The 72,089-nt window shown below is 38.6% G+C and overlaps 1 protein-coding gene and 2 long non-coding RNA genes across 4 annotated transcripts; 1 reads left to right on the plus strand and 2 right to left on the minus strand.

The window, feature by feature from the left end:
• Nucleotides 1–2,269: 2,269 nt before the first annotated feature.
• LOC121968404 lies at nucleotides 2,270–43,333 on the minus strand. Its single transcript, XR_006108128.1, has 4 exons — nucleotides 43,231–43,333; nucleotides 42,735–42,855; nucleotides 42,470–42,592; nucleotides 2,270–2,350 (listed from the first exon to the last, which is right to left on the minus strand). It is a non-coding gene; the product is annotated as an uncharacterized LOC121968404 (long non-coding RNA).
• A 22,443-nt stretch (nucleotides 43,334–65,776) lies between these two features.
• Nucleotides 65,777–67,861, minus strand: LOC121968405 (short-chain dehydrogenase TIC 32 B, chloroplastic-like). The gene is made up of 8 exons (XM_042518792.1): nucleotides 67,702–67,861; nucleotides 67,357–67,588; nucleotides 67,180–67,259; nucleotides 66,955–67,108; nucleotides 66,799–66,877; nucleotides 66,639–66,723; nucleotides 66,510–66,556; nucleotides 65,777–66,098 (listed from the first exon to the last, which is right to left on the minus strand). The coding sequence occupies exons 1-8, from the start codon at nucleotides 67,820–67,822 to the stop codon at nucleotides 65,940–65,942; spliced, it is 957 nt and encodes a 318-aa protein (XP_042374726.1). The 5' UTR covers nucleotides 67,823–67,861; the 3' UTR covers nucleotides 65,777–65,939.
• A 1,000-nt stretch (nucleotides 67,862–68,861) lies between these two features.
• Nucleotides 68,862–71,416, plus strand: LOC122056662. 2 transcript variants are annotated; one of them, XR_006133348.1, is made up of 3 exons: nucleotides 68,862–69,639; nucleotides 69,731–69,827; nucleotides 71,247–71,416. It is a non-coding gene; the product is annotated as an uncharacterized LOC122056662 (long non-coding RNA). The 2 variants fall into 2 exon arrangements; XR_006133349.1 differs by having other exon boundaries at nucleotides 68,862–69,629.
• The last annotated feature ends 673 nt before the right edge of the window (nucleotides 71,417–72,089 follow it).

Consider the following 72,089-nt stretch of genomic DNA (forward strand, 5'->3'; position numbering starts at 1 on the left):
TCTCCGCCTCCGACGATTCGCTCGTAGAAGGAGATAGTAGTGAGCTTTCTTTGTCTTGGAGTAGCAATCTTTTGATTGTAAATTAAGTAAACCAGATTGTCTCGTACTCTCTTTTCTTTTCATTTCATTTTAATTTGATTAAGTGATTGTCTAATTCCAGATGAAAGTTTTGAGAATGGTACTTTTGTAATTTTAGACATTCACCTCCCTCTTGTCGGCTACACGAGACTAATAGTTTTGACCTATTAAAAATAATTTTAATGAAGTTGGTAAAAAATATTTCGATATAATTATATAGAATTTAGGATTTAAAATCTTTAAATTTGGATTTAGAGTTTGGTTATAACTATGTAATAATTATCTAAGTAACTTCTATATTAGTTTTAAAATGATTTTTAATAAACTTAAAGTGATTTAGATGAAATTTAAATAATTTTAACCAAATTGATAAAAAAAATATTTTAATATAATATATTTTAAATATAATAATTTTTTATTAAAAATGAAATAATCAATTTTTTACATTATAACAACTATTCGATTGCTACTCCACATAGTAGTGGTTATCGATAGTTACTATATAATTATAGTGAAATTCTAAATCCTAAACTTTTGAATTTTAAATCACTCTAAATATTATTATATCAAAATGCTTTACCAATTTAATTAAAAATATTTAAATTTTATTAAATTCATTTTAAATCGATCAACATTATTTCAAAATAATTATAAGCACTATTAATAACTAATACAATACTATAATAATATTCTATTAGGATTATTTCAAAATAATTATAAGCACTATTAATAACCAATACAATACTATAATAATATTATAGGTGTTGTGCAAGATAGCAACTACAAGTAACTTTTACCTATTATAACAATTGATCGTAGTTATTACAATAACATTAAAATAAAGAATAACATTATAACAACTACAAAATAACTTTTATATATTATAACAGTTACAAAACTACAACAACACTAAAATAAAAAATATTCTCAAAATAAAATATTTCAAACATCCTGTTACTTTTTTTTTGAAAAAACACCCTTTTAATAATTTACATAATTTCCTTTTTGATTTTTTGCTTTGATTTTTTATGTTTCTTTCAGGTCACGCAAACGATAGAAAATTGCTAGAAAACAAATTTTTTATTACTTGATTATTTTTTTTTTAAAAAAAAACGCTTCTAGATGTGATCAGATTCATTTGAATAATAAGTTAGTCACAAGAACATGATTTAATGATAGTTTACAAAAAAACAAAACGTATACAATCTACACATGGTTAAGGAGAGCTCTCTCAACTGATGTGGATCAACAGGTGATGGCGCCTTAGTAAGGGCACATTGCGCGGTAGTGGTCTTCGGAAATGCAATGACATCGTGTATCGAGGTCGAACCAGCCAAAAGCATTACTAGGCGATCCAAACCGTAAGCGATTCCACCTGCAAAATGTTTTATCAGGAATCAATACTACAAGCAGAGCGTTTACTAGCCACACCTGCAAAATCTTTCACGACTTCCACTGCCCTACTTTTACCAAATCGCACAAGAGATTGTGCATTCAATAAGTTCTATCTACTTATGATACTTTTATCGATGGCTCACATTTATAGAAATAACCATATTAGACACTTGGATCCACATTTAAGATATTGGGCCCTGAGGAATATTGCTAGCCAAAGAGTTGTAAAGAAAGCAGCTTAAACAGAATGCACGGCTAAAACCAATATGCGATCACAACTTCGAAAACATTAAGGATTTGCATACCGTGTGGAGGAGCACTCATATCCAAACACTCCAAGAGATCCAAATTTCTCCTCCGCCTGTGCAAATGAATGCCAAATTACCGATTACCGTGAGAACTAGTTAATGGTTATTGCAAGATAAGAAGCAAGCAGTTAGGTTATATCCAATTGAAAGTAACCATAATTGGGTTCAAAATGTCACAGGCGCAAACAACACCAATTGAGCATGGCGGCATTAGCTTTTACATACAAAAGGCAACCAATTTATGATATCAGCATGTAGTGTATAGTAGGGATTTCTAGAGTCAAATGTTCTTTGCAATCAAATTGAAAGTCATTCGCCTACCTATTTTATCAATCAATTCATTAATACATCAAGTATTAAAGTGTTGGTCAATTCATATCATATTGTCTAGCAGGAACATCCTTAAGAATATATATATCTGCCAATCCTGATGGGAAAAAATGGACACACACAGGAAGATCCTTAAAGAATATATAATTAAACTTCACCTGTTTGTGAGGAATGCCAACAATTTCCAAGATTTTTTCTTGAACTTCGTGCTTATAAATCCTCAAGCTCCCGCCACCGATCTGTGAAAAAGCATTGCAATGTTCAACATCCAACTAACAAAATTGGGCAAGGATTCTACCAGAAGCAAAGTTCATCTAAAGTTATAGGAAGAACACATTCGTCTTGTACAGACAGATAATCTGAAACGGAAAGCAGGAATCAATTATCATACTTTGGTATGAATAAGCTGATGGGCCTGAACTATAGTGGCTGGTAGATGGTAGTGATGCAGAATACTAGAACTACCCATCAATAGAAGTTTAAAGCCTTGACACATACACCATGACGGTATAAATCTGGATAGCAGTTGATATGCCCTATATCAATGAAAGCATCACAAGCTGGATGTGCCTAGTTAGGTAAGTATTTCATCACCTTGACATTTTTCCCTTCAAGAGAATTTAGGTCATTTACATACCACTATAGTTGCGTTTCTGGAAAAACTATAAGAGAATGGTCGCTGATACGGTGCATTATTGTGGGGTCAATAAGATGATGTGGTTAGGAGTCAAGACCACAGGAGGGTCAGAAGTCCAGCCTTCGTGGCTGGTCAGAAGTCCGGCTTACGTGGCTAGTCAAAAGTCCAGCTTACGTAGAGGTCAGAAATCAAGTTTACGTGGAGGTCAGAAGTTCAGCCTTCGTGGCTGGTCAGAAGTCCAGCTTATGTGGAGGTCAGAAGTCAAGCTTGCGTGACCAGGGTCAAAGTCTCAGCTGACACGGCGGTTAAAGGATAGGATTATAAGTCGGACAAGAGCCAACCTTGATAGCGATCAAGGACCGGGCCCACGGGCCAAGTACAGCTGAGGACTGAGCCCACAAGCCAGGTAAAGGTAAAGGAAAGAAGGCCCCTGCCGTAAGAACATACCTGGCGTACAGGTCAGGACGTACAAGCCATGGATAACAGTAGACAGAGGCAGGTGGGGAAACAGACCTGTTGTACAGGTCGGAACGTACAAGCAATGGATAACAGTAAACGAATGCAGATCAGGAAACAAACCTGGGGTACAGGTCGGAACGTACAGGCCGTGGATAACAGCGGACAGAAGCAGGTCGGGATACAGATCTAGCGTACAGGTCGGAACATACAGGCCATGGATAACAACAGAGGCAGGTCAAGACACAGACTTGGCGTACAGATCGGAATGTACAGGCAATGGATAACAGCGGACAGAAACAGGTCGGGATACAGACCTGGCGTCCAGGTCGGAACGTACAGGCCGTGGATAACAGCGGACAGAAGCAGGTCTGGATACAGACATGGCGTATAGGTCGGAACGTACAAGCCATGAATAACAGCAGAAGCAGGTCGAGATACAGACCTGGGCATGCAGGTCGGAACGGACAAGCCATGGATAGCCACAGAGGCAGGTTGGGACACAGACCTGAGCGTGCAGGTCGGAACATACATGCCATGGAGAATAGCGGACAGAAGCAAATCAGGAGACAGACCTGGGCGTGCCGGTCAAAACGAACAAGCCATAGATAATAGCAGACAGAAGCAGGTCGGGATACAGGCATGGCGTACAGGTCGGGACGTACGAAGTGTGGATAACAACATATAGAAGCAGGTCGGAGTACATACCGCGGAATGCAAACCGGGCATCCAGGCACTACAAGACAAATAAGCAAGGGAATCGTAACTACTTGTCATAGAATAATCAGTGTGTCAGGGAATATGCTAACAGTCGGGGCTCATTACTCCTTTGGTTATGTCGCCAGCTTATGAGGAGGTGTCGCGTGCCATTCACCGCCAGACAAAGCCTGACAGCCGATATTCCCTGACATCCGTCAGACCCAGAAACTTCCGTTGCAGTATAAAAAGGGATGCTTTGTCTTTTATGTAGGTACGCTCACTTGTCATTTCTTACTCGTCTTTACTTTTCGTCCTTTCTCTATGCTTTCAGGAGAAAAAGTACCTGACTTGAGCATCGGAGGGCCTGACTCGGGGACTTTTTCCCTGGTTTCTAGTCTCTGACGACTCGTGGGCTTGTCTGAGTGTGCGCAGAGCCGCAGTATCATTGTCCTGGTCATCTTCCTTCGTCAGCCGCCCGTGCGAACCTTTCCGGGGGGTGCCAGGTAGATCCGATGATTCGGCGACTTTCCGTCAACTTCCAGTACATCAAGGCCCGCCTTCATCCGACGCAGCTTCCGGACGGGATCAAATTTGGCGCCGTCTATGGGAACACGACAACCTATTCCAGAACGTGAAGATGGAGGAGTCTGGCCGTATCAACGTCACCATGACCGCAGGAGAATATGAGCTCTTCAAGGAGGCCAAGAGGTGAGCAGCCTCCAAAAAGCAAGCGACTGTCTCGCGACCCCGCCAAACTCCTATTTAAGCTTCTAAGGAACCTGTCCCTGTTTCGGATCAGGGTTCTAAGAGAAAACAACCTGAGGGGTTTCCTCAGGTTCCTTATCGCGAGCCTGATATGAGGTATTATGAGCCAGGACCCCATGACCTCAGCCTTAAGAAAGAACAACCTCAAGTCTCCATGGCTGAGAGTTTCTTGCCCTGAGACTCGAAGAAAGGGAAGGCTCCCATCACACCAGAAGTATTCCCGGAAGATCCGGACAAGAGAGTACCTTTCTCGGCCAGGATTCTGAACGAGAAGTTACCTAAGGGCTACAGGGCTCCGTCGATCGAGGAGTATGACGGGAGCAAAGACCCGGAAGAGCATTTACGTAAGTTTAAAAATGCAGCCCTGTTGCACCAATATAGTGATGCTATCAAGTGTCGAGTTTTCTTGAATATTCTAGCTGGTTCGGCACTAAAATGGTTTGATGGGTTACCACAAGGATTCATCACCTATTTCTTGGATTTCAAGACGGCCTTCCTGCGTCGTTTTGCCAGCAGTAAAAAATATCAGAAGACGGATCACTGTCTTTTCGCTCTTAAGCAAGGGCCGACCGAGCCCTTAAGAAGTTATATCAACCACTTCAATCAAGTGGCACAGTATGTCCCCACCGCCACTTCGGAGATTCTGATGAGCGTCTTCTCTCATGGGTTAGGAGAAGGAGAATTCTTTAGAGATCTCATCAAAAATCTCGCTCGGAATTTTGATGAGATGGTGGAAAAAGCTACCTGCTACATCAAAGTAGAAGAAGCACAGGCGGCCTGGAGGAAAGTCGAAAGACCACCTCCCTCTACCAATAAGCCGAAAAGAAGGGTGCCTCAACCACCTCCTCAACCTCTACCGCGCGCTCGAGAAGCCCGATCTACCTTCCATCCCAGGCCGGAGGTTAGACCGGCTCCCCGAGTCGCAGCTGTGCATGCTCCCCAACTTGGACCATAGAACACTCGGTACTGCACCTATCATCAATCTCGTACTCATGATACTAATCATTGTTTCCAGTTTGCTCGGGACTCCAAGCAGGCTGTAGACTGAGGCTTACCGCCGCCCGAGCTAGCTCCCCAAGTAATCAAGATGATGGAAGAACAACGAGCCGCAGCTGGACAGGCCAGGCAACCTCGCTCCAACCTAGCAGGACCCAGTACTCATCAACCCGGTCAGGGGAAGAGCCAGAAGGAGCGCTGGAAGCCGAGAATAGAGGCAACGCCGCCGTCCGAGAGATTGGCATGATCTCTGGAGGTCCAACTGATGGAGATTCGGGGAGAGCCCGAAAGTCACATGTGCATCGCTTGGAGGTTCACACTGTTGGATGCAGCCAGGAGTAGGCTTCTGGCCCTGTTATCAGCTTCGGGCCGGCAGACCTGGAAGGTCTGGAGCTGCCTCATGACGATGCCCTTATCATCAAAGCCATTATCGCCAACAGCCGAGTGGCCCGGGTTTTCATTGACACCGGGAGCTTGGTCAATATTCTGTTCAGAACTGCATTCGAGGAGATGCAGATCGATGCCACTGAACTCCAGCCGATGGCTACGTCTCTATATGGATTTACAGGCAATGAGGTGAAGCCAATGGGTCAGATTAAACTGGTCATATCTTTGGGCACCGAGCCATTAGTGCGCACCAGGCCCGCCCTGTATGAATTTAGGGTCGCTGTTTCTATCTTTCATCAAAAAATCAAATTCCCCGTTGGCGAACAAGTCGGGGAAGTCAAGGGAGAGCAGAGGGTCTCTCGCCGATGCTACATTGATATGGTACGGGTAGAGGCCAGGAAGAATCAAAGGATGCAAGATGGGGGCGTTCATGCTGTCCAAGAAGAACCTGCGCCTATGGCTGAAGAACCCATCCCCTGGGAGGAGATGCAACTATACGTTGAACGACCTGAAAGTCTAACTCACTTGTCAAGCGACCTTCCTTCTCCTCTCAAGGAAGAATTAGTCCAATGCTTGATCCGTAACCGGGATGTCTTCGCCTGGTCTACAGAGGAGTTATCTGGGGTCAAGCCTGAGGTAGCAGAGCACAAGTTACATCTACTGCCGGACTCTCGACCGGTCAAGCAAAAAAAAAGAAACTTCTCGACCGACCAGAATAAAATAATTAAAGCTGAGGTGGATCAGCTCAGGAAGGCAGACCACGTTCGAGAAGTGCAGTTCCCATCTTGGCTCTCTAATGTGGTTTTAGTAAAGAAGCCCAACAATAAGTGGAGGGTATGCATAGACTTCCGAGATCTCAACCGAGCTAGTCCCAAGGATTACTATCCTCTGCCCCAGATCGATCAGATGGTGGATTCCACTGTTGGCCGCGAGAGGATCTGCATGCTGGATGCATACCAAGGGTATCATCAGATACCTTTAGCGGTGGAGGACCAAGAAAAGGTTAGTTGCATTACGGCTGATGGTACCTTCTGTTATACTGGCATGCCCTTCGGTCTCAGGAATGCAGGAGTCACATACCAAAGAATGATGGACAAAATCTTCCGGGAGCAGATCGGGCGCAATGTGGAGGCTTATGTGGATGATATACTCATCAAGTCCCCTTTAGCCGTGAACCTGATCAAGAATGTAGAAGAAACCTGCAAAACTCTCTGGCAATATGGGTTGAAGCTGAACCCCTTGAAATGCTTGTTTGGGGCTAAAGGAAGAAAATTCTTGGGCTACTTGGTGACCGAGCGGGGAATAGAAACTAATCCAGAAAAGGTTCAGGCACTACGCGATATGCAGGCTCCCTAGAATTTAAACGAAACGCAGAAGCTGGTCGGCAGAATAACAACCCTGTCAAGATTCATTTCCAGATCTGCAGAACGGGCTGCTCCTTTCTTCAAATTGCTCAGGAAGGCCTCCAAGTTCTAATGGGATGAAGAATGTACCCGAGCTTTCGAGGAGCTGAAGAAGTATTTGGAGGCTCTGCCGTCTTTATTCAAGCCGGTTGTTGGAGAACCATTGTGGGTCTACTTTGTTAGTCCCCGTGGGTGTTTTGATGTGATCAACCAAGTTGGTTAGGTCCTTCTTTGTGTTTGATCCCTGTGTCTAAGTGTGCAGGAGCTTAGGAGCGCAGGAAGTCGAGCGAAAGACGCAGCTAGTGAGAAGGACGGCATGGGAAGGAAGCCGACGGGCTCGGTGCGTCCGAAGGACGGGAGAGCTGCGGAAGAGTACTCCGGTGGACGAGAAGAACATGCGCGGCGTTTGAGGGACGAGAAGCCGGACAGAAGCCTGCTCGAGGAAGGCCGGAAATTGGGTTCGAGTGAGCCCTATTTCGGTTGGCCGAAATCACCTAATCGCATGGAGCTACGGAAGTCAAAGCAAGGCGAAAGGATGTTGGAAATAGAGCTTAAGGCACCTTAAGCCACTACTGGAGGCGCCTCCATCTGCCTTGAAGGCGCCTCAAGATTGAAGGTGCCTTCAGCCTTGATGAAGGCGCCTTCAACTGGTCAAAAGTGATCGTTTGCGCTACGGATAAAGTTTTATCCGCTGACCGAGCTGGAGGCGCCTTAGACCCTCGGGATAGACTTTCCAGGAGCTATATAAAGACCCCTGGAGTTAGGAAATAAACAACAACTCAAGCAATCAACTGTGTAGTCTTTCCTAGCAATAATTCTAAGCTTCCAAAGTGTAAAAGGCTTCTCCGCCTTCAGAGAAGGAGACGTTTTCGAGTGCACTTTTCATCGCCCTGGATTAACAACCCTCTTGGTTGTAACCAGGTTAACTTCTGAGTTCCTTTTCAGTTCTGTTTCTTTACTTCTGATATTTAATTATTGCTATTTCACTTTTGAGTTGAAAATTCCGAGGAGGGTATAGTTTTTATTTTTTCAGAAGCAATTCACCCTCCTCTTGCCGGCCTCCGCTGCACCTACATACTTATCCGCCACCCCCGAGGTCGTAGGGGCTGTGCTTGTTAAAGAACATGATAATATACAACGACCAGTATATTTCTTCAGTCATCTATTTAAAGGGGTCGAGTCTCGATACACGACCCTCGAGAAGTTGGTTTATGGATTGGTCCTTATGGCTCGGCGGTTAAGAACCCACTTCTTAGCACATCCTATCACAGTTCTGACCAATAGCACCATGGGAAGAGCCCTGACTAATGTAGAAGTTGCAGGCTGGCTTATCAAATGGGCGACGGAGTTAGGAGAATATGACATACAATACCAACCGTACACAATCATTAAGACACAGGCCTTGGCAGACTTCTTAACAGAAATTCATCAGACCAGCTCTGAAGAAACCTGGAAGGTCTTCGTGGATGGATTGGCCACTCATCAAGGAAGCGGGGGTTAGGGTCTTATTGATATCTCCCCAAGGGGATATACTCCAATTGTCTGTCCGATTGAATTTCTGAGCCACCAACAATGAAGCAAAATACGAGACTTTGTTGGCAGGACTGCAAGCATCCCGACACGTAGGGGCAGCCCGGGTAATCATTTATTCAGATTCCCAGCTAGTAACTCAGCAAGTAGCCGGCAACTTTATGATAAATTGTGATAAATTACAAGTATACCGAGAAGCTTATGAGAAGATGAAAGAGGAATTTACAGAAATCACAGTAACCAAGATCCCCAGGGCGGAGAATGAGAAGACAGATGAGCTAGCAAAGATGACCAGTTCCTTAACCACTTGGGTGTTGGACCGGTCAACGGCACAAATCTTCCTTATAGCTCAGATAGATTTACAAAATAATAGGGAAGCAACTATTGATTGGTGGGTGCCCATGATCAGCTATCTTAGGCATGGTATCTTACCGGCTGACTCAGAAGAATCATGGCTGGTCAGGAAGCAAGCTTATGCTTATGTCATGATCGGGGATTAGCTCTACAAGAGGTCCTTCTCTAGACCCTTACTCAAATGCTTGGGTATAGAGGAGGCAGACCAGGCCTTGTAAGAAATACATCTGGGATGTTGTGGCAGTCATGTAGGCGGTCGGACATTATCTCGCAGGGTACTCCTGGCCGGGTATTTCTGGCCTACTTTGCAGAGGGACGCTCACAAGCTAGTAAATACTTTCCTGTCCTGCCAAAAACATCAAAATTTAACACATCGACTGACGGCTCTGCTAAGAACATCTATAGTCTCGTGTCCTTTTGATCAATGGGGCATGGATATTGTGGGACCATTTCCGATGGCTCCGAGTCAGAGACGTTTCTTATTGGTGGCAGTGGATTATTTCTCTAAGTGGATGGAAGCAGAGGCCCTGGCCAGGATCACAGAAGATGTCGTCATCCAATTTCTATGGAAGAACATTCTTTGCAGGTTCGGTATTCCGCACAAATTGGTGTCCGACAACGAAAGGCAATTTCAAGGGCAAAAAATCCAGGCCTGGTGCAAGGGGTTTGGCATAATGCAGGCCTTCACTTCAGTGACATACCCACAAAGCAATGGTTAGACCGAGGTGGTCAATCGAGAAATAGTACGAGAGCTGAAGGTTAAGCTGGATCATGTGGGAGGCAACTGGGTAGAGGAGTTGTCAAGCATCCTATGGGCTTATCGTACAACACCCCAAGAAAACACCGGTCTGACACCATTCCATCTGGTTTATGGCAACGAAGCGGTAGTACCCAAAGAAATTGGAGTGCCATCAATCAGGAGGACATTATACGATGAAGGAAATGCAGAGCGACGGTTGGCTGAACTGGATCTCATTAGTGAAACCCGCGACTAGATGGCAGCTCGGCTGGAGGCCTATCGACTAAGAATGAGGCAAAATTATAACAGAAGAGTGATTCCTCGATTCTTTGGGGAAGGAGATCTGGTCTGGAAGCAAGTTAAGCCTGTGGGAGATGTGGCCAAGTTAGCACCGTAGTGGGATGAGCCTTACAAAGTTATCAAGAAATTATCATCCGGAGCTTATTATTTGCAGGATAATCAGGGCAAAATGTTAGATCGACCTTGGAGTGCTAACTACTTGCGACCTTACCGAGTTTAAAGAGTCATATAAAGAAGAAGAAACCGGGTTGACAAATGTTTGACAGGTCGGGATAACAAGTCGGGGCTAAAAGTAGACCGGATGGGGCAATAAGAGGATATGTTAAAGCAGAAATTGTATATCCTAATATTTCTTTCGACAAACTAAGAAATTTTAGTAAAGTAAACTTCAAAGTGCAAATGGATGTGCATTAAGAAAAGAAATAAAGTTTCATAGGAAGTCTTTAAGTTACATTATGTACAGGCGGTGAATAAGGATCATTTGAAGGGAGAAAAAATGTCATCCGGGATCTCTTTAAGGATCCGATCATGGTCTAAAAACTCGGAAGGAGGGGCTGATTTTAAGTAGCCCTGTTCGTAAAGTTGTCGTAGAGCCCCGGCCGCACCATATATAACAGATGTGGAGAAACGCTGTCCTGCTTGTGTACAAAACTCTGGAGAACGCAGGTACAGGTCGCGGCTCTGTTTGCATCGATCATTCTCCCCTTCCTTATAAATAGTCAGGGTTGTAGATACTCCTTCAGCAGTAGCCCGGGCCTGAGCCAGTTCGGTCCGAGCTGTCAGAAGTTCTGCCACTTGAGACGTTAATTGGGCCGCTTGGGATTTTAGTTTCTTGCCCTGCTCTTGTGCTAAAGTTTCGGCAGCACGCAGCTTCTGAGTCAACTGGTCAATAGCTCGCTGATGCTCCAAAGCTTGTTGATCCATGTTTTGCTGGTGCACGACATCGACCTGGCTTTTTTCTTCTTGTAGACCCTTAAGCTTGTGGTTAGTATGCACTAGGGATACTTCCAGATGGTTCTTCTTTCTGGTCAGATCCTTTATTTCAGCTCTCAGGGCATGACTAGCCTGCGCAGGGTCATTTAATTGGAGCTCCAATTCTGCTACCATATCCCGCAGCACCTTATTTTGATGATGAACAGCATGGAAGGACTGGTTTATTATCAGGACTCTGCACATGCCTGGGACATAAAAGAAACATATGATAAGAATGGGAAGGATAATAGCTGTGGTAATCAATCATGGAAGCTTACCTTGATATACAGCTCTGAGAATCTATCCATCTGGACAAGGGGCGGCAAGAGTTCCATCTAATGCATACTTTCTTCCCACAAAGTGGCCAAATGACCTCTCATTGTCAAGGAGCTGGTGGGAAGGAGAAGTGGTACAATAATAGAGAGGAACAGGTGGTGGTGGTTGGGAAGGCCCAGCAGCTGACCCAGAAGGAGTTGAAGGGGGCACCTGAGAAGGCTCTGGAGGTGAGGTAGCTGGTGAAGGGCGATGCGAGGGGCCAGCTTCAGTGTTCGGAGGCTGTTGCGAGGTGGAGGGTTGAGCTGGCATAGGCTCGGTCGGAACCACAGGTGGAGCAAGAGGAGCATCTACCTAGCTCAGGATAGGAGTCGGGGTTGCAATAAGAGGCGAAGGAGGAGTGGCGGTTGCAACAGGAGACGGAGGAACAGTGGAAGAACCTGAATCTTGGCTAGGATTAGGGGCCCTGCGACGAAGTCTCTGAGCCAAAGGTTATTCATCCGAGTTAGAATCTTCGGAGGGTAGCCGAACCCTACGCCGCGAAGAAGAAGGGGCATCACGATTCAAGCGGTCGTTTACAGAACGTGCCTGGCGAGCCGCCTGAAAAGCTTCTCTGAAGGCAGGGTTGGCGTAAGGTACATTGGCTGACCTTCGACCGCGGCCGCGACCAGGGCTGGAGGTTGGTCGGGAAGGATTAATTGATTGAAGAGGCGTCGGGGTGAAAGGCCGGGCTGTAGGCGGGGCCCGGGGACGAACAGGGGCGGCAGGCCGGGAGGTAGGTGCAGTCCTGGGACGAGTAGGGCGAGCAGAGGAGGCAGGTCGGATAGTAGATGAGGCTCTGTGAGGAAAACGGGGTCAGCGATTTGCAGGGGAAGTCACACCGACATGGGTCGAGGTCGAGTAGGGGAGCGATCTCCTTTCTAAAATAACTCGATCGCGTCTCATTATCTCCATGTCACTTATAGGAAGAGGTTGAACCTTTGAAGCACGAGTTAAGACCTCATCTATATAAGATAGAGTAGGAGGTCAGCTACAGTAAGAAAAACAAAACGCATGAAGTTATAAAAGAACTAGAAGAGAATCTTACCCAGGGAGTGAGGCGTCTCAGGAGTAAGATAGCTCAGACGGAAATATGATAGCAGTTCCTCAGACAATAAGCGTGATAAGTTTAGTTGTCATCCCGCTAAGCGAGAGGAAGCCTCCATATAGGATGTATCAAGGTGAAAATCTCCCAGTGGCGGGCTCGGGGGAAGTGACGATTGCCAGTGCAGAGGCCACTCTACCTCATGGGGAAATCGAATGAAGAAGAATTTGCTCCTTCAGTTCGGTTCAGAAGGTTATAGGGGTGAGAAAAAAGCAGTCCGAAGACGAGGCTGGAAACGGAACGTGCCTTCTTCATGCTACCGAAGGGTGAAGAAACAGTGGAACAAAGGGGCAGACCAGGAAAGCTCGCATACGCCGCAGAGCACTACAAATTTATAAAGGATCCTTATAAAATTCGGCGTCAGTTGTAAGGGATTCAGGAGTAGTAAGGGATTCAGGCGGGAAGAAGAAGAAGATGTGAAAAGTCGGGAGGCAAAAGCGAGAGGAGATTATTTATAGCCGCTGGGCGGAGGGGCAGTTTAGTCAGTTACCATCCACCGATCCACAATAATTGGCGAGATCAAAGAGGGTCGATGGATCTTCTTTGAAAATAACGGCCAAGGGTATATCTGGAAAAATGTCGGCACGAAGTACGAGGAGATAGATTTCGAGAAAAGACGCAACTGTCTTAAAGTGTTCTATAATTCCCGGTCTGGTCTTAACCCTTGATTTCCTGCTCTGGAAGTATCCTGACCTGGATTATGGTGGAAAGAACAGACCGGGGGGTGTGGCTGAGCCATGGCAGTCGACAGAAAAAGGTAAGTTAAACAGGTCGGGATATAAACGCAGACCGAGGTGATTTGCTAAGCCAAGTTGAGCGGTCAGCAGAAAAAGGCAAGGAAAACAGGTCGGGGTAAGGGAAGCATACCAAGCAACTGATAAGAAGCTAACGAGCTAAGGGAAGATCGAAGACAAGCAGTCATGTCATATCATAAGAAGGTCAACATATTATAAGAGGGTTAAATAGTCCAAGGCAAAGACAAATCCGAAATTACAAAGTAAATAGTTTGAGCGAAAGTTTGGTAGTTTCATTTTTACATTAAAGTTCAGAATACAGTGCCACATCAAGGCTCAGTATCAGCAGGAGGATTAGGAAGGAGAAATAAGTCGTCGTCATCTTTGAAGGAAGGAAGTGACCCGGCCGGAAGCTCGTTCATCAGGCGAGCGGTATCCAAGAAGTCTTCTGAAGGGGCGGAGCGAAGCAGATCCTGCTCAAACATTTGACGAGCCCCGCCGGCCGCGCCACAGCATAGCATAAGGTTCATCAAACCTCCAATCTTCCTCAGGAAGAAAGGAGATGAGACGTAGGATAACCTATATGCTCTTAGACGATCAGCTTCTCATGCTTGATAATTGGCCAGCTCTGTCCGGGCCTTCTCAGCATCAGCTCGGGCCAAAGTCAAATCTTTTTGACTTTGGGAAGCATTCTCTTGAGCTTTCAAAAGATCGGCTTGCATTGATTGGAGGGTGGTCTGGCTGGCTTCCCAGCGACTTTGGAGGGCTCTCTCCCAGTCGACACTAGAAGTTAGCTGACCCTGGACATCTGTTAAACTTTTCTGAAGAGCCTCTTGGGTTTCTTGTAGACTCTTCAGATCGGAGGATATGGTGGTCAACCGGGCGTCCTTCTCATTTAACTCAACTACCAGCGAGCGACGCCTCTCCACCTCAGAAGCCAGTTTGGACTCGCTGGTCTGCAGAGACGCCTCCAAGATCTTTATCTTGTCAAAAGCTACGTGGGAGATGTTTCGGGCGGACTCTGCAGACTCCCCAATCAAGCGTAGATACCCCGCCAGGTCCCCGGGGGTCCGGTTTAGTGGATCCCGGGGAGTAAGCGGCAACTCCAACTCCTGAAGACGAGCATTCAATACTTCATTCTCCCTCTGCAAGTGGGCGGCATGTTGAATCACACTTAGGCTGGCAGAACAGGCCTGCATGTAGCATACAAGGAAGGATTATAAGAAATTCCCGAGGAAGAGCCTTGATAAGAGAAAACTCACAGAAACTATCTAGCGGGAAGCTTGGTCCATCCCTTCCAACGGCGGATTGTTCCAAAATTTCCGGTTGCCTGCCCTCCAGGACGTGGCTAACTCGCCCTGTAACTGAACCAGGCCGACAGCAGAAGGAGCATCTTCTGCAGCTTCTTTGGCGTCATCAGGCTCAGTGGAGGAGGCAGGCGCCAGGAGGCGGTGGAGGAGGGCAGGCGCCAGGAGGCGGTGAAGGCATATTTTTTGGAGATCTCCCCCCTGGGTCAAGAAGTGGAAGCCGAAGCAGCTACCGGAAGCGAGGCCGATAAAGTAGCAAAACTCCCGGGTTGTTCGATTACAAGAAAAGGGATCTGCCCGGGAGAGAAAACCTGAGCGGGAAGAGTGGCCTTCTCGGGAGATAGATCCCGACCGGGTGTCAGGGCGGATATTCGGGGCGACAGGATGGGAACCTCTGGCCCTAAGGCAATCTCCCGATTGGGAGTAACAGCCCTAGCTTCTGAAGAATGAGAAGTTGCAGTTGAGCGATGGCCAGAAGGAAGAGGTGGAGGAGACTCCTGAATCGCTGGAATAACCCTCTTCTTTTTGCGCTGGAGCCGTAATCGTTTAGCAGGGGGAGAAGCAGCTCGCTCTTCCTCGGCCTGTTCCAAGGTGGCAAGGTCTTCCGCAGGAGCAGCATCCAGGGGAAGAGTTGGGGGAGCCTCCTCCTGAGCTGGCGCAGGTGGGGCAGACGGCGAGGCAAGAGGGGCAGACTGTGAGGAAGCTGTCAAGCCTTGTTTAAGCTCCAAGCTTACGCCTCTCAAAACGACGAGAGATTGGTGCTTTATATTGGAGGAATAAGCCCGGAGCATGGCAGCCTCTACAAAGGGAAAGACAGATACCTCAATTAGCGAAGAATAGTAAGGAGGAAAATGGGGTCTTACCCAAGGGAGCCCCTATCTCCGCAGGAACTGGGCTGAGCCCGAAAAGATACAAAAAGCCTTTTAAAAGTATTATAGACAAGCTAACGCTCACGCCTTGTAGTTTTTCTGAAGCAGCGTCGCAGGAGGACTGATGTTGGTGCACAGGGAGGGTAGTAGGAATGTCCGAGCGCCATTGGGTCGGCTCGACCAAGGGGTTAGGTGATCTAATGAATAAAAAGCGAGATTTCCAACCTTTGTTGGAAGAGGGTATATCAGAAAAGAACTTAAAACCAGGTCTAGCCTGTACCATGAATACCCCTGGCTCAGAACGTTTGAAGGAATAAAAATGATGGAATAGTTGAACAGTCAAGAGGATTTGATATATGCGGCATAGAATGATGGTGCCACATACAGCCCTGGAAAAGTTGGGAGCAAATTGAGAGGAAAAAATACCAAAGTAGCGGCTCAGTGAGGAGATGAATGGATGTATGAGAAAACGAAGGCCCCCTAAAAGCTGGTCCTTAAAAGCAATCTATGGACTGAAGTAAAGCTTCAAGGTCTTGGTACATTTGGTTTAATAAAGTAGTCCAGATCTATGGATTTATTTAATAACCGAATGAATCTTGTGTATACAAGAAGTGTGATGGAAACGTGGTGGTATTTCTTGTACTATACGTAGATAATATTTTTTGATAGTTGGAAACAATATCAAAGTGTTGTCAGAAGTAAGAGTATGGCTGTCCAAACAATTCAATATGAAGAACTTGGGAGAATACATATATTCTTGGGATCAAAGGGATCGCAAGAAAAGAATATATTTTACTTATCCCAAGCTTCATATATCGAAACAATCCTTGCTCGTTTTAAGCATGCAAAACTCCAAAAAAGGTTTCTTAACTTTTTAGCATGGAGTAGCTTTATCTAAAGAGATGTCTCCGAAGACATCAAAAGAGATAGAGAAAATGAAGGCAGTTCCTTATGCTTCGTCTATCGGAAGCATAATGTATGCTATGCACGAGAGTGGATATTTGTTTTGCCCAGGGCATAGTTAGCAGATATCAAAGTAACCCAGGACCGGGACACTAGACTGCCGTAAAGCATATATATTAAAGTACCTTAGAGGGACTAGAGATTATATGCTAGTTTACTAGACAGATGATTTGATCTCTGTGGGTTACAAGGATCCGGATTTCCAATCAGATAGGGATAATAATAAGTCAACCTTGGGGTTTTGTGTTTACTTTAGGAAGTAAAAGCCATAACTATGGAGGAGTGATAAACATTGGTGTTTTTTCAGACTCCGCTATGGAAGCTAAGTATATGACAGCCTCTGAGGCAGCCATAGAAGCTAAAATGACTCACTAACTTCAAGATGGACTTAGATAATGTTTTCTGGTTTGTCCAAGAATTATTACAATTTTTGTAATAATGAATGGTGCAGTAGCAAACTCGAAGAAACCATAAGTCCATAAGGCAAGTAAACACAATAGAGCGCAAGTACCACCTAATACGAGAAATCATATAAAACGAGAAGAAGTTGTTGCCGCCTAGATTATATCAGGTAATGACCTATAGATCCTTTCACTATGGTCCTTAAGGCAAGATCTTTTGATGGGCATGTTGAAAGGCTAGGAATCATATGTATGGCAGCATTTATGGCAGCTTAGTCTTTTAGTATAAGTGGGAGATTGTTAGGATGTATACTAAAAGCCTAGTTTTTGGTATAAACATTTATCTAGAAATAAGAATCACATTGGTCAAATGTCTACATTTATGTAGTTGTTCAATTAATTTATATTGTAGATAACATAGTGTGTGGTGTCACACACAGAGGATCATGTTATCAGTATCTTATAAATTATAAACAGTAGTTCACGACCAAGATGGAAAGGAACAAACCATTGGAAGATCGTAGTGTAATTAGGTATTAGTTTATCTTAACTATATAATTACACTAGTACACTTAGAGTGTATTGAGTAGGACCATTAGAGGTCGTTTCTTTTTATACTGACTTTATAAAGGAACAAAGACCTCAGTTATTATGGAAGTGTGTGCTCTTAATCCTAATATAATAACAAGCATATATATTTGATATTTATTTCTTTAATTTATCAATGGGTGAGATTTAGTTCGATAAATCAATAAGTCTGATAGGTTGGGAAATGATATCACTTATAGTGTGTGTTGTTGATTATAGAAGGAAACTGTGTCCTAGTGATCTACGTTGATAATGTCCCCAAGAGGAGCTCATAAGGATTGGCATGTTAAACCCTGCAGGTAGACTTAGTCCGATATGACGATAAGGTTGAGTGGTACTACTCTTAGACTAAGATATTAATTAAGTGAGTTGTTAGTAACTCATTTAATTAGTGAATATTCGACATCTTAAACACAGGGAGACTAACACACTCATAATAAGAAGGAGCCCAAAATGTAATTTGGGATTGATGCGGTAGTTCAATAATAATTCTTTAGTGGTATGAATTATTATTGATGAAGTTAAGTTGTGTGTTCGGGGCGAACACGGGAAGCTTAATTTCATCGGGAGACCAAAATCAATTCCTCCTCTCGGTCCCTATCGTAGCCTCTTGTATATATAGATTTATACCCACCACATACCCACCTTCTTACCTACTCTTTGGTGGCCGGCCAAGCTAGCTTGGAACCCAAGCTAGGGCCGGCCAAGACCCAAAGGTTGAGCCAAGTTGGTAGCCGGCCGATGCTTGGAGTCCAAGCATGATGTGGCCGACCACATCATATTAAAAAGGATTTTATTTATAAATTTTTCTTATGTGAATTCCATGGTTTTAAAATAGAGTTTAAAATTTAAATATTTCCTTTTATAGCTTTCTACAAAAGATTAAGAAAAGATTTGAAATCTTTCCTTATTTGTAGATTGAAAGGTATATTTTAATTTTGAGAAAACTTTCCTTTTTTAACCATGTTCATGATTTAAAAGAGAGTTTAAAAATTAAATATTCTCTTTTATAAGTTTCTACAAAAGATTAAGAAAAGATTTGATATCTTTCCTTATTTGTAGATTGAAAGGAGATTTTAATTTTTAGAGATAATTTTCCTTTTTGGAAATCATCCACATGTTTAAAAGAAATATTTTAATTTATAAAATTTCCTTTTTATAATCCACCATGAAGGGAAAAATTATTGGAGAAATTTTTATAAATTTCCGGAGACAAATTAGGAAGTTTTAATTCTTGTGTTAATAAAACTCTCCTTGTTTTGGAGATTAATGTGGCCGACCATAATGTTTAATGAGAAGAAAATTATTTTTAATTAAATAAAATTTTCTTTTTATGGCAAAAGAATTAAGGAAGTTTTTTATTAAATTTCCTTATTTGCCAAGACCAAGGATTATAAAAGAGGGAGTAGAGGTGCCTTCATGGCTAACGACTCTATTATTTTTCTCCTCTCTTTTTCTCCTTGGGTGTGGTCGGCCCCTCCTCTTTCTCTTTTCTCCATCTTGTGGCCGAACCTCATCTCATCCTTGGAGTCCTTGTGGTGGCCGAATCTTGCTTGGAGAAGAAGGAGAGAAAAGGAGGTGATATTTCTAGCATCCCTTGGAGCTTGGTGGTGGCCGAGCCTCTTCATCTTTGGAGGAGCTTTTGGTGGCCGAAACCTAGAAGGAAGAAGAAGATTCTTGGTGGTTCTCATCTCGGTAGATCGTTGCCCACACAACGTCCGGGATAAGAAGAGGAATACGGTAGAAGATCAAGAGGTTATTTGCTTACAAAGAAAGGTATAACTAGTAATTGTTTTCTGCATTATACTAGTTTTCTTTGTATAGTTATTTTTGGAAATACCAAACACAGGAGGAATATGATTCTAGAGTTTTCGGATTTGTTTCGAAGTTGTGTTTCTTTTATTTTATTTTTCGAATTTGTGATTCGATTGTTCTTTTTGGTTAACCTAGAGTTATTTAAGGAAATTAAATATTAACTTTCCTTAAAAAGCTTTGTCTAGGCAGTGGTGGTTGCTCCCATATCCAAGAAGGTCATGTGCCTCGCCATGCAGTCCTGGAAGCCAATTTTGGAAATTAATATTTAATGAAATTAATAACATATTTGGATTTGAATCAATAGTGCTAAGTTTCGCTTGCGATTCAAATCTAAACCATTAAGAACAGATAAGTTAAATTTGGAATCAATGATGTTAAGTTTCGTCTGCGATTCCTAATTTAACTTCTAAAGAACACAATAAGTTATTTAAGGAAAGGTTCGACACTTGTACAAAAAAATTTTGTACAGTGGAACCAGTACGTTTTCCTAGGACTAACGAACAGAAGAAGAGGTCAGTCGAGAAGGGGAAGAACACCAGGCGTGAAGAGTCGAGAAGGGGAAGGGCTAAGACACTAGAGACAGTGAAGCAACGAGGAGACGAGGGTAGTCGAAACGCTCAAGGCAATGACGGTGGACTGCCTTTAGGGCTTATAAAGGGAGTTTACCTAGGGAATATCGAAAGATGAGTCGAGTATATTTTTGGGTAAAGCGTCCAATGCCGTCCGATCACAGAACGACATGCTCTTCCGGAAGTCGTGTACAAAAAGGAGTGGGGTCGGCGGCGTCATACGACGTAAGCAATAAAGGCGAGGGATAGGTGTCGCCCCCTAGGAAGCGTATTAATGATGGACGTGATAAGGAAATCATGAGATAAAACGGGCATACGGAAACGTCTGCCACGCGATTTTCTCGGGAAGCGGCGAAGAAAAGTGACGGGAAATAAATTCGAATGTGGCAAGGCCACGAGACATCCTTTTCCCACGGGATGAGTAAGATTTTAATATTTTTATCTTAACAATACATCTGATGCTATATATCTCTTGCCTGCAGACGAGGTCGAAGCGGTCTCTTCAAGCAATCCCTGATCGGGAAATTACCTCCGGGTTGGCAGCATCTATCCTGGTCGGGAAATTACCCCCGGGTTGGCAACATCTACCCTGGTCAGGAAATCATCCCCAGGTCAGCAACATCTATCCTGGTCGAGAAATCACCCCAGGTCGGCAACATCTATTTCCGAACGGGTTTTCATAAGAATTCCCGGTCGGTTGTCCCAGACTCTCGCCCCAGTGCAAGTTATAAGTGAGCAAGACTCTCACGCCCAACGACCTTCCCGGTCGGCTGTCCCAGACTCTCGCCCCAGTGCGAGTTATAAGTGAGCAAGGCTCTCACGCCCAACGACCTTCCCGGTCGGCTGTCCCAGACTCTCGCCCCAATGCGAGTTATAAGTGAGCAAGGCTCTCACGCCCAACGACCTTCCCGGTCGGCTGTCCCAGACTCTCGCCCCAGTGCGAGTTATAAGTGAGCAAGGCTCTCACGCCCAACGACCGTCCAGTGCGAGTTATAAGTGAGCTATGCTCTCACGCCCAACGACCTTCCCGGTCGGTGCAATGATTTTCTCGGTCAGTACTCCTTATATTCGTCGAAGCAAAACGCAACAAGCCAAGTTCTCGTGCCTGACTGGTCAGTAAGCCATATTTCAAGGGTTCTTGCTAAATATGAAATTTCGCAAGCACATTCTCAAGTTGCAGGCGCATTCTCAAGCTTCTCAGTTGCTCCGGTCGGGGGCTCATATGTTATGAGGTAAGAGGAAGATGGGGTAAGCAAGTTATCTTTATTATTTTTGCTATTTTTGCTAGAAATATTAGAGAGACGCAGGTGTTCTATAGAAACATAATGATACCCGAACAATAGGGTGTGGGGTTGCACCATGAGTGAAATTCAAGAAATAGGTTTTAGTTCGTTAATCAGGGGTACATTTTTTAAGGGTTTACATTGTTGTCAGATCCAGAAGCTCACTACAACAAAAATATTAAACGATAACACCACAAAGACAACGATTTTAGATGAAACTGTTGTAAATTTGGTAAAAGACAACGATTTTAGAAAAAATCGTTGTCTTTGAACTCCCATAAAATAGTTTTGTGAAAACCATTGTCGTTGAGTAATTTTTTTTTAAAATCAACAACACATTTTACAACGGTTATCTAAAACCATTGTCTTTAAGCGCTTTTTTAGGGGCTACGACAACAGTTTTGATAAAACCGTTGTCTTTGACTGTATTTGTTTCGTCATTTTCCCTCTCACAATTTTACTTTCCCTCTCTCCGCACATTTTTTCGACGCCTTATTTTCCCCTTCGCATTCTCGATCTCTTCACGCCATCCACTACTGTGTGCTCTCCTCTCTCCCTAGTGAGCTGGTTTCTGAGCTCGACGGACCCTTTGACCTTCCACTGCTGTTTCTTCACCAAAGGTGGCACTCCTCCGTCGATTCATAACTTGTTCATCTTGTTGAACGAAGCAGACAGCTGCTTATGGAGGACGACGATTTATTCCTCCAACAGTTCGATCCAAAAGACTTGGAGATCGCAGCCGAGTTCCTCACCAATTGGCTTCCCTTCCTCACCTGATCCCTCTATGACGGCTGCTCCGCCACTGTCTGAAGCCGCATCGACTCCCTTCGCCCAAGTATCGCCTTTCCTTTCTCAGTTCTTGATTTGTTGATCCCTTTCCCTTTGGAAGAATGCTAGATTACTTAGTTCGTTGGGGTGGTGCTCTTCTTTAGGGTTTATTGCCGAAGCCGACGCGGATGCCTCCGGGTCCACTTCCACGGAGGATCAGGCGTCTTATGCCTCTACTAGCTTTGCTGCCCCCCTTTCCCGATGCCCAACCAACTGGGTAGGACTCGGATCTGACATCTTCGCCGGAGTCCCCTCAAATCCGGATGTCTTGGGCCGACATGCTCAAGAAGACAAGCTCAAGGAGGCTGCGGCGCAGGAGGAAAAGACAGAGGAGTCAGGGAGAACTTCGATTGAGTGAGCAGTCTCCCTTCGATTGAGGGAGCAGCAAGAGTTAAAAGGGAGATTGCGAAGAAGGAGACGGGATTGTCAAGGGAGTAGAGGGAAGAAATACACTTTAGGAATATTGTCAAGAAGAAGGATTTCATATGCCTGGAGAGGGTCAATGACAAGATCGTTAATATCCTCAATGTCCTCGAGCTGCATACTGGAGTATTCAGCAATGCTGAGCAAAAAATAATTGTGGATCTGGTCTATGAGCTGCAAGAGAAAGGGAAGAATCATGAGTTGGGAGGTGAGTAAAACATAAAAAGATTAGCTTTAAGCAGTGTTTATTTATTTATTGTCAATCCTAAGCTAATGATTCAAGAACCCTAATGGAAATTGGGCACCTTTTAAGAAATAATGTAAAAAAGATCAATAGATAAGAGAACTGAGAAGCAATCATCATCATCAAATCATAATGTTCTTTTGTTAGTTTTTGTCCAAATACCTACCGAACACAAATATTGTGCTGACTTAACAAATATATGGTTGATACATGGTTTGTAGTTTCACTTCATAAATGTTGAAGACTCTCTTGGATGACTAACAGCTTCTCTGTGCTCAAGTATATCCATCTGTGCTTTCTGTTTGTTCGCTTGAACTAATAGTATGAACACTGATCTAGAAAAAATTATAGTTATGTTTGTCTTTCCATTTATTAGGAGGCCCTGACTGGCAGCATATATCCTGAGCAGAAATTGAGCTAGCACCTTACCTACCGTCTGGCAGCCAAGTTGTCTTTGTATGCATTGCTTGTTCCTTTTAAGTTCTGGATCAGAAGGTGCATCAAAGATTGTCTTCCAACTTGCATTTGATTAATAATGACTTTAATTCTGTTTTCTTCTTTTTGCTAGTTTAACATTGAAAGATTATATTGAATATGCTGTTTTTTGCAGGATGAATACTTTCAAGTAAACAAAATGTCAACAAAACATAATGGATATTTTGTAAACAATGGAAAATTAGAGCAAATGTAAGCTTCTACCACATAATTCGTTTTCCCTTGGTATTTGTTTGCTTTATTTGTCATATTTGAAACAACTGTTTTGTTTTATGTTCTCTAAATATATCTTTTATTTAAAGTCATCTCAGGTGTGACTGCTGTTGTCTAGAATTTCAATCAAGTATTATAGTTTTTGGCCATTGTGTTATCTGCAGCAATGAAATCCCGAAATTGCAACTTTAAGCAACATTCTTTTGTGGTTATATATATAAACTTATTTATTCTTAACTGATGCAATAACAAAACAAACCCTCAAATTACATTGAAAATTGAGACAAAATTGATGAAGCTCTGGAAAGTATCTCACACCGAGTACAAAAAATGTCACAATAATCCTAAACTAAAATATTAACATGGATATGCATAGAATGTTGGATACAATCCTAAACTGAAATATCAATGCAGGACTGAACTTGTTACACCATAATTCTATTAATACTAATACTTCTTAATAGTTATACTTAAGCATTTGAATATAATTTAGAATCTACCACTAGTTAGCTTTTCGTGAATTTCCTTGGTATGGTTGACTGCATAATATTGGCAGCTGCTTTGAACTATTCTAGTATGTCTTTAAAATGGAAATGTTTTCAAATCTGTGAACGTTGTTGCTGCAAACTCTTTTCTAATTTGTAAGCCTCTTGTCATTTTTTTTATGCTTGTCTTGAGACAATTTTTAATATTATTGCATTATCTTTTTTAAGGGAGACTGCTAATAGTGACGTTAATCCAACATGTAGTGGTTTTTTTAGCTAAGATATTATGGTCTTTCTGATTTATCTGCTCTTTCCTTGGGTGTTACCTGTGTTATCCATTTATCTCAAGAAACACAGAAAATGGTAGAATATATTCCTAAAATGGTCTCTTCTATCTGGAATTTTCTTGAAACTTGATTTATGAAGTGACAATATTATTCATTGGCTTTGTTGCCTATAGTGAAATTCAATGAATGTTTTAAGTTAGTGCTCAATTTATCTCAATGAATGTCTTGGCAGATAAGCTGAGTTAAGCATTAAGAAATCAACTAGTTTTGGTGTAACATAATGTTGGGTAAGTAAGACTTATAATATCAATTTTAATTTATTGTTTTGAGAAATATGCATGCAATAATTATGTGATTTGTGTATAGTTATCATTGGATTATCACAGACATTAATCCATATAAGGAGACAGTTTATTTGTTGGATTGGCTTAGTCATCGCATTCGTGACGAGGACTGGAAATACGTAGTGGAAATGTGAGTACATATTTTAATTTTATTAAGCATTTTTTTAATTAGTAAAACTCTCATATGTCCATTCTTATTGTTGTATAAAGGAGCATAAGATTGTTTAATTCAAACAAGGAAAAAAAAAGGGGAAAAACATGTTACATAGGAAGTAATAAAGGTATGCATGCCTACTTATGATTAAATTATAAACAATTAAACATGTATGTAAGACATTTACAATTTGTTTTTAACATAGGGTCCTCGCCAACCAGATTCGAAACAGTGTGATTTTTATGTGATGAGATATATGAGAGATATTATTCAAGAAGTGGAAACTATCGAGAGAGATTCACTTCGATCAATAGTAATATTTGACATTCAATTCTCAATCTTCTCAAATATTTGTGTTTATCATTTTGCACTTATCATCTTTTGATTGTTTTTTACTAATCTAATCTATGTCTTTGTTCACAGTTCATCAAAACGCAGTACTCTAAAGAAGAAATTGATGAAGTGCATTCCGAGTGGGCAGAATGCATACAAGACTATATTTATGACTAGGTATGTAAAGTCATACAATGACTTGATCTATTCGGAAAGTATTTGCATATAATGCAAATTACATAATCTGATCCTAACAGATATGCCCCTGGAAACATCATGATTATTAAAACTTTAGTGTATAGGGCATCCAGGTAGAACATCTCTATTTTATTATTATTCTTATTCTGGAATGCATGAAGTGATTTCCAACATCTTAAGATTTTGAGATGTTCAAACATATATATCATTTGCGGGTAAACACATTTCTGTAGGACTAACACACTTGTCAGATTATCAGTTAATTAAGTTTGTAGTGATTGTAAGTTTAGGTGGTAGTGATTATCAGTTTAGAAAATCATATTCTAGATTGCATAAAGTGATTAACAATTTAGATGGTTTAATGGATTAATTTTTTCTTGCTTTTTTATAGAAATAATGTTGAAACTAGTTTCGTATACTGCTTTGTGGTTTTTATGCAAACTGCACATCCTCAAGCTTTGAGATCTTACTAGAGTGTTGCTGCTGTAATGTTGAGACATAAGGTACATGACTTCCTCTATGATTCCTTCTTTCTGTTGTTGTTGTTAGCTATTCTAGCTGCTTTCACATAATACATGGTTTAAGATATAATGTCAAGTTTATATATTCATCAACTTTTTTCGTGCTCACTTGCTTGACTAGTCATGAAAATGTGAAGCAGCAACATTTCTCGTGCTTATTTGACTATTCTTTTACTTCAACATTTCAGAAGGTCCAGATTTATGTACTTCACAATTTGGTTTCTACTGTGCAAAAGATGCAAAGCTGCAAGAAGTTTATAATTTGGTTTTCTACTTTTGGGGCTTGTTTGTTTCAATTATCACTTTAGTTTGTAGTGGTTTATTAGATTATCCGTTTCAATTATCAGTTTGCAATGTTTATCAGTTTATACATGCATGTTTCTACTTTTTCTATGACTTTAACTATATTTTATTTTTAGAAAAGGGAGAAAGTTGGGTTTGCAAGCTAAGTCTATGAAATTCTGTATGCAGAAAAAGGACCAGTACATGAAGATTGTTGCACAATCCTGACTTGATCTATTCAAAAAAGGACAAGTTAATTTTCATGGTTGTGGTCTGATAAACTTAATTTTGTGGTCTCATCTTTTATGGTTGTCATGATTGGATACTACTTGTGGTCATGTTTGGATAGCTTGTAGTAATTGTAGAAGTTTATAAACTTAACTTAAGTGAATGTACATATAGGTTGTACCAGTTTTTGGTTGAGACAAGAGATGTATTAAAGACAACTGAATGTATATATGTTGAAAATGGTTTTTGTGAATGTATATATGTTGTACCAGTTTGTGTGAAAAAAAAATTGTTTTATCTATTCGCGATGCATTTTCTAATCAATATAGACAACGATTTTTTAACCGTTGTGAAAAGTATGCAAAGACAATGGTTTTAAACTAAATTTTGAAGAAAGACAACAGTGTATTTGTTGTCAAAAGCATATCTGCAATCAAAATTATTACAAAATTGGCAATTACAATGATTTTATACTGTTGCAGAACTGTTGTCTTTGGTATTAAAAGACAACACTTTAAATCCGTTGCATGACTGTTGTCTAATGTGGTCAAAGACAACGGTTTTAAACCGTTGTCTTTTACCGCACATTTAACAACACTGCCAATTACAACGGTTTTAAAGGGCCTACGACAACGATTTTTAACCGTTGCCTTTTAATGTTTTTGTTGTAGTGGCTTGATCATTTTTAGCGAGATGAGCCTGAGCTCTAGTTAGATCTTCCTTCATAAGATCGATGGCGCGCTTTAGTTGCCCAATGGTCTCGTCTTTGATCTGTCCTTCCTCTTTCAGGAGAGTCACCTCGTCCTCGTGTTTCAACTTTAAATAGATAATATAGTGAACTTGGCTCTGGAAGTCTGATTGAGCTTTCAGCTTGAGGGCAACTTCGGCCCGGGTTCTGGATTGGGTGGCCAGCCAGAGGCTTTCCATTTCATGAATAAGGGACAATTGAAGATCTCTGCTCGCAGTCATCTCCAACAAGGCTTTTTCTTTTTGAGCCAGCAACTCTGTTAGATGGGAAATTTGCTGAAGCAAGGCTTCCTCTTTCTGAGCCAATAACTCCCTCAGATGAGTAATTTGTTGAAGCAAAGAAGCAAGTTCAATAGGTTCAGTTGTAGGTTCCATGGAGACGAAATACTTTATTAACAAGAGGAAAACTCGAGGCATCAGATGCTCGGACCTTTTATAAGGAAGAAGAAGGTGAAGGGATTTCCTCGAAATTTGAGTTGATGCTTGGAGAACCGTGTGACATTTATGGGAAAAGAGTACGCTCGGAAGTTGAGGAGTCAGCAGACGCAGGGAAGGAGCCCGTTTATCTCCTAGGATAGCGAGAAATTCTATAGAAGACAGATGGAAGATAGGTCGGCAGAGGATGCGAGACCCAGATCAGGTAACAAAGGGAATGGGGTCTAATCAGTCGGACTAGAGCCTCCTTCGACTAGATTTGAGGGGGAGGCTTGTGATACGGTGCATAATTGTGGGGTCAATAAGATGATGTGGTTAGGAGTCAAGACCACAAGATGGTCAGAAGTCCAGCCTTCGTGGTTGGTCAGAAGTCCGACTTACGTGGCTGGTCAGAAGTCCAGCTTACGTAGAGGTCAGAAATCAAGCTTACGTGGAGGTCAGAAGTCCAGCCTTCGTGGCTGGTCAGAAGTCCAGCTTACGTGGCTGGTCAGAAGTCCAGCTTACGTGGAGGTCAGAAGTCAAGTTTGCGTGGCCAGGGTCAAAGTCTCAGCTGACAGGGCGGTCAAAGGATGGGATTATAAGTCGAACAAGAGCCAGCCCTGATAGCGATCAAGGACCGGACCCACAGGCCAGGTACAGCTAAGGATTGAGCCCACAAGCCAGGTAAAGGTAAAGGAAAGAAGGCCCTTGGCGTAAGAACAGACCTGGCGTACAGGTCAGGACGTATAAATCATGGATAATAGTAGACAGAGGTAGGTGGGGAAACATACCTGTTATACAGGTCGGAATGTACAAACCATGGATAACAGTAAAGAATGCAGGTTAGGAAACAGACCTGGCGTACAGGTCGAAACGTACAGGTCGTGGATAACAACGGACAGAAGTAGGTCGGGATACAGATCGGGCGTACAGGTCAGAACATACAGGCCATGGATAACAACATAGGCAGGTCAGGACACAGACTTGACGTACAAATCGGAACGTACAGGCCATGGATAACAGTGGACAGAAGCAGGTCGGGATACAGACCTAGCGTACAGGTCGGGATACAGACATGACGTATAGGTCGGAACGTACAAGCCATGAATAACAGCAGAAGAAGGTCGGGATACAGACCTGGGCGTGCAGGTCGGAACGGACAAGCCATGGATAGCCACAGAGACAAGTTGGGACACAGACCTGGGCATGCAGGTCAGAACATACAGGCCATGGAGAATAGCGGACAGAAGCAGGTCGAGAGACAGATCTGGGCGTGCCAGTCGGAACGGGCAAACCATGGATAATAGCGGACAGAAGCAGGTCGGGATACAGGCATGGCGTATAGGTCGGGACGTACGAACCATGGATAATAGCATATAGAAGCAAGTCGGAGTATATACCGCGGAATGCAGACCGGGCGCTCAAGCACTACAGGACAAACAAGCCAGAGAATCATAACTGTTTGTCAGAGAATAATCAGTGTGTCAGGGAATATGCTAACAGTCGGAGCTCATTACTCCTTTGGTTATGTCGCCAACCTATGAAGAGGTGCCGCGAGTCATTCACCGCCAGACAAAGTCTAACAGCCGATATTCCCTGACATCCGTCAAACTCAGAAACTTCTGTTGCAGTATAAAAAGGGATGTTTTGTCCCTTATGCAGGTACGCTCACTTGTCATTTCTTACTCGTCTTTACTTTTCGTCCTTTCTCTGTGCTTTCTGGAGAAAAAGTACCTGACTTGAGCGTCGGAGGGCCTGACTCGGGGACTTTTTCCCTGGTTTATGGTCTCTAACGACTCGTGGATTTGTCTGAGTGTGCGCAGAGCCGCAGTATCATCGTCCTGGTCATCTTCCTTTGTCAGCCGCCCGTGCGAACCTTTCCGGCCAGGTAGATCCGACGACTCGGCAACTTTCCGTCAACTTCCAGTATATCAAGGCCCACCTTCATCTGACTCAGCTTCCGGACGGGATCAATCACATATTTAACAACTATCGAATTTCCCTTTCTTCAAAATGATGACTTGCAAACATGCAGCAGCATCATATGGATGCAGGTGCATTTTGTTTACTTCTTTACCGTGTATCTGGTCACAAATCGTGCTTTGTGTTGCATTATCTTGAGAAACATATATTCATATGTCCTCATTAGGAACAGATGCCAAGTGACAATTTAGATTATACAAGAAGATGACAATAACTAAAAAGCATCTCAACGCCATTGTAGACCATATCGTAAGCCAAAACGCCAGCTGAAGGGCATAAAAATAGCAGTGGCATAAAAATAGAAACAAGCATAAAAATTCACTTTGTTTTTACTTAGTTCACACCCCAACAACTGCTAATCCAATGTAACGACCCAATTTTCCTCAATTAGAGTCCTAAAAGTAATTTAAAAATATTTAAAAATACTATAGAAATATTCTAGGGATATTTAGAAATTTTTAGAGTATTTTTATGTAATTTTTGGAGGTCGTTTGGTATTTTTACTAAACGAAGGAAGTTTCGACAAAAAAATGTCCAAGCCGAGAATTGAACCCACGACCTTTGACTCGGTCAAAACCCGACTGACCAGGTGTGCAAACGGATTTATCTGTTTAGAAAAGGTAGCGAATTTATTTAAGATAGTTAACAGAATATTGGATTATAAAAGGGATAAGTTGATGTTGGATAAATCTGTTTAGAAAAGTTAGAAAAATTTATTTAAGATAGTTAACAGAATTATTAAGTTATAAAAAGGGAGAACTTAGGGATTATTTTCCAAAACCAAAACCTCTCCTCTCCTTTTCTCTCCCGACGGCACGGCATCTCCTGTTTGGGCGAAGGAAAAAGGGGGGGATCTAGGGTTCCTCTCCGGCGGTCGGCCAAGGGAGATTTCCGGGAGATCTTCACATGGTTGTGATCCTCTCGTTAAGGGGAAACCGTGAGCATGAAGGAGGGGTTGAAACTTGCAATTCCCGTAAACCCTAGAAGTTTTCTTTCCGGTTGTAAGCCCAAGAACGCAAAGGTAAGTGCTTCTCACCCGCAGTAGGAGTAGTTTCGGACCTTTGTTCTTCTTGAATTCGAAGCATGAGGAGCGCTTAAAGTGTAGATTTTTAATTAAGCTCATAGAGCAGATTTTAATTAAGCTTATAATGCAGATTTTAATTAAGTCTATAGTGCAGATTTTAATTAAGCTTATAGTGCAGATTTTTATTTAGGCTTATAGTGCAGATTTTAATTAAGCCTATAGTTCAGATTTTAATTAAGCTTATAGTGCAGATTTTTATTTAAGCTTATAGTGCAGATTTTAATTAAGCCTATAGTGCAGATTTTTATGTAAGCTTATAATGCAGATTTTAATTAAGCTTGTAGTGCAGATTTCTTAGAGCTTAAAATGCAGATTTCTTTAGAGCAGATTTCTTAAGAGCTTATGGTGCAGATTTCTTTAAAGTTTATAGTGCAGATTTTTGGTGGAACTTGTAGTGCAGATTTTTGGTGGAACTTATAGTGCAGTTTTTAAAGAAAAAGATTATAAAGCAGTTTGGTTAAGTATTATAGTGCAGAATTTATGTTTGCATAGTATGCAGAAATAGTGTAGCATAGAATGCAGAATCTTGATTAGTATAGTATACAGAAATAGTGTAGCATAGAATGCAGAATCTTGATTAGTATAGTATGCAGAATTTTGATTAGCATAGTATGCAAAATTATTTGTTTAAGTATTCACTCTTAGTATATTCAAGTGTAAATTTCAGTTTATCTAAGCATTTCAAAGTTAGAATTTGTATGAGACATTGTTTTAGAGGTATTAACAAGTATAAGAAAGATAAAGAAAATAAAGAAAAAGGCCAAGGCCTTAAGTAGATCCCAAAGTCAAGACTTTAGGGATTTTGGCACACAAGGTGCTTATTAAAATGCCGAGGCATTATATATTAGAAGTATTAAAAGATAATAAGTATTTTACTTTTATCTATCAATGACACTGTACTGGACTCTCAGTTGTCCTTGGGTTGGGCTCCCATAGTCGTCCCTATGTTTAGATAACCTAGTATGTAGGACTCTCAGTTGTCCTTGGGCTGGACTCCCATAGTTGTCCCTAGGTTTAGATAACCTAGTAAACCTTACTAAATTCGGGACCAGCTATCTCGGGTCTAGTTAGGGATGCACGTATAGCAAGTACAGTTGTCGGGCCCAAGAAGAAAGTTGATTATTATTTTGAAGTATTATAAATATAAGTTTTTGAACAAACAAAATAAGTTTCACATAAGTATAAAAATATAAAAGAATAAGTTTAGAACAAATGAATTAAGTTTCATTTTGTTTTAAAATCAGCAAGTTTAGTTTCCTTTTATGTTAGCATGTTATTTAGATTAGCTTACTGCTCTTTGCTATTAAAAGAGCATGAGTAGTTTTACATGTTTAGCATTTCAGCATGTCTTGTTCTTTTATTAGTAGATGAGCATGAGTAGTCTTCAGTAAGTAATCAGTTAGATCATGTTATAGATATATGTACATGCATATCGAAATTTTTGTGAGTTAGACAGCCCTTACTAAGCATTTTGCTTATAGTTTGCATTTCCTCTTACTGCAGATACAAGAAAAGAAAAGTGTTAGCAAAGGAAGGCGACAAGGAGGTGCGGATGGATGTGTGATGCCAGGACTATGGAGAGACCTGGGAAGTTTTGGGTTTTCATGTTTAGTGGATAGGAATAGTTGAGTTGTACCTTATGGTTTATGTCTTTTTAGATTGTATTTTCATTCCGCATTGTTAGTTTGGTTATTTTCCCACTGTTGGAGTTTTATTCATTTGTTATTGCTAGAATAGTTTATTTTTTTTAGTTATTGTAAACATTTGAGACTGTACTTTACACTCCGTGTCATTCGGGTTTATTCTTGTTCTAGGTTGTTTGTAGGATGAGTTCAGTTTAGTAAGTAAATATTTGTGTGTTTGATACTTATTTAACTGCGTGGGTGTTTGATAAATGTTCCAGCCGCCTGTGGCTGATGTATACTAGGTTTGTATCTTGGTTTATGGTCACCGGTACAGGGGAGACTCTGTCAAAAAATTTCGGTAGGGATTCCTCGTGGTTTCGATCACACCGGTTAAGTAGAGTTAGTAGTTAAGTAACGGTCATCCTTAGGGTGTTGTAGCAGTAGTAAGAAGGGTGGTCGTTACAGTTGGTATCAGAGCAGTTCCTATTCTCCAGCATCACACATCAGCACCATCTTTGTCGTCTTCAAGTAAGAAAGTATTTAATTTTTAGTATGCTTTTCTTTATTCTTTACAGTCAAGAGAAATCCTTAGAAGTATTAGATTATATGTACAGAATAGGGAGATGTTTAGAAGTGTTTATAAAGTTAAGAATTCTGCTTAGTTTCTTTTACATAACAAGATGTGTTATGGGATGGTGGTATGATCCAGGGACCTAAGCCCGGTGAGCGCGCCAGAATCAAACAAGATATGTTCTGGGATGGTGGTATGATCTGGGGACCTAAGCCTAGTGAGCGCGCCAGAATCAAACAAGATATGTTCTGGGATGGTGGTATGATCCGGGGACCTAAGCCCGGTGAGCGCGCCATAATCAAACAAGATATGTTCTGGGATGGTGGTATGATCTGGGGACCTAAGCCCGGTGAGCGCGCCAGAATAAAGGAGAACTCCGGTCCTAAGTTCGGACCCCTACCAACCTAGCGCTAGAGTAGTTGTCTGATCAACAACTTATGTTACGGTACTACTAAGTGCAACTAGGCCACCACAGTAGTATGTTTATAAGTATGCATGCAAGTATGTTCAAGTCATGTTATGTTTATATTTACGTTTATGTTTAGGCCTATGTTATGATCATGTTATGTTTTGCCTATGGACATGCTTGTGATCGAGTCTATCATTATGTTTAGTTCATCTACCATGCTTACATTTATGCTGTCATGCTTATGTCACTGCTTATGCTTATGTTCATTGTATGTAGGTTAGGAGGTCTTAAGATACCTTTGATAGGGTTTTCCTTAGTACATTCGATGATGGACGCTAACTAATGCATGTACAAGGTAGAGAACGTACTATAGAATTATTCTAAGTTCGAGGACGAACTTTTTATAAGGTATGGGAGATTGTAACGACCTAATTTTCCTCAATTAGAGTCCTAAAAGTAATTTAAAAATATTTAAAAATACTATAGAAATATTCTAGGGATTTTTAGAAATTTTTAGAGTATTTTTATGTAATTTTTGGAGGTCGTTTGGTATTTTTACTAAATGAAGGAAGTTTCGACAAAAAAATGTCCAAGCCGAGAATTGAACCCACGACCTTTGACTCGGTCAAAACCCGGCTGACCAGGTGTGCAAACGGATTTATCTGTTTAGAAAAGGTAGCAAATTTATTTAAGATAGTTAACAGAATATTGGATTATAAAAGGAATAAGTTGATGTTGGATAAATCTGTTTAGAAAAGTTAGAAAAATTTATTTAAGATAGTTAACAGAATTATTAAGTTATAAAAAGGGAGAATTTAGGGATTATTTTCCAAAACCAAAACCTCTCCTCTCCTTTTCTCTCCCGACGGCACGGCATCTCCTGTTTGGGCGAAGGAAAAAGGGGGGGATTTAGGGTTCCTCTCCGGCGACCGGCCAAGGGAGATTTCCGGGAGATCTTCACATGGTTGTGATCCTCTCGTCAAGGGGAAACCGTGAGCACGAAGGAGGGGTCGAAGCTTGCAATTCCCGCAAACCCTAGAAGTTTTCTTTCTGGTTGTAAGCCCAAGAACGCAAAGGTAAGTGCTTCTCACCCGCAGTAGGAGTAGTTTCGGACCTTTGTTCTTCTTGAATTCGAAGCATGAGGAGCACTTAAAGTGTAGATTTTTAATTAAGCTCATAGAGCAGATTTTAATTAAGCTTATAATGCAGATTTTAATTAAGTCTATAGTGCAGATTTTAATTAAGCTTATAGTGCAGATTTTAATTAAGTCTATAGTTCAGATTTTAATTAAGCTTATAGTGCAGATTTTTATTTAAGCTTATAGTGCAGATTTTAATTAAGCCTATAGTGCAGATTTTAATTAAGCTTATAAGTGCAGATTTTTATGTAAGCTTATAATGCAGATTTTAATTAAGCTTGTAGTGCAGATTTCTTAGAGCTTAAAATGCAGATTTCTTTAGAGCAGATTTCTTAAGAGCTTATGGTGCAGATTTCTTTAAAGTTTATAGTGCAGATTTTTGGTGGAACTTGTAGTGCAGATTTTTGGTGGAACTTATAGTGCAGTTTTTAAATAAAAAGATTATAATACAGTTTGGTTAAGTATTACAGTGTAGAATTTATGTTTGCATAGTATGCAGAAATAGTGTAGCATAGAATGCAGAATCTTGATTAGTATAGTATACAGAAATAGTGTAGCATAGAATGCAGAATCTTGATTAGTATAGTATGCAGAATTTTGATTAGCATAGTATGCAAAATTATTTGTTTAAGTATTCACTCTTAGTATATTCAAGTGTAAATTTCAGTTTATCTAAGCATTTCAAAGTTAGAATTTGTATGAGACATTGTTTTAGAGTTATTAACAAGTATAAGAAAGATAAAGAAAATAGAGAAAAAGGCCAAGGCCTTAAGTAGATCCCAAAGTCAAGACTTTAGGGATTTTGGCACACAAGGTGCTTATTAAAATGCCGAGGCATTATATATTAGAAGTATTAAAAGATAACAAGTATTTTACTTTTATCTATCAGTGACACTGTACTGGACTCTCAGTTGTCCTTGGGTTGGGCTCCCATAGTCGTCCCTAGGTTTAGATAACCTAGTATGCAGGACTCTCAGTTGTCCTTGATAGTCGTCCCTAGATTTAGATAACCTAGTAAACCTTACTAGATTCGGGACCAACTATCTCGGGTCTAGTTAGGGATGCGCGCATAGCAAGTACAGTTGTCGGACCCAAGAAGAAAGTTGATTATTATTTTGAAGTATTATAAATATAAGTTTTTGAACAAACAAAATAAGTTTCACATAAGTATAAAAATATAAAAGAATAAGTTTAGAACAAATGAATTAAGTTTCATTTTGTTTTAAAATCAGCAAGTTTAGTTTCCTTTTATGTTAGCATGTTATTTAGATTAGCTTACTGCTCTTTGCTATTAAAAGAGCATGAGTAGTTTTACATGTTTAGCATTTCAGCATGTCTTGTTCTTTTATTAGTAGATGAGCATGAGTAGTCTTCAGTAAGTAATCAGTTAGATCATGTTATAGATATATGTACATGCATATCGAAATTTTTGTGAGTTAGACAGCCCTTACTAAGCATTTTGCTTATAGTTTGCATTTCCTCTTACTGCAGATACAAGAAAAGAAAAGTGTTAGCAAAGGAAGGCGACAAGGAGGTGCGGATGGATGTGTGATGCCAGGACTATGGAGAGACCTGGGAAGTTTTGGGTTTTCATGTTTAGTGGATAGGAATAGTTGAGTTGTACCTTATGGTTTATGTCTTTTTAGATTGTATTTTCATTCCGCATTGTTAGTTTGGTTATTTTCCCACTGTTGGAGTTTTATTCATTTGTTATTGCTAGAATAGTTTATTTTTTTTAGTTATTGTAAACATTTGAGACTGTACTTTACACTCCGTGTCATTCGGGTTTATTCTTGTTCTAGGTTGTTTGTAGGATGAGTTCAGTTTAGTAAGTAAATATTTGTGTGTTTGATACTTATTTAACTGCGTAGGTGTTTGATAAATGTTTCAGCCGCCTGTGGCTGATGTATACTAGGTTTGTATCTTGGTTTATGGTCACCGGTACAAGGGAGACTCTGTCGAAATTTTTCGATAAGGATTCCTCGTGGTTTCGATCACACCGGTTAAGTAGAGTTAGTAGTTAAGTAACGGTCATCCTTAGGGTATAGTAGTAGTAGTAAGAAGGGTGGTCGTTACATCCAAAGCCTACAATCGTTGACTGCTTCCGATGGACAATCCACTATAAGTTGCTTCCTCAAAAGAGAAAGAGACTCATCTTTCAAAAAGAGGAACGGTATAAAGTTTACCATTCCCTTAACAATAAAGTATGAAAAGACAATATAAGAAACAAGAATACCGACAACAAATAAACTCAAAGTAGGGCGCAGTTGTCAGAGCAGTATCTTGATGTTGTAACGGTGTTGTATGAGGATCTCAAAAACCGATGTCAAAACCTCTGTTTGCAACTTGTTTTATAAGACATTCTGGGCGCCTAGACGAGCCCTGGGGCCCCGACTCGGCCTTATCCGATCTGACTGCGCTGTGAACTATCCATCTCCGGGCACATAGACTCCTTATGGGAACCTGGACTCCCTCCGGGCGCTTGAGTGGCACGATATGGACAAAGCTTTATCCGACTCCCGTCAAATTTATCCTTGTTTAGGTGCCTAGAATCATTCCGAGCGCCTAGAAGAACCCTTCCGGGCTACTAGATGTTGACATGCGCAAACCAATTAGAGTGTGTCACCTCATATGCACGTTGTGTTGGTGCAATCAACACCGATAATCAAACATATATTTTGATGTATGACAAAAGATATAAAGTTAGATATTATGTATTTAATGGGTGAGCAAAGTGTGCATGTCCCTAATCATAAAAAGTCCTAATGGGTAGGGAAAACCAGGCATTAGGCATTAGGCATTAGGCATTAGGCATCAAGAAGACCTAGTGGGTCAGGCAAACACTAGCAAGGAGTCTTAGTGGATTAAAAACATTAAACACTAGGCAGAAGGCCAAATGAGCTGATCTGGCAATGCACTTGATGAGACCAGACATTAAGGAGCTCATCTGGCAGTGCAGTTGATGGGACCAGACATTAAATAAGGAAAGTCCTGTCGGGTCGATCAAACACTAAGCAAAAGCAGAAGTCCAAATAAGTCAGAAACTAGAGAGGTCTTTCATTTCGAAAGACAGTGAGAATGTGTCCCAGTTGGGACAACCTTAGGATGTGATTCGACTCAAGAAACCAACATAGGTTTCGAAGTCGAGATTAGACGATTTTAACTGTCATATTAATGCATATATATTTATCTGGTTCTAACTTTATTTTGCATGATCATTATTATTGTACTATGCTAACTTTGTTTTGCAGAAAAATGAAATTCGACATTATCCAAAAGTTTGATCGATCAAACCAAGTGGTTGATCAATCCCCAATGATGAGATCAATTTGGATTCAAATTAAGTTGAAGACCGATAACATTATCAGTCAACCATGATCCTATTTTGGTAACTACAGATCAGATAAGAGCTAATCACACGAGGAATGAAATAACAGAGTTCATGTGATCAGTCGACCAAACACATTCGGCAAGCGAAGATCGGATCAGATCAAATCAAGCAACAGAAGGATGTTCTTGGTGTTTAGTTGACTGAATAGGTATTCGGTTGATCAATACAGGATGATTTCATAGAAGATATGATATAGGCATATTGTGAACCAGGACATGGAACCGGGCAAATTCTGGAGGTTGGTCAACCGAAAAAGGATCAATCGACCAAATAAAAAAGTTATCAAAGAAGTCTCAAGGTCCAAGACTGTAAAATCATTCTCTAATTAATATCTCTCTGTTGCTCTGTAAGTGTTAATACGCCAAAGCTCTTCAACAACCTACACTCAATTTCATTAAGTCGTTGTCAGTAATCTATTTATTTACTTGCATTTAAATTAAAGAGGTAGTAGTGCGTTGCTATTCTCTTTATCTTGTGTACAAGTTTTCCTCCTCCGAAAGTTTTCGGAGAGAACTTTAGTGGATTGCCCAATCGAAATGGTCCCAGAGATCGTGGACCTTGAGTATTAGTCGTTGAACTACGAATCAAGTAAACTGCTTGAGTCCTTCTTGCCTAGTTTTATTTTCCGCTTGCGCATCTCTGTTTTGGTTTTGTTAAAAAGAAAAGAAAGGTTTTTCAATAATCAATATTCACACCCCCCTCCCCCCATTGTGTTTTTCGATCCTACACGTTGGCCTATGTTCAGGTCATCTGGGCGCCTAGATCGAATCTGATTGTCCAGACCTCCAAGCACTTGAAACTGATTCGATCGCCCGGAGTTTACTGTTCCAACCAACTTTTGATCTCAAGTCCCCGCACAGTTAGCATAACAAGTATAGTATGAATAGTATGAGCAAGTTAGGCAGTTACAACTTGTTGGATCATTACACACATGAGAAGGGGGTGAATCACGTAGTTTTAAAAAACTTTATCTTTTTGCTTTGAAATCAAAATATGCAACGGAATTGAACACGGAAATAGAAGCAAGCAGAAAACACAAGTACGCGATCAATTTTACTTGGTTCGGAGTCTTCAACGACTCCTACTCCAAGACTCAGATCCCGCAAACCTATCAACGGGTAATCCATTAAAAATCTTTTTCCGGAACCACTGGAAAAGGGAATCGAGTACAATAATGAATCAAGGACAAGTGTAACAATCTACACTTTCGTTTATGCAGTAATTAAATATTTAAACAAAATCTCGTTACCCAACACTTGAAGATTCTCGAATCGAACTCGGTGTTGGACGGCTTCTCAGCAGTAGTCGAGCACAGCAATGTCACATCTAAGGACGAAGTCGGAGCGACTAGAAGCCCGAATGTTCGCTTATAGGAGTTGTATATGAGTTGTGTCTGGAATGCTGCTCGAAGAGGGCTTATATAGGCTATGGAAGGTGCCTTTAGCCTCCTTCGAGGAGCCTCCACAAGCAAACTTTTTCCCCTATCTTCGATGACAATAAAATCTACAACCTTCGATTTTTATCCTCTGGAAGGCGCCTTCCAGCAAGCTTAAGGCGCCTCCAACTGCTGGTTTGACGCAGTGATCTTCCGGAAACTATATCTTTTGACTCAGAACTCAAAATTAAGCTCTGTCAGTTGTCACACGTGCAGAATTCGAAGGTTTACATTTGTCTCTACAACAGAGTTAGAAAAATATATGCATGACTAGTTTATATAGATTTATGAGTTAAATCTTGTCTCACCGAGACCAGGATCTAGTCATGGTCTCAATTTAGATTTTCAAAAAGAACCTAAATTGGACCAACGTCTACTGTCCCCTTAAACAGGACATATCCTCACTGAGTCACTCTCCTCAGTAACTTACCTCCACTTACCAAATGTCAAGTTACCTCTTTGACGTCTAATATGACCCACCAGGTCGTCCTGCCGGAATTACACATCCGGATTTCGCCAATCGGGAATCATACATCCCGACCTATCGGAATTACACATTCGGACTTCAACCTATCGGGAATTAAACATCCCAACCTCCTGCCAGAATCCCACATCTGGACTTCACCAATCAGGGATTGCACATTTCGACTGCCTGATATCTACTCCTCTTGACCCGTCAAGTTAGTCAACCCTGTGCACTCGGTAACAAGGTTAGATCAACAACACATCTAACTTTAATTCACTTTTCATTTATGAAAACTCAAGTTTGATCATTGGTGCCAACTGTACCAACACAATTGTCCCGATCTCAACTCAAGATTTCCAATTAAACCCCAGTTCGGACCGATACTTATTGTTCCCTTAAAGGGAGCTTGTCCTTGTTCTACTTTTCAGAAGAACCACTCCACTCAGGAGAGTTTATCGGTTGTTAAACATCTGGTCCTCCAGACCTATTTGGACTTTTTCTTAGCATCGATCCTCCGACATCAAGGCTTCCTTTAATATTTGATCCTCGCTAACCCATCGACTTGTTAGATGTCCGCTCCATTGGCCCATCTAGACTTTCTGCCTGGTGTCCTCGATCTACCAAGTTTTCCACCTTTGCTTAGTATCCGATCCAATTGACCTATTAGGACTTTTAGCCAATGTTGCAGAAAGCGCTAGGCGCCAATCGAGCGCTCGACTGGCACCTAGCGTCTAGAGCGCCTAAGCAACACCTAAGCGCCACCTAGGTGTTTAGGAAATGAACATCAAATTGGCACAGTTGCAAGTAGTAGAAAACAGTAAATACCAAAATGAATATCAAGTAAACACCAAAATGAATGAATTGGCTGAACAGACTAAACAGACAAAATATCTTGATTTTAAAAAAATCACCTGGACCGAACAGACCAGTCGCTTAGACCGAACAGACCGACCACCTATTTGGAGCCTAGGACCGCACACAAACAGTACCGCCTACTTTGTCCAAATAGATGGTTTTCGGTTCGGCTAGGGGTCGCCTAGGCCGAAATCTGCAACATTGCTTTCAGCTGCCTAGTATCCGGTGAACTTGACCTATTAGGACTTTCCTTTAAGCTACTTACACACTTGATCAATCCAGTTAGATCAGGACAAAACTTAACTTTGGATCTTTGTCATTATCAAAATCAGGGATTATCTGGTGCTCCCTGCACCAACACAATTGACTCAGAGCTATAAAAAGGCAGCTCGTGCACGAAACTCCCGTCAATACAGGGTATTGGGAAAGGGTCGAACACATTGAATCTATTGTACGCAGTCTTATCCTACATTGTAAGAGGTTGTTTTTGCAACTCATGACCATAAGGTCACACGACAACAACTTTACTATTGTGATAAGGCTCCCCTTCTTGACTCAAAGCTATATAACCAAAAAAAATGGTACTCTAAGCTCCATTATAGCATGATTCTTTAGTCACTATTTGAATTATTAATAGAAACTCATTCAGAAATATGCTTTCGCAAGCTTTGTATCCAATGATGAACTATAGAATAAGTCATGCAACTCTAGATGAAATTGTTTGCCGACTCTTTGCTTCTCCCAAGTGGAAAAAAAAATGTAAATCATAAATTTGTTTTTTCTCTAGCAATAGTGATTTGGTGAACACCAATTATACCATCTTCCATACAGCACATTGTGTGTTTGAATTACTTTGTTAGTGAGTATGGCATATGCATATATAACATACCTTTCATCTAAATATGAACAATTCTATATCCAACAAATTATCAAAACTATGACAAAAAACATATTGTACTCACGCCCATCTAGTTCATCTAGTCATTGCAGATGAACAAAAGGCCAAGACTATGAGGAATGGACCAAGGTTTAAAATTTCGACCCGTGCCGAGGTTTCAGTCCGAGACCGGAACGATACGGTTTCGGTATCGTATCGTGCCGTGCCGATACAGTTTCGGTAATTTTATTTAAACATTAAATCAGTAAAAAGTATAAAATAATTAAAATATATATATATAAGAATATAAATTTGATTTAATAGAATTTTTATAAAAAATTTAATTTTTTTTTAGAATTTTAAAGAATTTTTAAAAATTTTAACATAGTAAAAATAATTTCAGAATATTATTTAATAAAATTGATTTTTTAAAAATTTTAAATATATTTTTTATATTTTATTGGGATAATTTAATTAGGATTTAAAAAAATCCCTTTAAAATATCACAATTAAATGAGAATTGTTTAATTTATTTAAATTATAATTTTGCACAGTGCTTCCCTGCCCCGCGACCCAGCGCCCACGCCCGCGCCCGCGCCTTGCTCGCGACGCCACCGACGCCCCGTGGACGCCTCCGACGGCGTTGGAGGCATCCGGCGACACCTCCGGCGGCACTGGAAGAGTCCGGCGACGCTTCCGGCAGCGCCAGAAGCGTCCGTGACATTTTCGGCGTCGCTAGCAACATCGCGTTGCGACTCCTCCGACGCCCGCGACGTGCTTCAGGCGCTGCGAAGCTTCCGGCGACGATTTCTGGTGCGTGCGCGACTCCTTCTGGCGCGTGAGCGCCAGAAGCGTCCGTGACATTTTCGGCGTCGCTAACAACATCGCGTTGCGACTCCTCCGACGCCCGCGACGTGCTTCAGGCGCTGCGAAGCTTCCGGCGACGATTTCTGGTGCGTGCGCGACTCCTTCTGGCGCGTGACGCACGACGCGACGAAATTGTCGCTCGTTCGGTGCCGGTTTCGGTGCGCGGGCGGAACGGTAAGTTTCACCCGTTCCGCCCGACACGAAACGAAATTTTATTCATTGGAATGGACACTCGATGACCTGTAACCAAATAACACCTCAACAATATGCACTTACATCCATTAGCTCCAGACTAAAGCGAAGGTCAGGCATGTCCGATCCATAATGTTTCATTGCTTCAGCATAGGTAAGTCTAGGGAAAGGATTTGGAAGTTGAACTCCTGCTATCTCTTGAAATATCTGACATGATAATGACTGTATCCATCAAATTCACAGAAATGACGACTTATAATAGTCCAAATAAATGTAATAACATTAAGTGTCAAACAAATTGAAGTTCTTAAGTAAAAGAGATGACAAGAAGAAAAAGAATAACACAGACAAGCCAGATTTAGTTCTCATTAAGTTTCAGCATGTCCTCCAAAGGTGTAAAGGCCAATTCCATATCAAGTTGTGTAAACTCAGGTTGCCTATCTGCTCTCAAATCTTCATCTCGAAAGCACCTTAAACAAGTGTTAGCCAAAAAAAATGATAAGAAACATGAAAACCATTTTTTTAGTGATTCAAGTTGGCTATTGTGGTGCTTGATAAAAAAAAATAATTGTTGATGGATACTCTATACTCAATAAAATAAGCTCCTTTAGTAAACAGGGTTGTACTCTGCTACGAGATTAATAACATAATAAAGCCATTTTATAATCCAAAAGTATAACTAAAAACATACTTTTAGTTTTACATTTCTAGGAACTCTAATAGGCAAGAAATATGACAAGGCCACATAATAGCTGCAACAAGACAACCTCAATAAGTAAATTCAGGAGAATAAAAAAAATCTGCGGAACAGAGAGAAGAAATTATACTAGTTTCTTGGAAGTTACCTGGCAATCTGATAATATTTCTCAAAACCAGATACCATTAGCATTCGCTTGAACAACTGTGGACTCTGAGGTAAGGCATAAAATGTTCCTGGCTTCATAAATTAAAACAGAAGAAAATAAGAAACTACATTTTAAGTGGAAGAAGAGTGAATATTTCAATGTTATTGTAAATGGTAAAAATATCTCCTCAAACCATAACAAATGATATTATGATGTGCATCCAGTTGCCTCAGATACAAGAATTATTGAGTGTCCTAAAGTCCAAGAATCATATACAAGATCTACAATTTAGTTGTAGGTGACTTTGGATAAAGAAGTTACAGACAAGAGTCCTCAATTCTACATACTACACGATTGATAATAAAATAAAGACACCTTGTACATTGATATACATGTCAAGATTTAGTCGTAGTCAACTTTGATTAAAGAAGTTACGAATTTACATATGATTCACAAACTCTATGCAATGCACAACGGCCTAAATAAATAACAGCTATATGTTGACTATAAATTCAAAAATGTAATGGTGCAAACTTATTTCTTGCAATTGAATATATAATAGGAGTAACAAAATAACCGCAAATAACCCGCTTTTTCTAAGTTGTTTCATAATCCATAGCGAAACTCAGCCAAAAGCCTGATAGCTGAACATATTTCAATTTTCCAAGTCAAGTTGTAATTGATGTGCTATATTATTCACCTCCACACTAGCCAAATTGCCACAGAAAACATGTGAAACTGCTAATCTTGTTTCAGCCATCTATTCATATGTTCTGAAGCAAAATAGATCACTCTATGACAACAAACGCCATAGGAAATCATCATCCTTTATCATCAAAGTTCTTGAGCTTTATTTAACAAGAAGTTCACAGAGTAATATGAAGGATATCATTTTTTTCACAATTTGTTTCCCGATCCAAAAACACTTGTGTTTGTCATGCAAAATATTCACTTTTTGCAGTTATAGACTATTAAAAAAACAATTCTAGATCAATGACAACAACATGAAATATCGGTAATAGATTACATGCACTAGCATACAAATGAAAACAAAAAGTTCATATAAAAAGCTCTATTTACCTGAATATGTGATGGCACAAGATAATCACATGCACAAGATAATCACGTGCACCTGGACCGAGATAATATTGGAGTCTCAATCTACCTTATGACCCAAAATAAAACAATTATCAAGCGGGGACCCATTTTGGAGGGAACAAAAAAAACATTAGTTGCCTATCGGTTATGCAACTAAGAAATGAAGAGCAGATTTGTTAAATGACAACATAAAGAAGGATTCAGGTCTTTAGTCATGTCTAATAAAACACTAGTTAAACAATCCTTACATTAATTTGCTTAAATTTGGGTTTTGTGATGCACGGCAAAAAGCTAGCATCAAGGATGGTTAATTAATGCCTTTAACTAAATGAAATGTCCATCAGGTGCATTAATTAGGATTTCATGGTGCATCTGTCTTCCTAAACATATTATATAGTGATATCAACTTAAATATCATAGTTTTGGTTCATTAAAGTATTGTTTTGTTTTCCAAGTCTATCCAAACAATATATGCAAGACAAAAATAAAGAAGTTCAGTTTTTACAGCAGGATAGAATTTCCATAATATACAAGGGCTCAAAGAAAAATATACTTGATTTTAGAATGTGATACCTCCACAAAATCATGTTCATCCTCCAAAAATCTCCAGATGAGCTTCACAACTTTATGCCTCAATCTCAAATTGAATTTCATGTGTGCACGGCGTAGATCAAGGAACTGATATCTGAAATCAATTCACAATTTTATAACAGAATATTTGAGTTAGATAATCTAATAACAATTTTCACAAAGGAATAAGCAGCTTGTCTCTCAGCTCTACTTAAACATCAACGATCATTCCAAATATAAAGATTTCATGTTTAAATGATCAAGAGATTAAAAAAAAACAAAGGTATATGACATGTAAAGGAGGGTTACATCAGAAGTCTTTGATATTGATTCCTCGGCCGATTTGTTAGTTACAAAGTGGACTGAACTTTTATTTATAATCAATATCAAACAAAGAAGCTACTATAATTGTTATAGCATTTACAATTTCATAATAGTTACAAGATTATGATTGCTATAGTTGCTAGAATAGCTTAAATGATAAGGACAGTTTGAGAAGGTAAAATCACTACAAAAAATAAGGTATTCTGGGACAAAATTTGGGACGAATTTAAAAAAAAAAATTATTGCAAAAATTTTTGGGACAAAATCAGGGATGAAAATTTTTTCATCCCAAAATGGTTGATGCCAACTTTTGGAACGAATTATGGTTTGTTGCAAATTTGGGAACGAATTTGGGGACGAAATTAGCAACGAATAAAATTTTCGTCCCCAAATTCGTTGCAAAAAAGTATACAAATTTGCAACGAAAATTATTTTTGTTGCAAACTTAGGAACGAATTTGGGGACGAATTCACATAATTTTTCCGCCAAACTTGTCTCTATTTTTGCAACAAATTTGGGGACGAATTCGATGACAAATTATTTTTTGTTGCCAAGTTTGTCCCTAATATTGCAACGAATTTGGGGACAAATTCGGTGACAAAATGTTTTTTGTTGCCATTTTTGTTCCTAATTTTGCAACGAATAATAAATTTGTTGCAAAACTGGCAACAAATTTGGCAACAAAAACTTGCCAACAATTTAAATTATCGTTGCCAAATTCGTTGATAAATTTCATAAGCATTTGATAAATTTTCGTCCCAGAATTCGTCCCAGATTCTGGGACAAAAATAATTCTATCCCAAATTACGATAGAATTGGGACAAATCATTTTCGTTACCAAATTTGTCCCTATATTAAATATTTTTTCCAGATTCAATTTATTTCTGCAATACAATCCATAAATACATAAACACCAAATTCAAATAACAAATAATATACATTCAACACATCCTAATTTAACATACAATATTAATAATTGAACTCAACTCATAATTCAACAAATATAAAGATTTCAACAAAGTTTACAAGATCCATTTTGTTCAATCTGCTAGAAAATATGATACAAAGTTCATCAACCCAATGTTTTATAAGTCCATCATCCATCCAAGAAGGTAAATATACTAAGAATACATCAAGTCATTTCGTCTGCCACAAAAGCTTTGCTCCCCATCAAATCTCCTTTGCCTACATAACAACAAATAAATAAATCAGATCATGTGTAACAAGAAAGATTGTAAATATGATACGATATGACCATGTAACAAGAATGATTGGAAACAAGACATAACTGTGAAATTCCTTAAACATTCAAATAAATGCCCTATTTACCAACGATATGAACCATCCATGTCATAGCAACGGTAAATAAAATTATAAGAATTATTTTAAAGCTAAGTACAAGTATCGTAACTATGATACAACCTAATATAATTGGCACATCATATGGAGAGAGAGAGAGAGAGAGAGAGAGAGATCTTGTGAAGTATGGTATTAGGGTTCAAATTTCCTCACTTAGTTAACTTTATTTTTCATTTTAATTTGCTGAATTTATAGTTTTGTCTTTGGTTTAGTTGTGTTTTGGTGTTTAATGTAAACTAAAGAATGTTTAAAATAATTGTTCCTTTCATTGTGTTAACTAGTTGACAATTTCATATGATTAGCTTTAGCACATCTTTAACAACTCTTTGCAAAATATTAAGGTAGGAGGATGCATCGTTATCTAGTAAAGAATTTTAGAATAGTGTGATGTAATTCTAGATGAAATATAGAACTTTTATGTATCTATATAGTTTTGAGACTGTACATAGATCAAATTCAGAACTTTTATGCATCGTTATCATTGAAGACAAAACAACAAAGAACAGCTTATCAAAAAGAAGGAACACAATTAAACAACTATAACATAATTATTTAAAGCTAACTTTATATATAGATCAGTAAATGCATATTAATGAACTTAGGAATACCGAAAAGAGGTGAACAAATACAGCTGTCTTCAACTACACTGAGATCACACCAAATTGAGACCTGCACAAACAACATTATTAATTCAGGACAAAAATAAAGTCAGAGTATTAGAGACTCCATTCATGTTGCCTAGTTATGCTTTAATTTTGTTAATGGTACACAACTAAGAATCATATAGATTAGTCTACGTCAAAGATAAGCCATCTCATACATTGACAGTGAAACAGTGCAAGAAAACAACAGACTTAACCTACAAATGACAGAGTTGACTTTACTAGTGAGCACATGATTTTTTTCCCAATAAATTTCATGTATATCTATTTGCACTTCTATTGCATGCTTTCCTTTCACTAAATCATGGCAACTATGTAAACTCTTACATATAAATTCTATTAAAATCTCCTATGCCAATTATCAAGAAACATCTTATCTTATCAATTTTTACTGAATCAGTTAATGTTGTCCTATGGCTAGGTTTATATGTTCATATGGAATATTATATTCCAGTAAGTTAAAAAATCATTGATTAATGTGTAAAACAGTAAACATGAGAAAAAAAATTCATCATACATTATTAAAACACTAATAATTAATACTCTTGTTTCATGAAATTCTGACATATGTAGATCTATATTTTAAGTTTTAAACACATATTCAAACATGCGTTAAACGCTAACATACTTAATTAATACTAAACTATCTATGTTTCACTAAATAAGGACCTAACGATCTCGAAATTTCATGAAATAAGTTTCTATGGGTTCCTAATTTTCTTATAATCTTAAAAATATCTTCATCCATAATTTTAACATATTATATTGAGTGCGGTAAATTTTTTATTACGAATTAGGTCATATTCATGTTAAAAAATCACCACACTCAATATATTAGGTTAAAATTTAGATTTAGGATATTTTTAAGATCATGAGAAAATTAGGAACCCAAAGAAACTTGTTTCATGAAATTCTGAGATCGTTAGGTCCATATTTAGGCCTTCCAAATAAATTTTCTTTTATTTTTTATTTTTTAAAAAATTAAAAGAAAAATCATTCGGAAGGCATAAATATGGACCTAACGATCTCGGAATTTCATGAAACAAGTTTCTTTGGGATCTTAATTTTCTCATGATCTTAAAAATATCCTCATCCATAATTTTAATCTCATATATTTATTGTGGTGATTTTTTAACCCGAATTTGACCTAATTCAGGTAAAAAAAACATGAAACTCAATATATTATTTTAAAATTAAGGATGAGGATATATTTATGATTAAGGGAAAATTAGAAACTTATAGACTCTTGTTTCATGAAATTTTGACATCATCTATATTTTAAGTTTTAAACACATATTCAAACATGCGTTAAACGCTAACATACTTAATTAATACTAAACTATCTATGTTTCACTAAATACGAACCTAACAATCTCAGAATTTCATGAAATAAGTTTCTATGGGTTCCTAATTTTCTTATAATCTTAAAAATATCTTAATCCATAATTTTAACATATTATATTGAGTGCGGTAAATTTTTTATTACGAATTAGGTCATATTCATGTTAAAAAATCACCACATTCAATATATTAGGTTAAAATTTAGATTTAGGATATTTTTAAGATCATGAGAAAATTAGAAACCCATAGAAACTTGTTTCATGAAATCCCGAGATCGTTAGGTCCATATTTAGGCCTTCCAAATAAATTTTCTTTTATTTTTTAAAATTTGGGACGAATCCTGGATTCGTCCCAAATTTAAGAAAAATAAAAATTAAAAGAAAAATCATTCGGAAGGCCTAAATATGGACCTAACGATCTCGGAATTTCATGAAACAAGTTTCTTTGGGTTCCTAATTTTCTCATGATCTTAAAAATATCCTCATCCATAATTTTAATCTCATATGTTTATTGTGGTGATTTTTTAACCCGAATTTGACCTAATTCAGGTAAAAAAAAAACATGAAACTCAATATATTATTTTAAAATTAAGGATGAGGATATATTTATGATTAAGGGAAAATTAGAAACTTATAGACTCTTGTTTCATGAAATTCTGACATCATCTATATTTTAAGTTTTAAACACATATTCAAACATGCGTTAAACGCTAACATACTTAATTAATACTAAACTATCTATGTTTCACTAAATATGAACCTAACAATCTCAGAATTTCATGAAATAAGTTTCTATGGGTTCCTAATTTTCTTATAATCTTAAAAATATCTTAATCCATAATTTTAACATATTATATTGAGTGCGGTAAATTTTTTATTACGAATTAGGTCATATTCATGTTAAAAAATCACCACACTCAATATATTAGGTTAAAATTTAGATTTAGGATATTTTTAAGATCATGAGAAAATTAGAAACCCATAGAAACTTGTTTCATAAAATTCCGAGATCGTTAGGTCCATATTTAGGCCTTCCAAATAAATTTTCTTTTATTTTTTAAAATTTGGGACGAATCCTGGATTCGTCCCAAATTTAAGAAAAATAAAAATTAAAAGAAAAATCATTCGGAAGGCCTAAATATGGACCTAACGATCTCGGAATTTCATGAAACAAGTTTCTTTGGGTTCCTAATTTTCTCATGATCTTAAAAATATCCTCATCCATAATTTTAATCTCATATATTTATTGTGGTGATTTTTTAACCCGAATTTAACCTAATTCAGGTAAAAAAAAACGAAACTCAATATATTATTTTAAAATTAAGGATGAGGATATATTTATGATTAAGGGAAAATTAGAAACTTATAGACTCTTGTTTCATAAATTCTGACTTCTGTAGATTTATAGTTTAAGTTTTAAACACATATTCAAACATGCGTTAAACGCTAACATACTTAATTAATACTAAACTATCTATGTTTCACTAAATATGAACCTAATGATCTCATAATTTCATGAAATAAGTTTCTATGGGTTCCTAATTTTCTTATAATCTTAAAAATATCTTCATCCATAATTTTAACATATTATATTGAGTGCGGTAAATTTTTTATTACGAATTAGGTCATATTCATGTTAAAAAATCACCACACTCAATATATTAGGTTAAAATTTAGATTTAGGATATTTTTAAGATCATGAGAAAATTAGGAACCCATAGAAACTTGTTTCATGAAATTCCGAGATCGTTAGGTCCATATTTAGGCCTTCCAAATAAATTTTCTTTTATTTTTTATTTTTTAAAATTTGGAACGAATCCAGGATTCGTCCCAAATTTAAGAAAAATAAAAATTAAAAGAAAAATCATTCGGAAGGCCTAAATATGGACCTAACGATCTTGGAATTTCATGAAACAAGTTTCGTTGGGTTCCTAATTTTCTCATGATCTTAAAAATATCCTCATCCATAATTTTAATCTCATATATTTATTGTGGTGTGAGATTAAAATTATGGATAAGAATATTTTTAAGATCATGAGAAAATTTAAAATCCATAGAAACTTGTTTCATGAAATTCCGAGATCGTTAGGTCCATATTTAGGCCTTCCAAATAAATTTTCTTTTATTTTTTATTTTTCTTAAATTTGGGACGAATCCTGGATTCGTCTCAAAATAATTTTCTTATGATCTTAAAAATATCTTCATCCATAATTTAAACATACTATATTAAATGCGGTGAATATTTTATTATGAATTAGGTCAAATTTGGGTTAAAAAATCACCATACTAAATATATGAGGTTAAAATTATGGATGAGGATATTTTTAAGATCATGAGAAAATTAGAAACCCATAGAAACTTGTTTCATAAAATTCTGAGATCGTTAGGTCCATATTTAGGCCTTCCAAATGATTTGTCTTTTATTTTTTATTTTTCTTAAATTTGGGACGAATTCCGGATTCGTCCCAAAATCTGGGACAAATCCTGGATTCGTCCCAGATTTTGGCCCATTTTTTCGTTTTTTTCTTAAAATAAATTTTGATTCTGGAACGAATCCTGGATTCGTCCCAGAATCTGGGACGAATCCTAGATTCGTTCCAGAATTTGGGACGAATCCTGGATTTGTCCCAGAATTTGGGACGAATTTTGCAACGAAAATAATGTTCGTTGGGAATTTGCGACGAAAATATTTTGTTGCAGATTTCGTTTCTAATTTGGATCAAATTTTGTGTTTGTCGTCAAAATTGTTGCGATTTTGAGACGAAAATTTTTCGTCCCTAAATTATTGTTTTTTTTTTTAGTGAATGTATAGCAACAAGATGTGATGTTCTTTTGCTAATAAATTAATAAGAAATGTGTTAAAAAGGTGTCCTTTTTTACCCGTTATATTTAGAAAACTTGATCTCATAATTTTTTTTATTTTCTAAAAAAAGGGAAAAATAAAATAAAAAATCAAAAGGTTAAATTTCGTCTTTTTTTACTAGATTAATACATATAATCGTTTTGATTCTGTTATAGGAATAACAAGTAAGTATTAAGTAAAAAAAATTAAATTTTTATGAAAGAATTTAATATAAAATGAGAAAGTGATGGGATCCAATAATATTCTAATAGAGATATTTTGATTATGACATAAGTTTTAACTAAAATGATTAGATCAATAATAGATCAATTTAATTAAGTTGAAATAATTTAATTATTAGAGCAATAACTAAAATTATTAGTAATTTTGACTAACATTAGAACACTTTTGATTAATATTAACTACCATAATTAATATTAAAATAATTTAATTAAATTAGAAGAAAATAATATATGAGCCATTTCAATTATTTTAAACAATTTGAACCTGGAATAGTTTGGATCATTATTTTGATGAGAAAATTATGTTTTTAGTCCTGTAACTTACATTATTTTGATGAGAAAATTACGTTTATATTTTTAGTCCTATAACTTGTAATATTTTTCAATTCCAATCATTTTTCCTCTAAAATTGAAATTTTTCAACGGAAAATGATGAGTTGTAAATTGAATTTGGGGATTTTGATTTTTTATGACCCATGTTCTTTTTATATTCCAACCACAAATTAGACATTTTTCGTTGAAAAATTTCAATTTTGGAGGAAAAATGACTAGAATTGAAAAATATTACAAGTTGCAGAACTAAGAACGTAAATTAACTCATAACAGGACTAAAATTGAAAAAGATATAAGTTACAGGATTGAAAATGTAATTTTCAGTTTGTTAAATAAATACTATTTTTTATTTTTTTCCCCTAAAATAAAATAATTTGTTTTTTAAAACAGTTTATTTTTTCCCTCCATTCAAAGAAGGTCAAATATCTTTTTCTGTAAAAAACAAATTTGATTATTTAAATGCGTTAAAAAAATATTAATAAACACTTTTTTATTACTTTTATTTTTAAAAATTGTTTTTTTCAAAGAAAAAAAGGGCAAATTTTTTTTAAAAAAAAGTGTGTTCCAAATCATCAAATGTGGCTCAATTTTTGTTCCAAATCATCAAATGTGTCTCAATTTTATAAATTTCATCAAATGAGCACTTCATTATATTTTTTATTTCAAAAATATCCTTACTTTTAGTATTGTTATAACAATTAGGACTATAATATTTCATTATAATCAAAATTATAATTTATAGAATATTATTATATCAAAATATTTGTAACTTACCTATTATAACAGTTAATCATTATTAATTTACTTGCTACAATAATACTAAAAAAAAATATATGCCCGAGGCAGGGTACTATGATTAGATTCTTTAGTAAACATCTGAAGTTTGAAACTCAAATAATTAAGGAATTTAAGACTTAAATTTTAACTATGGCACACTGGTTCAAATAATTAGATATATCGACAAAAAAATAAAAAATATATAAAACATTTGAAATGTGGGACACCCTTAAAAAAACAAATTTCGCAAACGAAACCATCGCTCCCCCCTTCAAATGCACCAAAGACCAAACTCGTCTGAAGCCTCCTCAAGTTCTTCCCGTCCCTCGAGTTCGAGCCTTCGGAGATTCATGGAGATGGAGATGACGGCGATGTTGCTTACACTATAAGTTATTTGGTTAGTTTATCTCTGTTTTTTTCTCCGAATTCGTCGATGGTTTCTCGATTAATGCACGTCATACTTTGTTGCCGATTTCGTTCTCTGATTCAATATATTTACTGCTGATCTCGATTTCTTGCCACATTTAGAAGAAAATTTGCAGTCCCGGTTAGCTTAACCTAGTCGTTATCCAGTTCCATGGAGTCCAGTGACTTCGCGATACTAAACCCTTTTTGTCGAATTGTCGGTTATTAGGGTTAATCTTCAAGTTTGAGGAAAAAAAGACACGACCTTTAAGCGGTATATCACTTTCAATATAACTCTAGATATTGAGATGGTTGTCACCCATCTCAATATTGCTAGTACTTAATCCATTTAAGGCAAATTACACTTGTGGCCACTTATACTTTGCCCAATCCAATGTCTGGTTTGGTTCATTTCTAGTTTTCTACCCCTTGTGCCTTGGAAGTCTGCTCGAAACCACAACTTATCCAAGCTATCTTCCTTGTCAATTACTTTGTGCCCTCCTAAGATCGAGTTGTTATGGGCCCACTGGCTTTTGTTTGTTCATCCTTATACCACACACCTTCTAGAGATCCTGTCATGGCACCAATATGCAAAGTACCATGTTGACACCATCTATTCATAATATCGAAGTACTCTTTACTTTAGCTGGCATTTTATACTAGCGGCCTCATGATTTTGTAATTTGGTAGAATATGACTCCGAGGTGATGAGTTTCTTGGAAGGCCACAAATCCCAAATTGCTCTACATCAAGCATAGATAACTAAGCGAATTTCACTAAAAGATACATCATTGTTGTGTGTACATAATCCATTTAATGCAAGTTATAACCATCAACCAATCACACTTTTCCCATTTTAGTGTGTCCTTTATTCATTCATGCTCATTGTCTCACAGAAGTTTGCCAAGATCTGCACCTTGCTCTCTATCACGATGCTTACTCCTTGTCCTCCTTAGATTAGGTCATTACAATGAATCTCACACACACAGATAGAGAGAGAGAGATCTCATTCCCTTCCACAGTGTTGTTAGAGGTGCGAGGCGCATTGAGGCACAAAAGGGCTCCTAGAGCACAAGGCGTGCCCAAGGTGCGCGCCTCTTGAACATGAGATTGATTACTAAACTACTGACATACTCATATAATATGTCAAATATTATAACTATTAATATTCCACATACACAAATATCAAATATGACAAGCAAAACAATACCATGATAAAATTAATAAAAGTTTCAAACTTTCTAATCTAAACTTACGAAGTTCATCAAAATAAACGTAATAAGTCAAATTAATCATCAAGCTCAAGATCATCCTCATTGTATTCTTCTTCTTCTTTATCTTCATCTTCTTTAAATTCAATTTCTTCTTCATCTCTAAGTCTTAGACATGAGTGTCTCATAGAGGAAGATGTATTTTCCTTCTCGACTTGTTTATGCCTAGTATGTGAACTAGAGGCAATTGATACAATGTTTTTTCCTTTAATACAATATTCAGGTTCTTGAGCTCCACTAGCCTTAGCAACGACATCCCATGTCAATTCATCACCTTCAAAAACTAACTCATCTTCTTCATTATCATTTTCTCTATCCATTCTACCCATCAACCATTCATTACTATCATCAATATCTGTCAAAGAGATGGGGTCAATCTTATCACGTGCATCATACCGAAGTTTTAAGGCACGATTGTATTCCACAATTACCAAATCATTTAAGCGCTGTTAAGCTAGCCTATTCTTTTTTCTTTTTTTTTGTGGATCTACAAAATGTCAAAAATCACAATAAGTATAATAAAATAGCAAATAATATTTTCTACTTATAAAAGTAACATACTAATAGTATTATACATTTATACATTTATTTTTATTACATACCTGCTCAAATACACTCCAATTGCGCTCACAGCCGGAAGCACTACAAGTGAGGCTAAGCACTTTAATAGCAAACTTTTGCAATTTTGGGGTATTTGCTCCATATTATTCTCACCATTCTGTTGGAGATAATGCTCTTCTATGTCTAATTGCCACATTCCTCCCAAATAGTCCTTATGCCTTTCGATATATAGAGAGCTGGGTAGTGATTTTATCTTGCTCGGCAACGCTTGAAACCAATCTCTCCATAGTTTCAAAGAAACCATTCACCACTTCTCCACAGATATTTGAATTTGTGTATGAATAAAAATATTCTAGCTTCAAATAATGTCCTGCAGCATGCAGAGGCCGATGAAGTTGGCATTCCCATCTCGTATCAATGATCTCAAACACTTCTTTGTATTTCTCTTCTTTCTCCTTAAAGGTCTTCATAATTGTTTCTTTTGCCCTGTCCATAGCCTCATAAATATAGCCCATTGCAAGTTTTCTTTCCCATCAACCAGTCTCGAACACGGACTTAAGGGTTATATATCTTTAAAATATGCACAACACTGCTCCAAAATCTAAGTGTCATGATGATTTTACCTACCTTATTCCCTTCCGCTTCTTTTGCCCATTACTCTCTGTTCAATCCTTTGAAATGAACATTTTCTTAAATTTTGCTTTTGTAGGTGCATCCTTTCAAGAGTGAGAAAAGCAATAGCAAATCTTGTGACACCCACCCAACAAAGCTCTTTTTGTCTTGTGAATTACCTCAACATATTTACCATGCCTGGGTGAACATAAATGTAAGCATTCACACTCATTGCCTTCTTCAATGTTGCTTTAAAATCAGGCAATTTCCCAATATCATCTAAGATCAAGTTGACGCAGTGAGAGCACAAGGAGTCCAATACAAGTGTGACCTTTTTGCTTCTAATAATTTTTCTACAAAAGAAGTTAGAAAACTGGATAAGTTTAACATATATAAGAAAAAGCATATTGATAAGAAAGAATTAAATAGATTTTTACCAGCAAGCACATTGTTACTTGCACTATCCGTAACAACTTGAACAACATTTGCTTCTCCTGCACGCTCCACAAATCTCCAGTCTTTGCATAGTTAGAAGCATCAATCAATTTGACGAAAACTAAACCTTTAGGAGAATTCACTAAAAAATTAATCAATGTCCTCTGCCTTTTATCTGTCCACCCATATGCCATCAAACTACAACCATACTTGACCCATTCTGTTTCACACGACTTAATGTAATCATTTGTCACACTATCAATAGTCTTTTTAGAAAAGGAATCCGCACCTCATGATAACTAGGTCCTTTTAGACCTATACCATATTGGCCTACCAAGTCCAACATCTTTTTGAAGCTTGAATAGAAACATCATTAAAAGGAATTGCCGCATCATACATCCACTCAGTTATGGTCATACAAGCTTTTTCTCTCAATTCTTTCTTGTATGCCTCATTTATCTAGTTTGCCTCTCTTTACCCTTTCTAGTTTCAACATTTTTTTTTGCACATTAGGAGCAAAATACATATCTATTGGACCTATTTTTCTTGGCTTTTTTGCATATTCACTGATCTAGAACTTGTACTTTACTTATATGCAGCATAGCTTTAGCTCCAATATCATCCATATCAATATCATCACCAAGAGGGTCTACATCCTCAAAGTCTAATATCGCAAGTTTAGAAAGATTACTTTTCTCCGTCTTTTTCTCCATGAAATTTTTAATTTCTTTACGTACATGTGGCAGATATCTTTTGCAAGTCATAATATTTCAAAATCCCCCAACAAGATGTTGTTTTGCACGATAGGTACCCCTTTTGTAACTTTTTGATAAAAGTTACAAATCAAATCATTTTTGTTATTCGGATTAACTCTTTGAAAATAATTCCATGCTAGATATTTTGATATATATGTTGGAGTATTACTACTATCTTCTATGATAATTAAACAAGAAAATAGCCTAAAAAATCAAAATAAAATAAAATCAACACTGTACCAGTAATAGAAAAGCACTGTACCAGCAATAGAAAAACTGGAAAACACAAAAAGAAAAACAGAATAAAAAATTGAAAAAATAGGACAAAAAAAATAAAAGAAAATAGGACAACAGCACGAACAGAACTAAAAATACAGCAAAAATGGACTGCACAGCAAGAATACTCTACTAGTAATAGAAAAATTGGAAAAAACAAAAAGAAAAACAAGATAAAAAATATGAAAAAAATAAATTAAAAATCGGACAGTAGCACGAACAGGATCAAAAATACAGTAAAAACGGACAACACAGCAAGAACACCGTACCAGTAGAAAAACTAGAAAAAAAAAAAAAGAAAAATAGGATAAAAAATAGAAAAAAGGGAAAAAAAAACAAATGAAAACCCGGACAGTAGCACAAATAAGAAAAAATGGTAAACATGACAAAAAAATACAGCAAAAATGGACAACAAAGCATGATCACAACTTGTAAAAATGGAAAAATAGGGGTAAAAAAAATTAGACAGCAGCAAGAACACAAAAGCAACTCAATGAGAAGAAAAAAACAAAAAAGAAGAAGAAAAGAAGATACCAGAGCACAGAGAAGAAAAGAAGAAGAAGAAATGAAGAAAAAGTGAAAACGAAGAAGAGAAAAAGAAGAAGAAAAGAAATAAAGAAGAAGAAGAGAAGAAGAAGATAACAGAAGAAAAAGGAAGAAGAGAGGAAGAAGAAGTGAAGAACATAAAAAGAAAAAAAAAAGAAGGAAAAAACACATACATGGGCAAAGGCCACGGTGGACGAAAATGGCTCGGGTTTAGGTTTCTTTTTCTTGCATTCTTTTCTTCTTCCCTTTTATCCTTTTCTTCTTCTTCTTGTGTTCTCTTCTTCCCTTCTTGCGTTCTTTTTTTCTCCGTGCCCTAATTTCAAGCTAAATTTGTTTGAAATGTTTTTTTTTTGTAAGAATCCAGAAATTGTTCACGATCGTGCCCGTGATCGAAGGTACCCTAGGCGTGCGCCTGGCAAACATCGCCCGCCTCGTGTGGGAAAAAGCGTTTTCCCAGCCTCTTGTGTGACTGATGCCTCGGGTGCGCCTTTAACAACACAACCCTTCCATCATGCTCATTAGGTTTAATCTCCCTAACTTACAAATTGAGTCTTTATTGATCCACTCGTTGGATATATGTGAATGGAAAAGATGTGAAAAGGAAAAAGACTCCATTGTAAATGTGACTTTAGTCTCACATTAAGAGTTTCAAGGAATATTTGTTGGTTTATATTGATTTACAAGCATTGTAGTTGTGAACAAATGCATGAGGAGAGACTCTTTCTCATGTGTGGGCTCGCAGGGAGTGCAAATCCAGAGTCTGGATTGCAACCAAGTTGATTCGTGTGCGAGCATGACCTGTGCGCGTCGAATGCCTAACCGACTAGGGCAAAATTTGCCTAAGTGGAATAACAAACATTAATCTTCGATTAATGAAGGATCTATAACTAGGGTTGTAAACAAACTGAGCCGAGCATAAAATGAACCGAGCCTTTGAAATGATTATTCAAATTTGGCTTGGTTTATTTTTTATAAGCTTGGCTTGAGTTTGGTTCGTTTCGATGTTATCGAGCTCTCAATTCAAGTTTTTTTTGATTATTTGAAACTTTTACTTGTTTGATTGGTTATTGAGCTTAATAATTCAAACTTATTTGTTTATTTTATTTATTTAGTATATTGATAAGAGTTTTATTAATGCATATGGTTCGTGAACATTGTTTACGAATATTAACGAGTTGAACGCATATGTGTTCAAGCTTGTTTGTTTAAATTAATGAGTTATTCAAGCTTGTTTATTTAATTGATCTTGTGTATATTGAACGAACATAAACAAGCTCTTACCAAGTTAAACATCCAAGTTTGTACACAAACGTTTGGTTCATTTATAACCCTATCTATAATTGTTGAGTGAAACGGATGACCATTGATGGTCGACAATTAACGTTTCGCGCTCGGTGAGTAATAGTGATAAATGGTCACTACTGAAAAGTAAAAATAACAAAGCTTTTCCTCCACCTTCTTTCCCCCAAATCTTCTTTCCGCCGTACATTTTCACTCGGTGGTTTACTCGTGATAGCAATTAGGTATTTTCTTAGTTTGCCACGAACAACCAGTGCTTTATTGTGTACGTGGTTCTACTATTATATCATTGAAAAATGGACGCCCATCAAAACCTGGGAGCACAACAAGAGGAGGATGAATCTATTTTAAGGAAACTACATTACGTAACCTCGACAACTCTTTCTTCTAACTCGGTCACTCGAACTCGGTAGGATTACTTGGCTCGACTGACTCGACAGTCGACAACTTGGTACTCGGTGACTCGACACGCGACGACTCGGCACTCGAAACTTGGCAGTTTGTGACTCGGCTCTACTCGGTAGTCGGCTGACTTGATGGTTAACTAGCTCGGCATTCAACACTCAGCAGACTCGACACATGACACTCGGTAGTCGGCAACCCGAACTCTTTCTTCTAACTCAGTACTCGAGTAACTCGGTAGCTCGTCCAACTCAGTGACTTAGTAGTTGGCTGACATGACACTTGGGTGACTCGGCAATCAGCACTCGACACTCGACAATCGATAGTCAACCATTTAAGACACCCCAGTTTTTCAGCCAGCTCAGCCGTCCAAGCAGCTCTTTCTTCTCTGCTTGACAGCCTAAGATTATCAGCTCAAGTCACTCAACAGATAAGTTGAAGTTGAATTTTGATTTCAATTCAGCAATTTCCATAATATCTCCAGCAACGAAGAATTGTTCAACAATTTTAAAACAGATTCATTTCTGTTGAGATTACCACGAAGAGTGTTGAGGTGCAACAAACTCAATGCGTAACGATCCCCTCTGCCTGATTGGAAATATTTCAATCAACCACCAGGAAAGTCAGAGAAGTTCAATGGGTTAAACTTCGAGCGATGGCAATAGAATATGCTCTTCTACCTAACCATACTGAATTTGGCCCGGTTCTGGACCAAAGAACCTCCTAAGCATGCTGAAGATACTCATGATGTCAACGCATGGACTCATTCTGAGTTTCTATGCTGAAACTACATCCTCAACTGCCTTACCGACTTGTTGTATGTTATGTATAACATAAAAAGAATGACTAATGAGTTGTGGGAGTCTCTGGATAAGAAGTACAAAACGGAGGATGTAGGGGCAAGGAGTTTATCATGAGTTGATTCCTGGACTACAAGATGGTCGACTCTAAGACTATGATTAGTCAAGTCTAGGAGCTTCAGATGATCCTGTATGTGATTTACGCGGAAGGTATGGTTCTTAGTCAAACATTCGAGGTGGCTGCTATCATTCAGAAGTCGCCTCACTACTAGAAGGACTTCAAGAACTGCCTGAAACACAAGAGGAAGGAGATGAACGTGAAAAAACTCATTATTAGACTTCGAATTCACGAAGACAACAAGAGTTCCGAGAGAAAGTTGTTCTCTCAAGCTATTGTGAAAGCCAACGTGGTTTAGTATGGTCAAAACTCGAAATGGAAGAATCCAAAGTCTTTCAAGATGAAACCCAAAGGAGGCATAAGCAAAGAAATGTTCTCTAGCAAGTGCTTCAACTTTAAACGAATCAGTCACATCTTCGGAGTGCAAAAAATTGAACGATAAGCCATTCTTCGAACTAAACCTGGTGGGTTCAAACCCCCAGTAATGGTGGATTGATACCGGTGCCGCCAGACATATATGTTACAACAAGGAGTTGCCCCACAACTTTGAAAAATCAAAGATGAGAAAAAATTATTCATGGGGAACTCAGCAATCTCAGACATCATAGGCCAAGGAAAAGTTGTGTGAAAGATGACTTTGGACAAGGAGTTGACTCTCAACAATGTGTTGTATGTTCCATAGATTCAAAAGAATCTAGTATTTGGATCACCATTAAGCAAGCATGACTTCCACATTATTTTTGAGTCAGACAGAGTTGTTTTATCTAAAAATGATGTATTTTTATGAAAGAATTATGTAATCGACGGGTTATTCAAGCTTAGTGTAATAGCTATTAGGCCTAGAGTCAATAAAATTGAAAACTCTTCCGTTTATATGCTTAAGTCTTCATGCTTGTGGCATGGTAGAACAGGACATGTTAACTACGATGTGTTGCGTAGATTAATTAACATGCAAAACATATCTACATTTCAACGTGATCTGAGACACAAGTGTGAGATTTGTATTGAAGAAAAAATGACAAGATTATCCTTTCATTATGTTGAAAGAAGCAACTAACCACTTGCCTAATTCACATCGACGTGTGACCTAAAAGGTATACCGACACGAGTGAGAATAAGTACTTTATCACTTTTGTAAATGATAATACAAAATACTGATATGTATATCTTCTCAAAAGTAAGGATGAAGGTATAGAAAAATTTATTTTCCATAAAAATAAGGCTGAAAATCAACTTAATGAAAAGATTATGGTAGTTTGAAGTGACCGAGGCAGTGAATATGTATCATTGTTCGCTAAGTTGTGTTTTGAACATGGGATCAAGTACGAAACAATAACTCCTTATACTCCTCAACAAAATGGAATTACTGAGTCAAAGAATCTCACTCTAAAAAAATGATGAATGTTTTTCTATTGAGGTCTAGACTACCATAATTAATATGGGAAAGCTATGAGCCATGTTAACAACTAATTACCTTTTAAATAAGGTTATCTGAAAGAAAATAGATAAGAGCACTTATGAGTTGTAGAATGAAAGACAATCGTTCTACAAATATTTATGAATGTGGGGGTGTCTTACCAAATCTTTGGTGTCTGATCTAAAAAGGATTAAGATAAGATCAAAAACTGTTGATTTCATATTTATTAGATATACATATAACAACAGTGCGTATCGATTTTTTATGTATGAGTTACAAATACCGGATATATACCATAACTTGATAATAAAATTGAGAAATGTGGCATTCTTCGAGCATGTATTTTTATATAAAATTTGAGAGGAAGCAAGTTTCTCAGGATGAATATTTGAAACACAAGAGGTAGAAGAAGATAATGAACCAATTGAGGTTGAACTCAGATAAAGTAAAAGCGCTCGGGTGGAAAAATCTTATGTAACGGATTTTACCACTTTCATATTGGAAAGTGAGCTCCAAAGTTACTCAGAAATAATAAGCTTTTATGATGGACCTCACTAGAATAGACAATTGCATCTGAGATAGACTCTATTTTCCAAAATCATACTTGAGAACTTGATAAGTATAAGGCTAGATTGAGAATTAAAGGTTACCGACAACGAAAAAGCCTTGATCACTTTGATACATATTCTCTGGTGTCAAGAATAACTTCTATTAGAGTATTGTTGACTGTTACCGCTCTATAGAATCATAAAATACATCAGATGGATGTAAAGATAGTCTTTCTAAATGAGAATTTAGAAGAGGAAATCTACATAGAGCAACTTGAAGAGTTTTCTATACCAAGGCAAAAAAACAAGGTTTGTAGATTGGTGAAGTCGTTATACGACTTGCAACAAGCACCAAAGCAATGTCATGAAGGAATGTGAATTCAAAATCAATAAATGTAATAAATGTGTTTAAATGAAAGTCGAGAATGACTATGTCATCTTATGCCTATATGTAAATGACATACTTATTATTAGAAGTAATGATCAGATAATTAAATCTACTAAAGACACGTTGAACTTAAGATTTGATATGAAAGATATGGGCGTAGCTGATGTGCTTCTAAGAATCAAAATTCTAATAGCATAAGGAGTTGTTCTTAGTCACTTCTATTACGTGGACAAAATTTTTAAGAAATTCACCAAGGGTGATAGTGTGTTGGCTTGAACACCGATAGATACGAGTCAACATTTATCGAAAAAACGATGAGAAAGTATTTCTCAAATAGAGTATTCTCAAGTGATTGGAAGTCTTATATACTTGATGAGTTATACACGACCAGACTTTGCCAACACGATAAGTAAACTGAATAAATACACGAGTAATCTCGGTGTTGAGTATTGAAAAGGGATAACGAGAATACTGAGATCCTTGAGATGTACTCGTAAATATGGGTTGTACTATACAAAATATTCTGCTATGATTAAATGATACAGTAATGTGAATTGGATATTTGACATGAAAGACTCTAAGTCTATAAGTGGATATGAATTCACTTTGGGAAATGCAGTCATTCGTGGAAATCTTCTAAGCAAACCGTCATAACTAGATCAACGATGGCATCTGAGTTTGTAACCCTTGACAAATGTAGTGAAGAGGCATAATGACTATGACAATTTTTAGAAAATGTTTCTAGATGGCAGAAACCTATGTCAGCAATTTGCATGCATTGTGATAGTCAATCAACAATTGATCGGGCACTGAGTCATCTGTATAATGGTAAGTCTAGACTTATACGTCATAGACACAATACCATTAGACAACTACTATCAACGGGAGTTATCACTGTTAACTATGTGAAGTCAAAGGATAACCTAGTGGATCCGCTAACCAAACGGTTAAATCGAGAGTTAGTTACAAGCTCATCATGAGGGATGAATTTGATGCCGATGGAAAATGTTGTGCAAAGGAAACCTAACTTAACTGAACCAACTAAGTGGGGAAACTATCCAATGAAAGGATGGAGGTTTTTTAATGATCCAGTGGAGTAATGTGGAATACTCTTAAGAAATCACCTATGTGAGAAAGAAGTAAGAGTGCTTCGAAGAGAATTGGAGGCATAATTCTTAAATCTCTGAGAGAACTAAGCGTGTTCATCGTACGAACACACTCATGAGAACTGAGTTGTATCAGAAAGAGTCCTAGTGAGATATGTCAATGCTTACACAGAAAGTAGAATAGTTCAAGGACATCGTATTTACTGTCTGCCAGTAAGTAAACATATCTTCACAAGGAAAGATTTAAAGGGTAAAATCTACATGACTTATACTAGACTTGATTGTTGAATGCTATCACATATCTTGTTTCCATTCATATGGAGGATTATTGGATATATGTGAATAGAAAGAGGTGGAGAGAAAAGAGGTTCCATTGTGAATGGAACTTTAGTTCACATTGGGTGTTTCAAGGCATATTGATTGGTTTATATTGATTTACAAGCATTGTAGTTGTGAACAAATGCATGGGGAGAGACTTTTTCTTATATGTGGGTCCACAAGGGGTGCAAATCCAGAGCCTAGATTGTATTGTACCAAGTTGAAGTGCGAGCACAACCTGCATGCGTCGAATGTCAGACTGATCAGGGCAAAATTTGCCCAAGTGGAACAACCAGCATTTTGCTACGTAAATCATTTTTTGCTATTGCTTAGATGTTGTAATGGATGCATTAATCGTTGATTAATGAAGGATCCGTAACCATCGAGTGAAATGGATGACCATTGATGGTCGACAGCTAACATTTCGAGCTCAGCGAGTAATGGCGATAAATGGTAATTAATTAACCATTGAATGCTGCCCTGGGTTTAAGCTCCTATATAAGGAGGCTACGACTACAAGTAAAGAATAGATTACTCAAAAAACAGAAATAACAAAGATTTTTCTCCACCTTCTTTCCCCCAAATCTTCTCTCTGCCGTGCATTTTCGCTCGATGGTTTACTTGTGATAGCAATCAGGTATTGTCTCAATTCGCCACAAACAACTAATGCTTGGTTGTGTATGTGGTTTTGCCATTATATCCCGGAAACGAATGTCCGTCATAACCTCAAAGCACAATCAGAGGAGGACGAATCTATTTTAAGGAAACTACATCATGCAGACCTTAACTACTCTTTCTTTCAACTCGGCCACTCGGACTTGGCAGGAGTACTTGGCTCGGCTAAGCTCAATTGACTCGACAGTAGGCAACTCGATAGTGGGCTACTCGGCTCTTGGCTGACTTAGCAGTTAGCGACTCGACACTCTTTCTTCCGACTCGACACTCTTTCTTTCAACTCGGCACTTGGGTGACTCGGCAACTCGACCAACTTAGTGACTCGACAGCCGACTGACTCGACACTCGGGTGACTCGACAGCTCGTCCAACTCAGTCAATCAACAATTGGCTAACTTGGCAGTTGGTTGACTTGATAGTAGGCACTCGACATGCAGTAGTCGACCATACAAGGTAGCCCAATTTTTCATCCAACTCAGTCATCCCAAGTAGTTCTTCCTTCCCTGCGTGGCAACTTGAGATTATCAGCTCAAGTCACTAAACAGATATGTTGAAGTTGAATTTTGATTTCAATTCAACAATTTTCATAATATCTCCATAACATCGTCCAACACCATCTTGTAAAGTAGTTCAGACTTCTTTACACACTTCAAGTTCTGCTGGTATCTTCAGTTTGGGTTTGAGGGAGAGTCGAGGAATTGGAACTATATTCCTTTATCATTTCAAATATCAACTTCTGACTTTTGTCCAGAACACTGACCATACCATCCAAATCTTACAATTATTATGACTGTTACATCTTATTCTTTTATTAGTGAGGCTATCTTCTATTTTGTTTGAGCTGGACAATGAGAGAAATTTAACAAAGTATCTAATTGAAGCATATCTAGATGTTAGTAAAAAAGTTCATAACCTATTCAAAGCATTAATGGCATATTAAACCATTTTGATAAATAATCCTCATTCTGAAAGAGTTGATTTATCATGGCTGTGGATTATGGAAAAACAGAGCTACCAACAATTGGCATACCTCTGAAAATAGTAAGATGCAAAGTAAATCCTTTGGTGTAAAGCTATTTCTGCTATCATAGATTATTCATAGAAGCTTTAAATCCACATGATACTGGCATTGTTAGGAAGCTAAGCATCCATCTCGACAAATTCCAATATCAAATAGTAAGATTGATACAGTATAGAGAATTTCATGAAGCAAGTGGTGGGACTGTTTTATTTAACTAACTAGCTTTTCACTGAAATCCCAAAGCTTTTTTGCTAATGCTTCGTCTCTGGCCAGGCTTGATGGCTTCTCCTCATTGCAATCAGCAAAATACTTCCCAGTCACTCCCTTCATATTTGGATGTAGTGCAACATAGCATGAAGTTGCTGCTCCCTGTCGATTATGCAAGGTACACATTGCTTAGGCTAATTTTTTGCTGAACTATAGGTACTAACATCTTATTTCAATAGTAGATAAAACTTATATGAATCAATCTGCTTTAAAAGGTGTAAAAGTATTGCAATTTTATAAGGTGTAAAAGTATTTGTAAAAATCAATCTGCTTTAAAATTAATGATGCACAAGGCATATGAAAAAGCTCTTTTCACTAGATATTCACTGAAAGGGACTTTCATATAAGTTTTATCCATTGTAGCTTAGCTAGTTAACAAAACACCTAAGAGATGGTCTCAAATGTTGGTAAGACACCACAGAGGCATCATCATCGTAGCAATTGTATCGTGTTCAATTCATTTGATGGTCAAATAAATTATGTATAGAACCATTAATTAGCAAGTCTGCAAACCTGAGGTATACTCTTCCATAAGACACTGGTAAAAGCTCTTAGCATAGCTGCAGGCAAAGGCAAATTGAGTTTAGATTACTGGAAGATACTTGTTTTAAAATCGCCAAATAAAAGGACTAAAGAACACACTTATGAATGCGACGGAGTGTCTCATCAAGTTTGTTCGGATCAGACCAGGATGGATAGAGTTTGCTGTGATATTTGCACCTTCCTCCTGTTTGCAAGAAGTGCCATATTGGATGCTAAACTGCTAGTCGAGCAACTTAAAACCATACCCAAAACTATGTACCTTTAAACGCCTAGCGAGTTCGTTAGAGTGCAATATGTTTGCCAATTTGGATTGCCCATATGCAAATATATCGTTGTATCTGAAAGTGAATGGTACAAGATAGACCAATCAACTAAACTGGAAAGTAATATTTTCAGTATAACAAAGTTTCCTTACGCATTCTTGTCGTTGAGTTTGTCGAACTTAATTCCTTCTAGGTAAGGACCAATGTGAGCTATCGATGATAGATTCATAATTCGACCCTCAATTCCCGTAGTCTCTGCTGTGCTTTTCATTCTCTCCAGCAGAAGATTTGTCAGCAAGAAGTGACCTGAAATGAAAAGGCAATTCACAAATCTATCCATTAGGAACTCTTGTGATGAAGGTGAAGAAGCTACATACCTAGATGATTCGTAGCGAATTGCATCTCAATTCCGTCCTCGGAGAGTTGGAAAGGACAGTACATGACACCAGCATTGTTTCTGAAAGCAAACCAGAGCAGAAAAGTTAGATACCCCCGGAAACAAATGTGACATGGAATGGATTACTACTCAATGAGTAGAAGAACCATGCAGCTACATTAAGATGTTGAGTGGTAGATCTTGCGAAAGGAATTGATCGGCGAACGATCGAACGGAATTGAGCGAGCTGAGTTCTAGCTGTGAGACATCAACTCTGGCAGCCGGAGTGTTCTGCACAATTTGCTTCTGCACAGCTTTGGCAGCGTCCATGTTCCTTGCTCCAATGATGACATGGGCTCCTCGGAGAGCCATGACTCTTGCTGTCTCTGCTCCGAGACCACTGCTCCCACCTGGATGGCATGAGACGAGATCCAAGTTATCAAAACTAGATTTTTGCCAGAAATAGTTACTGACTTATGCCGTAAAGTAACTTAAAGTATAAAAAGATCAGTGGAGGAAGTACCAGTGATGATGACGGTGTGGCGGGAGGCATCGACGCCGGCAGTGACTTGCTCGGCTGTGGAAGCAGAACCGAATCCGCTCGGGCCAGGAAGGCCGATGATGGTCCGGAGGAGCGTGGCCATGCCGGAGGAGCTTCCACTGATGACTTCAATTGGAAAGGAGATGTGATATTTGTAGAAGGCCTTCGCTTGGAGGGGCCTTCAATTGGACTCTTAAGCCTTCTGTTGACTTAGATTTCTAGCTTGTCATGTTGCTGTTGACTTTTAGGGTTATGAATTGAATCAACCGTCAATAGGTGAATTTAGATCATAAATTCTATAGAGTATCGAATTTTTGTGAAAATGTTTGACAATTAAATTGGATCGAAAATGCCGTCCACTTTTGTATTCCCACCATTTTTCTCCTACTATTTGTCTGAGTTAAAAAAGCAAGGTCAAACTAGTTGATCGGAGAAGGTTCATTTTCCCAGTCAAATGGAAGCTTCTTCTGTGGTGGTGGAAAAGTAGTAGTTCCATGTACACACTTCATAATATCCTGCCATTTTAATATCTTATCTCATGGAATCTCTCGTGGCCAAACAAATACAAGACCAGCTTTACATTATGAAAAATTTCATTTTTACTCCTTAAATTTATGTTCGTTTTCATAATGTGCTTATACTTTCAAAATTGTTAAAATATTTCGGACATTTTATTAGAAATTGATGCGGTGGTAAAAGAGGCAGACCAAAGACGAGTCAAAGGTAAGAAATGTGGTTGACGTGGAGGTCAAGGTCAAGACGGTCAAAGGTAGAAAATCGATAAACCATCGAAGTTGGTCGAGCGGGTGGCAACGGGCCAAGCGGCCCGGAGGCCCATCCGAGCGGATCGCTCATCCGAGTGGGATAACTATATAGAGAACATCATATACTCATAACAAACTAAATAGAGACTAACCTGCCCAAACTACCTATGTAAAATACTATAACCCAATACTAAGGTTAAATGGACGAATAACTTTAACGAATTTTTTCGAAATTTTTAAAAACTTTATGGAAATTTTTCGGAACTCGTAAGACGAGTTTAAGGGGATCAATTACAGGGCCACGGGAAAACATGTTTAGACTACCCCATTGAACGAGGAAAAATTTTATTTTTCTTTTCCTTTTTCTTTTCTTTTTCTTCTGTCGTCGCCGGCCCGTGCTCGACTTCTCTTCTCTTCTCCTTCTTCCTCCTCGAGTCCTAGTTTCCCTTCGTCTCCTCCCCTCCCTCTCCCAGACGCCGGTTATTCTTCCCCTTCCCCGCGAGTACAAAGACTCACCACCTCTCCCCTTCTCCCGAGCTTTGCCCTAGCCTCTCTGCAGTCCGCCGCCATCGAACGGAGCAACGCTGGCCACCAGATCTCTCCGGCGTGCCCTAGATTGGGTCCATAGTCGTCGAACCCTAAGCCATCGACATCGTCTCCTTATCTTCCTCCGATCACAGCCGATGCCGACGCCCTTCCTCTCACGATCTCTCTCTCTCTCTCTCTCGCACGCACGAAGTCGCCCCCTCTCAGCCGATCGTCGGTCGCCCGCTCCTGTTGCCAACTAACGGCGACCTTCCCCTTCGCTGGAGACTAGATCGGTGACGCAGCCGACCCTTTGCTCAGTCGCGTGCCCTAGCCTCCAACCTTGTGCCCTACCCTCCATATCCGACGCCGGAAAGGGGCTTGCTACACTGATCTTCGCCAGGGCAGGCCGCGACCAGCACCACGGCGACCACGAGTTGCCACCATCGACTCACGACCAATCGTCGCAGCCACGTCCGAGTCCTAGTTGGTTAGAGTTGATCGTGAGTGGTTTTTCCAGACAGTTGCTTTCTTCTTCAGTGCTCTGGTATTGATCTACTGACGGCAACCTATTCCTTGTTACCGTTAGGCCTAGCCGTCGGAGAGGGAACAACCAATTGGGTAAGATTTGGTTAGTATCAGGTTAATAGGGATCATATTTCATGTTTTATTGGATGTTGAGATTGTTATGTGACCCAGCATTTTTGTCCTTTGCTCACCAGGGGTATCCGATTGCTGTATTCCAATCTGATAGTGTTGTCTCTTGGTTTCCAGCAGCTACCCTTCTCCGGCAGTAACATCCCTGGCTGTGAGTTTGAGGTATGATATTTAAATTAGGTTGAATTAAGTTTTGGTAGTTGAGTGAAACATGGATTGTCACTAGAATTGATTTAAGTATAGATTTAATGCTAAATGGAATAATTAGGGTTAAGGAAGCTAACCCTAGTTGATCGTTGAGTTATATTTAATTAGGGTTAAAAGGTTGGATCTAATCTAAGCTTCGAGTTAGATCCGGTTTATTTAATTAATCGAGATCAACGAATAAAATTAGGGTTTCCTGGTTAACAGAAATTTGGATTAAGCTATGGATATTAGCGAGCATGGCTTAATTATATGTATGTTGTTACAAGGCTTTGATTCGAGACGAGCGTCTCGACGTGGGGTCTATTTCGGAGACGATCTCCACTTTTTGAGGCGGGTACCTTAACTTATCTCTTTTAATAATGTCATGTTGATATGCTTAGTAGATTATAACCTCTAGTAATAATTATGTTCGTCTTTGTTTCGGTATGCCACTACATGATACTTGTTGCATGTTTTCATCTGTTTTGTATTTATGATTTATTATTACCCATGATTATTTATGGTTGTATTGGTAGTGGCATACCATGCCTTATGATATATCGGACTAGACATTTACCATATCTGACACGTGTACCCAGATTTCCTTATTTAATCCATGTATTTTCTTTGGGTACATATTTTATGGACATAGATATGAGCAGGATCTTCATGCTTAGTGTCATGTACCATCTTGTATGATTGCATGCTGAGCGATTGGTAGCCCCATTATTGTTGAGCTCATCGCCAGTTACATGGATCTGCACACACAACTACTCATGGGTTAGTGGTATATCAGGCAAGGTGTGTGGCAGTTTGCTCTATCAGTGCTCCGCTGGTCCACTCATGGGTAGCGTGCCACAACGTGATAGTACGTCAGAGATCTCTCCTCTGAACTGTCTTAGGGAGATGAGAGCATTGCGCTCCCCCACTTATGATTTGGGGTAGGAGGATAAGTGTACTCCGACTGCATCCTGTGCACTCGGTCACTCATCAGGAGCAGTGACGGCAGAGTGCACAGTTGGCATAGCCCTACTCACTCGATCTCACCATCGTGTGTGAGATGGCTGACTGCGTCAGGGGTGACCATGTCATTTGCATCATATGCATGATTGCATTTATTGCTTGTGTTTGCTGCACTTTGTTTACTGCATATTTGGTGGATGCATATGATTGACATGCATACAAGAGACATGATATTTTCGGTTTGACGACCTTACTATTCTGATAGCAGGTCCTGGTGAGTACAGTTCTTTTCAGCCTTTTATGTTTTGCATTTCCAGCTTTTGTCTAGGAGACTGTACTCCATGATTATTACTATTAGTTATAGTTTACTATGCATATCAACTTGGTATCCACTGAGTGTTGGACTCACCCCGTTGATATTATCTATTTTAGGTTGAGGCCGTCAGGAGGTTCCAGTCGCTAGTCCTCACTTCGCGTCGCGTCAGTTTTCTACTCTTTAGTCTTTTGGTTCCTTGTTACATTTTATATATATGTGATGTGTATGATTTGTACTCGAGGAATTTTTATCGAGCTTTGGGTTTACTACTTATTTTTCGTTGCGATGGTTTCTCTTTTGTGTTTTTCCTTTTCTGTTGTAGTAGTGAAGTTGGTGGTTTTCAAATAAACTGCGTGGTTGTGTAGCCAGCCAGAGGTTGATTTATTATTAACTGCGTGGATTGTTTAGTTATGTTTATTATTATTGTTTCGGCCGTGTTGGCTGAGGTTTGTGTGGCCCAGAGGGTCTTGTAGTAAAGTTTTATATTGTCACCCGTACAGGGGAGATGTTGTCGATATTTCTTTTGACAGGGACTACATGGGGCGTGACAATATTTATTTGGTATCAGAGCTAGGTTGGCGTGTTCTGTTTTTTGTGTTTTAGATTTTCAAGTTAATCTGATACTAATATTTTTTGTATCAAAGCAGGTTTACGATGCTTGTTTTTCGTGCTTTGGATTTTTTTTAGTTAATCTGATACCAATATTTTTGATATCAGAGCAGGTTTTCGATACGTGTTTTTCGTGTTTTGGATTTTTTAGTTAATCTGATACCAATTCTTTTGGTATCAGAGACCAGGTTATTCGAGTAATCTAGGTATTTTCGTATTTGTACGGATTTTCGTCGATTTTCTTGTTTCGGAGTTTCGAGATCATAAATGGGGACGGGACAGCGACGGAACATCTCCAGATGACAAATAGGTAAAATGTTAATTTTTATAATTTTGATACTTGTAGTAAT

This window comes from Zingiber officinale, chromosome 3B (genome assembly GCF_018446385.1).
Source record: "Zingiber officinale cultivar Zhangliang chromosome 3B, Zo_v1.1, whole genome shotgun sequence".
In the NCBI taxonomy this organism is placed as follows: Eukaryota; Viridiplantae; Streptophyta; class Magnoliopsida; order Zingiberales; family Zingiberaceae; genus Zingiber; species Zingiber officinale.

Bases quoted from the DNA above. Each gene is read 5' to 3' on its own strand.
- LOC121968405 (XM_042518792.1), bottom strand. From the start codon at position 67,822: ATGGCCACGCTCCTCCGGACCATCATCGGCCTTCCTGGCCCGAGCGGA. The intron at 66,724-66,798 runs GTACATAGTTTT...TCTTGCAAACAG, and splicing joins AACTCGCTAGGCGTTTAAAG to GAGGAAGGTGCAAATATCAC. The intron at 66,557-66,638 runs GTGTGTTCTTTA...CTTTGCCTGCAG, and splicing joins ACACTCCGTCGCATTCATAA to CTATGCTAAGAGCTTTTACC.